The 72,089-nt window shown below is 40.2% G+C and overlaps 1 protein-coding gene across 1 annotated transcript; it reads left to right on the top strand.

Moving 5' to 3' along the window:
- Positions 1-44,716: 44,716 nt before the first annotated feature.
- cbln1 (cerebellin 1 precursor) lies at positions 44,717-49,088 on the top strand. The gene is made up of 3 exons (XM_060837702.1): positions 44,717-45,387; positions 46,084-46,203; positions 48,054-49,088. The coding sequence occupies exons 1-3, from the start codon at positions 45,136-45,138 to the stop codon at positions 48,249-48,251; spliced, it is 570 nt and encodes a 189-aa protein (XP_060693685.1). The 5' UTR covers positions 44,717-45,135; the 3' UTR covers positions 48,252-49,088.
- The last annotated feature ends 23,001 nt before the right edge of the window (positions 49,089-72,089 follow it).

Genomic DNA, 72,089 nt, shown 5'->3' with positions numbered 1-72,089 from the left:
GCCTCAATAAATGAAGGGAATTGTCTCAGGAAAGTGCTTTGAAACAATTCTTTGTCGTTGATGTTACTTGGAGAGTTTTTGTCCTGATGGAACCATACATACTTAAAAAATCACACAAAATCAGGTTATAGTCCAACAAGTTTATTTGGAAGCACTAGCTTTTGGAGCACTGCTCCTTCATCACATGGTTGTGGAGTATAAGATCATAAGACACAGAATTTACAACAAATATTTCTAGTGTGATGCAACTGAAATGATATATCGAAAAAGACCTGGATTGTTTGTTAAGTCTCTCATCTCTTAGAATGACCATATTGGTTTCAGTTCTTTCATATATAAATCCCAGAACTTTTTTAAAGTTAAATTCTCAAGTGAACATTGACTCCCAGTTTCTGTTGCGACACTAGCAATTTCTCCATGGATCAGTCGAACCGGGGACATTCCTCGCCACATGGACATTTCAGCAATCTACACCAGCATCTCTCACAATGATGGCATCGTGGCAATAGCCTCAGAACTCAACAACAACAACTGCCAATCTCCGAGCACCATCCTACAACTCATCCGCTTTATTGTCAACCACAACACCTTCACCTTTGACAGCTAGTTCTTCATTCAGACACACAGAACAGCTATGGGGACCAGATTTGCACCTCAATTGCCAACATTTTCACACATAGGTTCGAACAAGATTTCTTCCCTAAGCAGGACCTCGAACCAACAATATACACCAGGCACATTGATGACATTTTCTTCCTCTGGACCCATGGCGAGGAGTCACTGATAAATCTACATAGTGATATCAACAAGTTTCAGGAGAAAGTGAGGTCTGCAGATGCTGGAGATCAGAGCTGAAAATGTGTTGCTGGAAAAGCGCAGCAGGTCAGGCAGCATCCAAGGAACAGGAAATTCGACGTGTTGGGAAGGGCTTATGCCCGAAACGTCGAACTTCCTGTTCCTTGGATGCTGCCTGACCTGCTGCGCTTTTCCAGCAACACATTTTCAGCTATCAACAAGTTTCATCCTACCATCAAACTCACCATGGACTATTCTCTACTATCTGTCTCATTCTTGGACACGTGCATCTCCATCAAGGATGAGCACCTCAGCACCTCACTCTGCTGCAAACCCATAGACAACCTTACAATGCTACATTTCTCTAGATTCCAGCAAAATATATTAAAACAGCCATCCCCTACAGACAAGCCCTACGCATACACAGGATCTGTTCAGGTTAGGAGGAATGGGACGGACACCTGAAAGTGCTCAAGGATGCCCTCATTAGAGCAGGGTCCAATGCTCAACTCATCAATTGCCAGATCCGACGTGCCACAGTGAGAAACTGTAATGATGTCTTCAAGAGACAGACACTGCAACCGACAGGGTACCCTTCATTGTCCAGTACTTTCCAGGAACTGGAAACTTACGCCATGTTCTTTGCAGCCTGCAACACATTATCAATGAGGATGAGCACCAACAAAGACCTTCCCCACACCTTTACTTCTCATTTTTAAACAACCACCAAACCTCAAACAGCAAACTGCCCGCTTTCAAGACAACACTGTACAACCTTGTCATGGCAGCCACTGCAAGACGTGTCAGAGTGTCGACATGGATACCACCATTACATGTGGGGACACCACTCACCATGTACATGGCAGCTACTCATGTGACTCAGCCAACGTTGTCTATCTCATACACTGCAGGCAAGGATGCCCTGAACATGGTATATCAGTGAAACTGAGCAGAGGCTATGGCAACGGATGAATGGATACCGCACAATAATCACCAGCCAGGAGTATTCCCTCCCAGTCAGGGAACACTTCAGCATTTGGGATGTTCAGCCTCGAACCTTTGAATGACCATCCTCCAAGACGGACTTCAACAATGAAAAGTGGCTGATTAGAGGCTGATAGCCAAGTTTGGTACCCATGGGGATGGCCTTAATCAGGACCTTGGGTTTATGTCACACTATAGGTGACCCCACTGCAAAAAACACACACACACACACACACACACACGTATTCCCCTTTACGCTCATGCACGTACACATACACACACTCTCTCACAGACACTCACAACCCCCCACCCCACACACACATACCCAGATGCACTCACACATATATTAACTTGTGGGGTGAATTTGTACTTGCAGAAATACATTTTATTTTGCTCAAAAACTGCATGAAACCACGTAAGATTCTGTAAATCCATTTTATAGAAATAGAATCAGTCTGAATATTGGGACACAGACACACTTTAACCTCACACCTTCAAGGCATTATCTAAGCTGACATGGCACCTATTGTTAAAGTTCACTTTGAGAATGTAACTTTAAAAAATGTTCTGGGATTTACATATGAAAGAACTGAAACCAACATGGTCAATCTAAATGAAGAGAGATTTAACAAACAATCCAGGTCTTTTTCAATATATCATCTCAGTTGCATCACACTGTAAACTTTTGCCATAAATTCTGTGTCTCACAATCTTATTCTCCACAACCACCTGATGAAGGAGCAGCACTCTGCAAGCTACTGCTTCCAAATAAGTGTATTGGCCTATAACCTGGTGTTGTGTGATTTTTAACCTTGTACACTTCAATCCAACACCAGCTTCTCCAAATCATATATAGTTTTTTATTCTGACTTCAATTATTGTAGAATTTTACATTTATTATATTTAGATTGAAAAAAGCCTTCATTGTCACAAATCTTGAGTTAATTGCTCTTAATTGGACACAATTTTTTTTTGAATCGTAAAATTTAATATATTGATATGTATTTGGATTCTGTCAGGCATCTTTTGGATCTCATATTGAAAAGTTTCATTGTTAAGGATCTCTGCCTTTTGCATCAGATGTCTGCTGTCTGAAATACAGTACTGGATAAATACTAAATACTTGGAAAATCAAAGCCAATGTCCTTAGTCCACGACTATTTCAGGAACTTCAGACTTATCTTCTGTACATCTCCAGTAGTACTATTGTGGCAGTTGCAAACATAGACACGTCTTGCATAGGTATGTTGCTCTCCTGCATTCCTGACTTTCACCATTCCACACTTGCAATGGTAATTTCAGCTGTCAAGGCCATAAGCTTTGAAACTTCCTCCCTAAAAATATGTAAATAATCATTTGTGTGATGCAAATGATGATTAATTAAATGCTCCACACACACTAGTTTTGTCATAAACGCTTAAAAATATTAAAAAAGGTCAGGACAGCATGTTCCGACAACAATTGAACTTTATTGACAATAGAAGCGCATGCAGTTTGGCTAAATGTGGAAGAGAGAGCTGAGAGCAGCTCTCTGTTTCTCACATCAAGTTCACACTTACAGAGAGAAAAGCAGGAATACTTATACTTAAAACTTATCAATAGTTATCAATAACTATCATGAGAGGTTAGCCATCCATTAGATCAGGACACTGAATTATGATCTGGTTATTACTTCACAGGTATATCATATTGACTTCCAAAGCCTGGTGTTCCGTACGTCATTGGTAATCTCATCCTTGAAGGAGTGTCTTTATTTGGGTTAAGTCAATGTCCCAAGATGTATGTGGAGCCAGCCTGATCAAGCACTGATGAGGTCTACCAAGGTTAAAGATTTTTGTGGACTCAGCCTGCTTCAAGTCCTGCTGAGGTTAGCAATGCTTTGACCTTTGTTACAGTCTTAACTTGTATTGTGTCGGGCAGCTCTGGGGTCGAACAAAGGACAATCAAAAGGGTGTGCTACAACTAGGGCTTGGCTAAGTTTCCCATCATGCAGCCATCTGTTTCACACAATTCCACAGTTGGTTATTCTATTAAACCAATTGTAGTCATTTAATGATCTCTATTACTGATATAAACCATACACATGGTAACCATAGATAAAGTCACCGTAGGGCTACTCTCATTAGGGAGAAAGATGGCTGGTGGTGGTTTAACTTGAGGTTCACCTCGCAACAAGGAGAGTCCTTTGCATCACCCTCAGGTAGCACTGGAATAGAACCCATGCTGGTGTCACTTTGCATTACAAACTAGCTGCATAGCCAACTGAGCAATGGGTAGGCTAGAGATTAAGGAATGAATATACTCAATCAAGGGCTGTTTGGCTTACTGTTTGTTTCATAATTTCTTTCAACTGCACAAAATTGCAGAACACCCAATGTTATTCACTTTGTTCAGCTTCAAAAAAAACTTAAATCTGTTATTCAATCAATAGTTATTCTGTTTTTAACAATAATTACTTGTATACTCTATAATACTTTCCAGTTCAGGGATTAGAAGTTATCCAGCTCTAAAAGAAAAAAAGAAGAATGAAGGGCCTCAGCTGTTAATAATTACTTGGACTGGTTCCAGAAGAATAGAATATCTACTTAGAGACAATAAAGTGTAGCCATGGAGGGATATTTTTGATTATTTAGAAAGTTAAAGGTGAATCTTGAATGTGGTTTAGCATATAAGTTGTCTACTGACATAATACTTAATTAATAGCACTCTTACTTTGGTGTGGTAAAAGTCTTAAAATATGAAATATTCTTATGTGAATCATTTCAGCCAGTAATTGGAATTTCAGTTTCTCTTTAAAAGTTATCAGTCTCTGCAGGATTCATAACAAGGAGTTAATTGATCCAATTTATTGATTTGTGCTTTCAGAAGCTGTGTTTGAATTTTATTCAATTTTTTTAGCTTTCTGTTTTATTTTGTATCTCTACTCTGGCCTATTTTAAACAACAAGCAACTCTTAACTTAGAAAGTAAAAATTGCTTGCAACTAAGTCGATGTTTGCTCTAAAAAAATCATATTTATCGCATGAGGTGTCTAAGTTAAATAAATGTTGGGCAGATGTGAGGCACAGTGTGAAAGAAGAAGTGTTCCATGTGAAAGGAACAACAGAGAGACAAGTGAAGAACTACCACCCACCAAGGCTGTTAGAATTCAAGGTGAAAGTCAAGAGCTCAAAAATTGTGAGTGTTGCTACATTACTGTGTTTGCAGATAACATTTCGGGCAGAAGTTAAAAATATATTCCATATGGATAAAATTTAAATAAAATGCTTGACTAAATAACCTTATAATTATACAGTTGCCAAATTGAATGAGGAATTTTGAATATAAATGTAATAGGCAGATAATCCTCGAAAGTGGCTTCCCTTACACTGGTGTTCCCCAATGATTTATCTTTGATCCACTCCTCTATGTTATCCATATGCTGGACCTTGGAGAAATCATCTGAAAATTCATTTGTCAGTTACCACATGTATAATGAACACAACATCCCAACCAGACTGCCATCTCTAATCTTGTCCTGTTACTAAACTTTCTGCTGACTGAAATTCAGTACTGGATAAATAGAAATTTCCTCTAACTACATACTTTTAAAACCAAAGCCAATGTCCTTGGTGCACAACTATTTTAAGAACATAAGACTGATCTTCTGTTTGTCCCCAGTGCTACTGTCATAGCAATTGCAAACATTGACAATAATCTTACATAGGTCAGTGGCTCTTCTGCATTCCTCATCCTCATCATTGCAAAGTTGTACTTTCAGTTGCCCTAAGCTCTGAAACTTCCTTCCTATCATTCTCACTGCCTTTTCTCCTTTAATACACTGCACTGTGAAGAAGCTTCTAGTCATCTGTTCTAATGTCGCCTTGCTGGATTGGTGTCAATTTTTGTTTGATCGTGTTTCTATGATGCTCGTTGGCAGGTTTTACTTTACAAATTACTTTTCAGAACTCTCTGTCCTGCTCACTGCCCTAACACTACCATTGAAAGGACTGCAACTTACAACAGAGAGAAAATAATTTTGTGCAATTATATATAATTTAATTCTGAATCTGTTTAGCTACCTATTAATTTGACAATTAAACAGATCATACTAGGTCTAACCAGAACTGAACAGTCAGTTGATAAATTATGTGTTCGGTGTAGAAATTGTTAAAAAGGCTTCACCATGATATTTTCCACAAATGGAATCATACTGTTTTATAATCATGCTATGTTCTCTTTATTTGTAAGTATGACTTGGAAGTATATCACTGTTCCTTCACTGTCGCTGGGTCAAAATCCTGGATTTCTCTTCCTAATGGCATTGTAGGTTTACTTAGCACAGTGACTGCTGTGGTTCAAGAAGGCAGAGCACTACCCCCACCTCAAGCGCAACTAGGGATGGGCAATAAATTGTGGTCAGACAGGGATGTCCATGTGGCACATATGAATAAAAAGTGTGACATAAATGAAGGTTTTAGTTGATTATTTTGGTTCCAAGGAATTTATGACACTAAATATTTAATAGAAGCTATGTTTTAATATTGAAGGATGAATATAATAACTTAATAACATGAGATACAGATTTGGACCATTTTGCAAATAACCAAACTATTTTGTGCATTGTCTATCTTTCTTTACTCCCCAACACAAGTTCTCTTCCTTAGCCAATGACTCTAACCCTCCCCGGCAGTGACAACAGTCTGAGGTTAAATCTGCTATTTAAAATATTTCTATTGTGTTTGACTCTGATATGAGATTCCAAGCACTTGTTCATGACAACACCAAAACTATTTTTTGTCACCTCTATAGCATTGCTTGACCCTGACTTCTGATTTTTTCTGCTATTAAACCTTATTTAAATCCATCTTTTCCTCCCTCCACACCTTCCTCCAATCTGATAAATGCTCCAAGATTTTCAGCTTTTTGTGCATCCTGTTTTTACTGTGCCTTCAGTTGTCAAATACTTAAGCTCTAGAATTTCATCTCAAAACCATCAAATTGTGTTGAATACTTTCTGGAAATTCAAGTACGCTGTGTCTATATGCTCCTCTTTACTTAAAATGTATATTACTCCTTCAAAGAACTGGAAAGAATTGGTCAAGTATGGATTTCCTTTCACTCATCCAATTATCTGAAAATGTTTGAGTGCACAGCTATAATCTCCATAGAAGCAGAAACAGAATTAATTAATAATCAATTCGCCCAAGTACTATTTGAAAATAGATTGCACACACTAGGATGTATTTTGCACTTTATCCAAACAAACCTATCATTTCTATTTTTCAGAGAATTCATCTACTTATTAAATACACACTCTCCTGGCTGCACTTTGCATTTGAAAATTCATTTTATCTGCATGCACAAACTTATTTGCTTTTAGCAGTAATCCTGTTCACTGGTACTTTATTCTGCAAGTACTGTTTAGGGTTTACAGGAGATATCTGTAATTTAATTTTAACCTTTCTTTCCTTCTTGACTTACTTCAAACTGTTGGTGTGTCCCATTGAAAGTCCTTTGGTGCATTTTATTTTGCTCTGCACTTTCCCAAAAAAGATGGTGGTGTTACAGCAGTGTAATGAGGAATTAGAAATCTGCTGTTGTTTTGAATTCCTCACTTATCACTTGTATTGTAGGGATAGTACTATCTTCAATGGGGAGAAGAGGGCAGAAAATAGACAAAAACATAGCGCAGAATCTTATAGGGGCCTCAGTAATGTGGGCAATGATGAGATTTGTGCAGAATCTGTTAAAGGGTTATTGAGGCCACCATGATGTCAGGAGCACCTCACTGCAGCTTTTATATTTTCGACAAGTGACGAGTTGAATTTCTCACTAGGCTGCAGCAAGTTGCCAATTACAAAGGATTATTACTGCTAAACACTTTGTAATGGTACAATTTGCCTCATTAAGCTTCATATCTTACCAAATGTTGCAAACTCGCTGCTTTCCTCAAAAGACTTCAATGTTGCTATGACCAAACTGCATCTCAGGTATGATCCATAGGAACCAGCCCCACAAACCCCTCTTTCATGTTCATTGACATCTGGTCTTGACTAATCCCTCATGATTGTCATTGTACCTCTCCAATACACTTGCAGGATGCTCAGGAAACATAGGCACACTGCAAGGTGCTCCAGCAAGTCGTTTTGTGTGCAGGGACAGGCGCCCAGCTCATGGATTCAATCAGAGTACATCTCAGGGCTGCTCACATGCTGTCTTAGACCTTGCTTACTTAGCGCCTACATACATGCACACCAAATTGATGCCTTACTATACCATGCCTGTTAACGTGTTGGAGCTTCAGCCAGAGCCAAAGGCTGTCGTACTGCCATTTTGAAATGTACTTTAGTGTAGGTACACAGACAGGCTGCTTGTTACACTTCTCAGTAGCGATCTGTTTAGAGGTGTGGGATCTATCTCAAACACTGAGGCATCAATCTAAAACCTACAGCACCTATCAGTTCCTGTGACAGCACATTCTTTCAACCAAATGGTTAATATGGAAACTGGTAGTGGCTAGTTCTCAGTCCAGTCAAGGAAAGGGGGTACAGTTGATCAGGGGCCTGGTAGCATCAGTCATGGGTACATCCAAAGGCTTTACAATGGTCAGTCATCTGCTTGGGATGCTCATGATCAGGAGTTATGTCAGACTACGGTCCAGGAAGTGAGTAAGGGTTAGTGCTCTAGACGGGTGCAAACAATCAGGGAGCTGTAAATACAGAGGAAGGGGTCTGGTTAGTCATGTCTAGAGGCTGCAGGTCAAAGTAAGTCAGAGGTCAGGGGTACATATCGTCCTGGGACTGTCAATCTTATATCTGTCAATCAAGCAGGGAAGATCTGTTGCATAAGTGAGCCAATTACTGTCAAAAGGAGTAGGAGCATCAAAGCTGAGGGTGTAAAGCGGAGCCATTTGCATGGGAGTAAATTAGGACAGTGATGGGTGAAAACACAAGGTGAATGGGGCAGCATTCATGGGTTGGCAGGATATGGAATGGAGGTCTCTGGCAATGACCACCATCATGGCCTCCACAGGTGAGCAGTTACGGCATCAGTAAGCTGCAATACCAGAGGTCAGAGGGTAGGAAGGACAATTGTCAGCAAAATTTGATATGATGGGTCTCTGTATGAGGGTAATGGTGAGAAATAAGCTGTTGAACAAAATAAAAAGCAAGCTTTATGTATGTTGCCATTTTCTACATATAAAGTGCTACTCAAAAAATTTTCATTTAGTAAGAGCTAGGTGAAAAGGTGATTTTGTCTTTTTAGACATATAGAACTCAAATTCAGTTTTTCGGTTCAGGTTAAATTAGTATCTGGCTGTGATTTGTTTTCCTGATTTCTTTTTCAGAGATCACAATACAGACAGATCATGGAAATGACAGCCAATTTCTGATAGGTAGAAAATCCCATAAACTAATGAGAAATATTTAACAAGGCTCCAGCTGTTTTAATAGTTCTTGTTAAATTGACTTTAAACAACAACTAAATTATTATTGAAAGGGATACGTTAATAGAGAAAATGGGCCAGAATTCAAAATCCAACTTCATAAACTCCAGCCGACATTTTATGTTCAATAATGAAATCTAGGAAATATCCATCACCACATTGTATCCGATGAATTATTCTGATGCAGTTTAGTCTTCTTTGTGTACAATGTTTTCAGCTTTGTGCATATCTTAGCATTAGTTTAAGCACAGGTTTTGATTGAGTTCTGCACCAAGCTTGTAGAATGGAATCTCCAGCCAAGTGGGTGACACGGACAGAATTACAGTTTGGATCTGGTTTATCTATCACAATTCTATAGTGTTGTGGAGGATGGTGAAATTTTCTGTAGTTTTGCAAAATCTATCCCTGGACATATTGGAGGAAATCCATTCAGATTGAAATGTAACATCTTGGTTTCATTACAGTGAAGCATCAGGGAGCTCTTTGGTATCCATTACTATCTTTGCTGCAAGGAACTAATTTCAGAGGTATCAGTGGGGACTCATGACAGATTCCTTTTGCCTGGCTTCTCTTGGAAATGTTGAGCAAACATTTGATTACTGTCCTTTGCTATAATATACAAATTTGGATTTGAGTGATACAGAGGAAATGTGATGCCACTTTTCAAAAGTTAGTTTTTGAGAGCAGATAACCCATAAATGGTGACAACTGTGACACCCATGAATCAGTCTGTGACACTTTTACTTCTGGGTCTTCAGGATGACATGATAGTGTCGTGATGATGGAATGCTGCTGGGTCAAAAGTTTCAGATCAGACATTAAACTGAAGTCTCTTTGCCCTAAATTGAGCATAGAAGTTCCCATGGGGCTACTCAAAGAGGAGCAGTGGGGATGTTGCAGAGTCCTGGCCAATATTTATTTTTTAGGTAACATCACCAAAACAGGTCATCATTTTACTACTCTTTCTGAGAATTTTGCAATGTATAAATTCTCTGCATTCCAATACTATATACGTACTTCAGGATGTCCTATGGTACTGATTGGTGCTATATCAATGCAAGCCATTATTTACAATAGGGAGATTAGTCTTTGCTGAGAAACAAGTCATCCTACACTTATCAGGACAGATGCAAGAATATCAAATTTCGCAGGGAACAATGACTCATATGATAGGAGAAACAGACAGCTAATTGGTTGGCAAGTGGACTCTTTAATTGTTTAAGGCAATACCATGGGGAATGCATCAGGAGATGATTGCCACAATGCTTTTGTTGAAATTCAAAGACAGTTGAAGTTTGAATAAGAATGTCATGTGAAATATACCTGGGAACAGTGTCTCTGAAGCATTTGTTTAATTGAAAAGTTGCAATGCCTTAACACATTCCTATCACATGCAGAGACTTGTCCAGCATATGAATGGATGCAGCTTCCAACAGACATGCATGAGCCTCCTTTGTGCCTGACTGATAATATTAAATGGTTAAAAACTGAAAGAACTGTGGATGATGTAAATCAGAAACAAAAACAGAGGTTGCTGGAAAAGCTCAGTAGGTCTGACAGCATCTGTGAAGAGAAATGAAAGTTAAAGTTTTGGGTCTGGTGACCCTTCCTCAGAACAGGACCCAAAACGTTAACTCTGATGTCTCTTCATAGATGCTGCCAGACCTGCTGCACTTTACCTGGAACTTCTTAAATGGGTTGTCTTATGAAATCCTGACAGACTCGGGATTGTTCAGTAAGTGTTGTCTAATTGTGGAATCACATTTAGTGTTGGATATTATGTTGTGAAATTTTCAACTAAAAGCTGATTAGATATGATCAGTAATTCCCCTTGGCTCTTTACATGGGGCAGAAAAACATAATGTTCAATGAACATAGAGCCATGAAAGGTCTGATACCAGAATATTAGCCTTTTCTCATCCACATTCTCTTATTCAAAATGAAATCCTGAACCTCTGATTAATATAATAATGCACAATGCCAATTAATTTTCAAAAAAATATCAGGTTCTGATATTTAAAAAGAGATATGACATCATTTCATATGTCTTACTGAACATCTCTCAGGAGGAGATTAGTGCAGTGTCTAATATTACTGGGCTGGTAAATGAGAGACCCAGGTTATTTCCCTAATCCCACCATGACAGCTGCTGAAATTTAAATTCAACTAATAAAACATGAAATTGAAAGTTAGTCTCTGAAATGTTGACAATGCCAACTATAGTCGATTGCTGTAAAGACCTACCTGATTCAATAATGTTCTTTAATGAAGAAAATCTTCCATCCTTACCTGGTCAGGCTGACATGTTACTCTGGATCCACAGACATGTGGCTGCTTCTTAACTGGTCTGTGAAATCCCAGCAAGTAACTCAAGTCGAGGGCAGTTAAGTTTGGCAACAACTGCTTGCTTTGCCTGTGATGTCTACATCCATGTAAGAGTAAATTTTTTAAAAATTGCATTACACATTTGTAACATTGCAATGTTTCAGATCAGTTATCGTTTATTATCCATTGAGAGACTGGAGAATCTTTGAATAATTTACTCTTGTCTAAAATTCATAAATCTACTAATAGTGGTTTAAAACATTTTTATAATTTTAAATATTTATTACTCATTTCTTTTAAAACCAAATACTTATGCTGCAGTTCATTAAAGAGGACACATTTAAATAGTTCAGGGAGATGTTAAGGGAAAAGTCGCTGGAGAGGATGATGGAAGAACAAGTCAGCCAAAGAAAATAATTTATTTCAGCATAGACAGAGAATTGGCATGAATAGAGAAGTGGCTCACGGGCAGGGAACAGTGAACAGGATAAGGAGTTATGAAGTTGAAGGTGTGTATTGTACCTTTTAAGAGAGAGTGAATGATGTTTTGGACTGAGAGCTTGTAAACACCTGTCATATGACTAGCTAGCAGTCTCAAGGTGTCCCAGAAAATTTAAAATATGTAACATTTGGCTTTGAAATAGATACCTGTATTGGTTGCCATTTTGACAATAATTGAAATTTAACCAATCAGTTTAAATTATGCCCCAAGATACTAAAACCCAATCAAGTTTGAATTTATTGTTTTTGCTAACGTCGAACCAATGAATTGATCTGATGTTGGGGTAAAAAATAATGGGCATTTTGAAAGTCAGACAGAGTGACTGCCATTGAGACAAAGAGAGACCTCAAGAGATTGAAGCACTCTCTATCAAAGGTACCTTTTCATATGAAATATCTTCACAGTAAAAAGAAAGAAGATGACCCAGGGAAATCTTCAGCCAGAAGAAGAAATACACTGATGATGACAGCCACTGTATGGTTTTGAAATTACGTTGATGTAATTTTATTAAGTGTTTTATTGGAACAGTATATTGTTATAGAGTTGGAGGCAGATAATAAGGAGTTAAGAGGGGAGGGGCTTAGAGTTGTGAATACTTGCTGTTTAATGTTCATTTTTAGAGTGAAAGAATAAATTGATATTGTTTTTGTTAAATAGTGGAATTTGGAATTCTCTGCCATTCACATATTTTAACAAAATATGAGGCGAGGTGAGCTTTTCTGGGTGTATAGTTTAAATAACAGAAGGGTTCACTGCCGTGTCTAACAAAGGGATTCTTTTTCAGGTTGCCAATCCATGACCAGTGGGTTCTGCAGGGATCAGTGCTGGGATCATAACTGTTTACAATATATATTAATGATTGAAGGAAGGAAGTGAATGAACTGTAGCCAAATTTGCAGACAACACAAAAATAGGTACGAAGGCAAGTTGTGAGAAGGATACCAACAGTTTACAAAGATATTGATCAGTTAGGTAAGTGAGTAACAAGTTATCAAATGATGTAATAATGCAAGGTTATTCAGTTGGGAAGGTAGGACAAAAGAACAGAATATTATTTAAATGGAGAAAATCTTTAAAAAGCTGAAACACAAAGGTACTTGTGCAGGAAACACAGAAAACTAGCAGCTATAGCAGGTAATAAGGAGGTCCAATGGAATGTTGGAGCAATCTTCAGCTGGAAATGCCGAGTGGATGATCCATCTCGACCTCCTCCAGTCATCCCTGGCATTACAGATACCAGTCTTCAGCCAATTCAATTCACTTCACATTGATATCAAGGAACAGTTAGAGGGACTGGATATTGAAAATGCTATGGGCCCTGACAACATTCTGGTAATAGCATGTGATACAGAACATGCCACTCCCCTAGCCAATCTCTTCCAGTACAGTTACAATGTTGGCATCCACCAGGCAATGTGGAAAATTTCTTAAGTATGTCTTGTACATAAAAAGCAGGACAAATCCAGCCCAGGCAATTACTGTCCCAAGAGTCTACTCTCAATCATCAGTAAAATGATAGAAGGTATTATCAATATTGATATCAAGCAGCACCCAGTGTCAAGTGTCACCCAGATGGGTTCTACCAGGGCCACTCAGCTCCTGCCCTCATTACAGCCTTGGTTCAAACAGGGACAGAAGAGAGGAATTCCAGAGGTGAGGTGAAAGTGACAACCCTGACATCAAAGCTGCGTTCAACCAAGTGTGACATCAAGGAACCTGAGCAAAACTTGGTATCAGGGAGAAAACTCTCCGCTGGTTGGAGTCATACTTGGCACATAGGAAGATAATCGTGGTTGTTGGAAGTCAGTCATGTCAGCTCCAGGACATCCCTGCAGGAATTCCTCGGGGTAATGTCCTCATCCCAACTATCTTCAGCTGCTTCACCAATGACCTTCCCTCCATCATAAGGTCAGAAATGGGGGCATTTGCCAATGTTTGCGCAATGTTCAGCATCATTGGCAACTTCTCAGATACTGAAGCAGTCCTTGTTCAAATGCAACAAGGGACAACATCCAGGCTTGGCTAACATGTGGCAAGTAACATTCATTGCACGCAAATGCAATGACCCTCACCAGTAAGGAACAATCTAACCACTGCTCCTTGACATTCAATGGTGTTACCAATGCTGAATCCCCCACTACCAACATCCTGGGGGTTATCATTGGCCAGAAACTCAACTGGACTTGCCGCATCAACACAATGGCTGCAAGAGCAGATTTGAGGCTAGGAATACTGCAGTGAGCAACTCACCTCTTAATTTTGCAAAGCCTGCCCAGTATCTGCAAGGCATTAGTCAGGAGTGTGATGGAATACACCGCACATGCCTGGATGGGTGCAGCTCCGACAGCACTCAAGAAGCTTGACACCTTCCAGGACAAAGCAGCCTGCTTGATTGGCATTCCTCCCACAAGCATTCATTCCTTCCATCGCCACTGATGCTGAGTAGCAGCAGTGTGAACTATCTACAAGTGGCATTGCGGAAATTCGCCAAAGATCCTCAGAGAGCACCTTCGAAATCCATGACCATTTAAAAGGACAAGGGCAGCTGATACATGGGAACACCACCACTTTCAAGTTCCCCTCCAAGCCAATCACCATCCTGACTTGGAAATATATTGCTGTGTTCGCTCTTTAGTAAACAGAAAACATTTGGATAACGGTTTTTAAACAGGTGACTGGATCATTGTCTTAGATGAATCTAATTGGACAGTTATTCTTGAATACAACTAGTGTTGGTATCAGTGGGAAAATATCATTTAGGAATGGTAGAACCATCCTTTATCCCTCCACAGCACCCCCAAACCAAATGCACCAGGCAAAAGTTGATTGTAAAGTTGGAAGTTTCCCACCATGATTGAAACTTTGCCAAAAATGCTGCCGAAACCAGTTTATAAAGAGAGGTTTCTGGTGATGTCACAGCAGGAGTGACTCAAAGGAAATCCTCAGCCTCACTGTTTTAGGGCAGATGTAAATCATGCCCTAAAGTGCAAATGCAAGTAACCTGAAAGGTGCCAGTTTGAGCATCTTTTCATAATTATTCACTGTGTTTAGAGATGACATGGGTGATAGAGATGAACATTGTGTGTAAGCCAAAATTACCAAGATAGGCACAAATAAAGGAGACTGCCATATGACCTGAATCTTCCTGGATTTTGGCTACGTGTCATTTTTGGTAAATTTCAGAAGGATTTCTATCCACAGATTTTCTCACACAATTGTCTCAAAATTCATCATATCCCTATGATGTTCTTCTGACCTCTTGCTATCTGATTCTCCCACTCGCCACAGCCAGAAGTACTTGCCCCTGCCAGGATATTCTGGGATCCCTATTGCAAGCACCATCTTTAAAAGCTCGCTGTGCCCCCAGCCAAGCGTGTCAGGCTGGAGCTGCCCTACATAGTTGTTGACATTTTCCCTGGATCAGGCCAGCTCCCCTCAAAACACTCCAAGAAAGTAGCCTGGACCCTAACTTTGCTAGTTGTAATGTGAATATTCCGGGAGAGATGCAGCTGGCCCAACCACTTAGTTTTATATAAAACAGTATTTATTTAGAGGCTTACCAAATGAAACACAAACAAAGAAGAACAGAATATGAAATAACATAAGCCATCCATAAACCCAACTCAATGATGCTGTTCCAAATTCCTGCAACAATCCCTCATTGGCAAAAACAAGTAAAATCAAACACAGGGTCTCACAAGAGAGAGAGATGCCAGATTCAGCATGGAACACCTTCTTCCATGGAGCTATTTCTTAGACCAGCAGCCTCAAAAAACTGACTGCTGAAACCAAACCAAACCAGAGAAAAGTTGAGCTGGGAGAACTGGCCACTGTACTTCATTGTACAAGTTCTTTTAAACTTAAAGCTTCTTCAAGTAGATAAACGCAGACAAAATGGGACCTCTGTCTTTATGACCCTGCTGGAAAAAAAAGGCAGAATAACTTTGTCAAAGTAGCAGCATTGTCATAGCTGGATATGTCCAACGAAGAAACATTGGCACCTTACTTTGTGGGCAAGGACTTGGACATCTTGGTGAATAGTATGGTGTGGAGGAGGGCAATCCCATTCCTCCAGAGTTGGTACATAAGACAATCAGCCTGGTCCGTGGTTTCACAAGGGTGAGTATGGTCTAAACCATCCAAAGGAAACGCAGCAATGCGCAGCAAGGTTGTGAACCTTCTGTGCCCTGCCAGGGCAAGTGTCACCATCTTCTTTCTGCTACCTCACACTCACTCTCTCACTGCTACTACACACACTTTCATGCCAGGCTTGTACATACCACTGTCATGGCAATAACTTCCCTCACTCTCACTTACCTAATCAATCCCCCAGATCACTAACTCTCATGGCCTTTGAGCCTCCTACTCACTCGAGATATCTCATCAACCTGCACCAGTACCAACAGGTGTGCCTTTCATCTCACTCAATCCTTCCCTTTGGCTCATTCCAGAAGAAAAGGGCCCACATTAGAGCAGAACGAGCCAAACCCAAAGGTTTGGTGCCCAATATTTGACTCCTCACTTCCTAAAAAGAGAGGATCATGACTATCACCACCCTGAGTGGCAGGTCGATTGTGTTCATGTCCCTTGACTAATATCAAATGGAGTCTTTGACTGACCTGATGGGAATCCCCCCTGACAGGCAGCAGCACACCGTGAATTTGACTGAGGATTTCTCCCTTTCAACTTTGAGACATGGTCATTTTGTGGATGCACATAAAATGTGCTGGCTGCATAGATGCAAGATGGCAGTGTCATTTTGAGATAGGATGTTGCCATTTGGAAATATGTCCCCCTGATGATTGCTGGCATAAAGCCAGGCAGTTTGTCATGTCTGTCTGCACTAAACTGCAATTCAAGAAGATATACTGTGAGCCATTTGGCTCTGGCTGAAGGGGCAAAAGGCAAAAACATAAGGCAAAGCAAGTTCAGTACGTTGTCAGGTCGGAGCAAAGTGAGTGTGGTCTAAGAGAGTGAGTAAGCGAGCCTGAAATGTTCCCTGATCCAATCTATGAGTTCAGTACCTGTCTCATTACAGTGTCCTTGCAATAACACTGTAATGATGTGCAGAAGCATACAGTAAGTGGTTGCAGCTGCAGCATGATGTTGTGGTGAGGCTGATGCATTTCAAATGTCAATATCTGTTGATGAGGAGTGCATGCAGCCACTGCCCAGGATGCGTGCCCTGGGATGTTGGTGTTGGGTGATGAAGATGGTGGAGCAAGCAGCAATATGCAGTTGTTAAACACCTACTTGGAATTTTATGTCAATAATTCTTAATGTTTGGTTTCTAGCTGGTAGGTAGCAGTATAAGACCCAACATATTAGTAAGCGATAATAATTGATTAAACCCTCTTAGGCCTCTTAATACTCATTAACAAGAATCTTGTTTTAACATTCAAGACTTGGTTGTAAAATATGACTTGTTGGTGCCAAGGTCAAGAAATGGTACATTTAGTTTCTCACTTGATGTTCTCAAATTTCTTGTCATAACCCACATTATTCATGACCTGGGAATATTCCAACTAGTAGCTGACTGCAAAAATTAAGCAATAATTTGTGAGGTATTCCTTTGAGTACCATTTCAGGACAGCCAATCCAAACTTGGAAATGTGCAAATTTCTGTAAAAAGTCATGGTTTATCTTATTTCATATTGACATTGAAAGGATGCTGTAAATTCACTGATGCTGTGTTGTTGTTAGGGAGACACTTGAAGAAAACGCAGGTCAGAAAGTCAGCAGTGCTATTGCGATGTAATGTTGTTTTGTTAAGCATTTATGAAGGGTCTCAAATTCACTGTTGTGTGGCATAAAGTGGCAAAGTGACATTCTACAGCACTGGTCCTGCCCTATAAAGAACAAAGTAGTTCTTATTTTACTACAGTTTGAAAAACAGAAATACAGTATATATTTGCAAACCTAATTTAGTTTGACAAGTCTTTAAATATAAATAACTCTTGTCAGTATTTCAATATCACAGTTAAAAATATTTAAGAAGGTGTTCTGAATTCATACCTTTATTGACTGATAATGCATGCATAAAAGGGAGCTGCCTTCCTTTACATTCCACACTTTGTTCTGTGTCAGCCAGAGAGGAAGGTCTATCTTTACAAAATATAATGATGCAAAATTAATGGGAATCATATAGGGACATCCAACATCACTTCCCTGCTCCTAGTAACAGGATCTTAACTTTCCTCCCCATGCCCCAACAGGGAAAGAGGCTGACCTCTACTTAACATCTTGTCACTTGTAACCGTGGACAAGGAAGCAGGGTCTGCTTGACCTCTTGGCCTGACAGCACCACTCCAGAATTTGTCAGGAGAGGGTAAGGGTTAAACTCTCAAGCAGAGGCAGAAATCCATTGAAGTTCCTTGTCCTCCTTGCACCTCTGAAAACCTACTCTTCTTGTGCTGCAGCAGGTATCTGACTGTAACGTTGCTGCACCTTCTCTCAGTATACTGATGGGCTATCTTGGTGGCAGCAATCCCATTGAGGTTCCATCCAATAAGCTTCGGGAACTCTGAGCAAAGGAGGTTTACAGAAGCAATGTGAAAAGAAATCGACATCAAGTTTGTTAAGGATCTATGAGGACATGTAACCAAAACTGAACAAAACTGGCAGGGCTTGATTATGAGCCTTTTTTTGAGCTAAGGATTGGTTAAAAATAGATTCTCCAGCCTAAATGTCAGTTCACCATCTCCATTCCATTGCTGTGCTATTTTTACGGGGATTGGATATGTGTTGGGAGCGATAGCAGGCCTATACCTCCCTGTATAAGGACAGTTAACAACCTCATCAAAGAAGCTGCTGGGATTTTCCAGTTAGCACCCAAGTTCCTGGAGGTGGTGGAGACCAGCTTAACTGCTTGGAGTTGGCAGACCAGGGCATGGGCACTTTACCTGCCTGGCTGCTTGGCTGTGGGAACAATTATGGGCTGCCTTATAGAATGTTTTCCTTCCCCACAACCTACCCACCCCTCATCATCATCTCTTATACCCCTTTCTGGTGGCCTAACTACAAGAGCTGTATTTTGATTTCAATTTTATAACAGTAGAGCAAGGACGACTCCATTTCAAATTTTGCAGCCTGCTTCTTCAGTCCAGACTCATAGGATTGGTTTGGGCAACATGGTGGCTCAGTGGTTAGCACTACTGCATGAGGAACCTGGGTTCGTTTCCAGCCTTGGGCAACCTTGTGGAGTTTGCACATTCTCCCTGTGTCTGTGTGGATTTCCTCTGGGCGCCTAGGTTTCCTCCCACAATTCAAAGCTGTGCAGGTCAGGTGAATTGGCCATTCTAAATTGCCTATAGTGTTCAGGGATATGTGGATTAGGTTTCATTAGTTGGGGGTAAATGTAGAGTAATAGGGTAGGGGAATGGTCTGGATGAGTTACTCTTCAGAGGGTCGGTGTGGCCTTGTTGGGCCAAATGGCTTGTCTCCACACTGTAGGGATTCTATGACCTGGCCTCATCATCACATGAAGGACACAGGCTGATGTTATGCCCTGACCTCCTTCTTTTACACTTAGTGATAAGATTCTGGGAAGTATTGCTGAACAAAGAGTCCTTGGAGCACAGGTTTGTAGTTCTTTTAAAGTGGAGTCACAGGTTGATAGGATAGTGAAGAAGGTGTTTGGTATGCTTGCCTTTATTGGTCAGTGCATTGAGTATAGGAGTTCGTGGGTCATGTTGTGGCTGTGCAGGACATTGGTTAGGCCACTATTGGAATACTGCATGCAGTTCTGGTCTTCCCACTGTAGGAAGGATATTGTGAAACTTGCAAGGGTTCAGAAAAGATTTTGCAAGGATTGGAGAGTTTGAGCTACAGGGAGAAGCTGAATAGACTGGGGCTATTTTTCCTGGAGCACAGATGCTGAAGGGTGACCTTTTTGTGGTTTATAAAATCATGAGGGACATGGATAGGGTAAACAGATAAAGTATTTTCCCTGGTGTAGGGGAGTCCAAAACCAGTTGGCATAGGTGAGAGGGAAAAGATTTAAGAGAGACGTAAAGGACAACTTTTTCACGCAGAGGGTGGTACAAGTATGGTATGAGCTGCCAGAGGAAGTGATGGAGGCTGGTACAATTACAACATTCAAAAGGCTTCTGGATGGGTTCATAAATGGGAATGGTTTAGAGAGGTATGGGCCAAATGCTGGCAAGTGTGACTAGACTTATTTAGGATATCTGGTTGGTGTGGACGAGTTGGACCAGAGGGTCTGTTTCCGTGCTGTACATCTCTATGACTCTATGACTTTATGGTGTCAAGTCTGCATGAAAACTTAATATATTAAATGGATATCAAATATCTACTAACAGATCATTCTGTGGAATAAACATTTACATTGAGGAATTTTACTCATAACCTCCGTGAATATCAAATATGGAATTGTTCTTACAGAATTTGTTATGCTTTGCAAGCTCATCTCCAAATCATTCTGATCTCTGTCTTTCCACATTTTCAAATTCTCTTGCAAGATCTGACTGTGATTTACTCTGCTATTTTAACTGTTACTTTAATCATTGCTGTCACTGATGCTATTACACTTGTTCATCAACGACTAGCAGCTAGTTTTAATAAAAGAATTCTCTATTGAACTCAGTGCTACAAATACTTATTGGAATTGATCATTTCTCCTTCTGCCTGCAATTATCAACCCACAACATATTATACTTTGATAACCACTGTGATCCATTTCCAACATGGAGCTAAAATTGCAATGGTGTGACTTATTACATTGTAACCATTCTTTCTTTAGTGTATATCTCCATTGCTATACTAATCCTCATAAAAATTAATATAAACATTTAAAACCCTAATTTTTTTTGACAGATTACAAAACCTGCTAGCTAAGGTAATGCTGGGGAACAGCTTGCTGTTGCATTAGTATGACGCACAATTAATTGTAGGAGACAGTTCTATTTGTGATTACCACAGTGAGTGCCTGATCTCTGTGAAATAACAGCAGAAAATTCATCTGTTCACAGTCAGTAAGATTTTCTGAATAAGACATTTTGTGCCACCCTACTCACAAAGGAAATGCACCTAGTGTGATGCAGCCAGTTTTCTACAGTATAATCGGCAAAGCATGATAATTTGAGACATTAAGACGTAGACGTGTGTGCATGTGGCATAGTTTTTTCCAGGGCTGTGCCATGCACAAGACCCCAAAATTATGATCAGGAAATGTATGAACACTTACAGTCATAGAATCATAGGGTTCCCCTTATGATTTTATAAACCTCTATAAGGTCACCCCTCAGTCTCTGACGCTCCAGAGAAAACAACCCTAACCTATGCAACCTCTCCCTGTAGCTCAAATCCTTCAACCCTGGCAACATCCTTGTAATCTTTCCTGAATCCCTTCAAGTTTCACAACATCTTTCCAATAGGAAGAGGAATTGCACACAATATTCAACAGTGGCCTAACCAATGTCCTGTACAGCAGCAACATGACTTGCAAGCAGTGGAAGTACACTTGGTGCCAAGTCTTTCTGGGATCACCACCACCAATGCCATACTTCAATCCCAGCTGTGCACCAAATCAATTGCTGTGAGCCATGAATACCCTCCCCAGTACATGCAGCAGGAGGGAAGTGCTTTTGAGGGCACATAGGTGGCAAATGTGACTCTTCATTGGAAATCAATGATCACATTTATAAATGCATTAACTCTTTAAATCATCACATATCTGATTAACTGTCATTATACCTGCAGCTACAGGCTACACAGAACAACCACCCTTAGTGTCATACCATGCCAGAACCCTGTCTAAGGGAGTGCTAATATCAAGCATATTATGGGATCTTACTCATTCACATCAGACTGACTTGGTTTTCAGAACTGCATTTTCAGAGGGCCTATCATCTGCTCCATCATGGCCCTGCTGGAGGAATGGGCTGCACTGTATATACAGCCGAGGGATTGTGCAATCAAGTCATCAGCCTTGATCATAGAGGATAGCCCTAGCAGCCATGCATGGAAAGCATCTGGCCCCTGAAGTGAAGCAGGAACCTCAGAGAGTCCAAAGATTGAGGCAGTTTCAGGAGCACTGGCGTAGGCTTCTAAGATGTGGTACAGGTGATCACAGATGACCTGTACATTTAAGCAATAGAACCCTTTTCTGTTGATGAAGTCAGCTTCAACTTGTGATATGGCACTCTCAAGGCAACCTGTTTACAATCAAGAGATTCCCAGGGGAAGCCAGCAATGTTTACAAAGGTGACCACCCAGGCTACAGCCCTGAGCTTATCACAAGGAAGCCATGTGATCTGGCACAGATTACATCAGTAACAGCTTTATGCATTTATGGGTTGAGGGTTGAAAGATCCCACATCGCCTTGATGACCATCGGGTTAGGATGGCCACCCAGCTCTTCAGTTCACATGTCCTAATCCAGCAGCTGAGACAATTCAATGACCATGTCCCAGGACATCCTCAGTCTGCAGAGGCAATGATCCACTCATCCAGAGGAAATGATATGAAGGGTGTTGGAGTCTGGATCTCCTGCTCCACCTTCATATCCTTGGGGAACATTCTGCTGCAACTTTATGTGGAGGCTGTTTGGTAGCTGCTGGAGGTTATTGCTGGTCCTGGGCTTGCTGATGCATTTGTTCATCCTCAGTTTCTCTGCACCTTTTTTTGTACTGCTGCGGCAGGGACAATAACGTGCTGTGAATTGATATCTTGGTCACAGTTCCAAAGAACCTCAATGTGGGGGAATATCAGAAGCAGAACAAGTTCTTAGCAATGTGCACTGTCAATATTTTTATTACACACCAAATGACTGTTTACATAGGTTTGCAATATAGTAGGACATGGAGGACTCTGACAAGGAAGGCCATGGGATGCCTGTACATAGGCCTTTGACATCAGGTATCTCATTCCATTGTATACAACACAAATCATGGTCTGTCAAATTCAAAGGAGATTCTAAGTGCATTAGGATGTCTGAAACCTTCTCCCACTACCACCACCCTCACATAAGGAAGGCAGTATTGCACATAAGAGCATGTCACCAAATACCTACAGTTCAAAGTGCAGTCTAAGGCCTGAGCCCTTGGATTGTCTTTGCAAATTGTGCCTTTATCTGACAAATTTAAGGTTGTCTGTGATTATTTCTATTTCACAGAGATAACTATCATCAAGGATCTTGATCAGATAGGCCAATGGGCTGAGAAGTGGCAGATGGGGTTTAATTTAGATAAATGCAAGGTGCTGCATTTTGGGAAAACAAATCTTAGCAGGACTTATACACTTAACAGTAAAGTCCTAGGGGGAGTGTTGCTGAACAAAGAGACCTTGGAGTGTAGGTTCATAGCTCCTTGAAAGTAGAGTCGCAGGTAGATAGGATAGTGAAGAAGATGTTTGGTATGCTTTCCTTTATTGGTCAGAGTATCGAGTACAGGAGTTGGAAGGACATGTTGCAGCTGTACAGGACTGTTGGAATATTGCGTGCAATTCTGGTCTCCTTTCTATTAGAAAGATGTTGTGAAACTTGAAAGGGTTCAGAAAAGATTTACAAGGATATTGTCAAAATTGGAGGATTTGAGCTATAGGGAGAGGTTGAATAGGCTGGGGTTGTTTTCCATGGAGTGTCAGAGGCTGAGGGGTGACCTCATAGAGGTTTGTAAAATCATGAGGGGCAAGGATAGGATAAATAGACAAAGTCTCTTCCGTGAGGTTGGGGGAGTCCAGAACTAGAGGCCATAGGTTTAGGGTGAGAGTGGAAAGATACAACAGAGACCTAAGGGGCAACATTTTCATGCAGAGGATGGTACATGTATGGAATGAGCTGCCAGAGGAAGTGGTGGAGGCTAGTACGATTGCAACATTTAATAGGCATCTGGATGGGTATATGAATAGGAAGGGTTTGGAATGATATGGGCCGTGTGCTGGCAGGTGGGACTAAATTGAGTTGGGATATCTGGTTGCCATGAATGAGTTCCCTCTGACTCTATTACACTGAGTTGAAGTGACCACTGGCATGGTCAAAATTGCTTGTCACCTGAATTTGTATTTGACATGGTTGATGACTGCATGTATTTCACATGCACAATTCTGTCATTGCTGATATATTAAACATATACTGTGTAAGTGCTTGATTAATAAAATTATCCCTTGAAGGTTACCCATCAGTCAGAAGTAGGACCTGCTCTCACAGTGAGAAGAAAACACTTGTTCAATCCACTATAGATACTGTGGTAGACATTTATTATTTCCAATGTAGGTTTGCAATTCAGATGAAGATGGAAGGCAACAGAGTTTGTGCTTCACAAAAGAGTCATAGTCTCAGTCTGTTAATCTAGGTGAGTTCCCAAACCTTTAATGTTCCTTTCATCCTTGGATTCCTTGTGGATCACTTCCGAGTCACTATGTTCTCAACCAATTCTTCCATTTTTGTTTTCATGCCCTCACATTACTGTCTGTGTCCAGGTCTACAGAAGAATGCTGCCAACCTTTGCAATGCAGTGTCCATTTATTAAAGCCTGGGTGATGGTAACTGTTGATGATCCTTTGTCCATAGTAACCCATGCCCTCCAATGTACTATTGTCTCTGCCACTTATATGTTGAGCTGTCATCTAAACCAGGTATTATCCCCTCTGCAACCAAGAATGTTACCTTCAATTATCACAACTGCCTGGTCCAAATTCCCTACCACAGCAAACCAACCCCATTGACTTTCAATGAACCCACCCCAGGACTGACTGTGACCTCCCACCCATGTAGAATGATAGCCCAATTGATGACTGACCAGATCTCTGACTGATTTTTATGCAGCTCCATGACTGATTTGCTGTTAATCTCCAAACTATGTGCACTAGACCTACAGGACTGACTCCCCAAATTGTAATGACCCTGAACAACTGAAGTGACTGACTGGCTGCGTCCAAGCCACTGCACTAAGATCAGACAATTACTTCAACTGATTGTGGCGACAGACTGACAATCCCCTTGACGTCATTGAGAAATACTCTCTTTTGACTTTGAGACATATCCCTTTGATTGAAGCATATTCAAATTAATCCCCGCGTATGCAACTGCCAGATGCTGTAGGTGTGACATTGGCGTAGCATGGTGCCATACGTCTGTCCCCTTGACTGATCATTGCTGTCAACCATGACATATTGTTTAGCTTTGTTCTGTATCAAGAAACAAGGTAAGACAGAGGCATTGTGGGGTAAGTAAGTTACCTCAGAGTACTATAAGTTCAGAATGATGCTGCAATGAGCAAAAGGGCAAGGCAAGGCTGAGATGCTGTGAGCATCCAAGTAAGCTCAAAGCGAGTGAGCAATTAGAGAGCAAACTAAGGCCTGTGAGATACACCCTGTTCCGAGGTATGAGATGTCCTTGCACACAAAATGGCCTGGTAGCAGCATTGCAATGAAAGGTGTCTGTGAGATCCAAAGTGCAGTATTGAACTGATGAACTAACTCTAAGTGAGTTGGAGATGTGCCATCATGATGTAATGTGACTAGTTTGTGTCCAATACCAACCTCCTTGGATGAAGGATGCAGGCATTTGCTGCCCCTTGGACTGTGTCCTGAGACTTTGGGAATGCTGGCCAAGTTGGAAGCCAGGAAGGGCAAACAATGGTTGAAGCTGCCTAGGTACTGCTCAGGTTTTCATGTCGGGAATTGTTAGCATTTAGTTTCTCTCCACTGCCTGGGAAAATAGAAAACTGCAAATAAATGAGTTGAGATTAGGTAATGATGAAATGTTAATGCATGCAAATGCATTACTGCTCATTGCTCATGAGCAAGATCCCACCTTGCCATTTGGATGGAAAATAGACAGTTTTCTTGACCTTGAGATTCTCATTTCTCTGTTCTCATGACTGCCGATATGATTCAGGGACTGGGAAGATTCTGCTCAGTGTTTTGCTTCATGATGTTTTGCAAGACAGAAGAAAGAAACTGAGAAGTATTAGCTGAAGGAAGCTTCTCTAATAATCTATAATGATCTGAATTAGACTGTAACTTGTCTGTTGTCTGTTTGTATTGATGTTTGGGACTATGTGCTTTATTCCAATCCACTTTGATTGAATATGGGTGACTACGAAGAAATTGCCTGTTTAGCTCTCACAAAGATTTGCACAAACATTTGAAATGGTTGAGCAGGCCAGAACCATGGCTTTCCAACAATTTTCAGATGCTTACAAAGCAATTTTGGATGGCAGTACATTTATGAACCAGTGATTTTAGATTATTATCAAGAGCAAACCAATAATTAAATTCTCTGGCTATGGATTTCATATCACTTCTTTCTGTGTGGAGTTCTGCTGGATGAATACTTCTGAAAGAAATCAGTAAGCATGGAGCCCAGCTCATTATAATGGCTGAGGAATGGTTTCAGCTCCTTATTTGTAATCTGGACAAATTCAATTCAGTGTCAGTTCATAGACTCATTCTGATGCTGAGGTCAGAATCTCCCTGTCCCAGGTTAGACAAGAATAAAGGCGAAGCAACAAACAAAACCGGTCCTAACCAAATCCTGCCTCCATTTCCAATCTTTGGTGGAATCAATCTTCATTATAAAACAGGAGAGCCAGATTCTCCTGTAGAATGGATGTGGACCTTTTAACATGCCCTATTTGGATTTGGCCTTTCCCACCTTGGCACTGCCTAATTAGATGACAGTCTTCTCTCCAGGACAACCCACAGAAAATCCAATTTCCAACAGGCTAGCTGTGGACGCAGAGAGCAACACAGTCTGAAACCCACCTCCCAAGTCCTGAGTTTCAATCATAAGTTTAGTTGTAATGACTGGGTCATTACTTGCAGCTTCTATTTTTAACAATGTGACAAAACAGGAACAGGCTTTATTGAATGCAACCATATTTAGTGCCTGGTAAGAGATGATTACTCATCTGGAGCATGACAGACACAAGCTCCAGATGTAATCTGACGCCATGAGGACATTGCTCATTTCACACATACTCAGGAGCTATCCTTAGAATGAAGGTATAATTCCTTTCACTCTGCACTGTCACACCTGCAGTCTTTATCAGAGACCTCATGCAGTAAACATGACTTTTTTTTAATCAGTCAGTGATATTCAATGTTGTGGTTGTACTCTGAGAAAGGTACTCTGTTGAATTCTTCACGCAGCTATTATTGTCGTATTGTCAGTATTACAACATTTGATTGTAGAATAGTGAACAGAGGTTTATGATCTGTAACTTGTATAAAGTTTTCTCCCAACAAAAACTGCTGAAGATTTTTGATTCCAGAAATATTTCCAAGTGCTCGCGTGGCACAAATGTTACTTCCCATTTGTCAGCCCAAACCTGGATATTGTCCAGGTCTTGCTGCATTTGAATACAGACTTCTTCCAGTATCTTAGAAGTCACAATAGTGCTGAACATTGTGCTATCATAGGGAACATTTCCACTTCTGACCTTATGATGGAAGGAAGGTCATTGATAAAGCAGCTGAAGATGGTTGGGGCTTGGACACTATCCTGAGGAACTCCTGCAGATATCTCTTGGAACTGAGATGTCTGACCCCCAACAAGCATGACCATCTTCCTATGAGCCAGGCATGACTCTAACCACTGGAAGAGCTTCCCCCCTGATTCCCACTGAGTCCAGTTTTGCTGGGGGTCCTTGATGCCACACTTGGTCAAATGTAACCTTGATGCCAAGAGCTATTACTCTCACCTCACCATTGGAATTCAGCTCTTTTGTCCATGTTTGAATCAAGGCTGTAATGAGGTCAGGAAATGAGTGGCCCTGGAGGAACCTAAACTGGGCATCACTGAGATTATTGTTGAGCAGGTCTTGCTTAATAACATTGTTGATCATTTTACTGATGATAGAGTGTAGATTGATGGGGTGATAGTTGTTGGATTTGTCCTGCTTTTTGTGTACAGGACATACCTGGGCAGTTTTCCACATTGTTGGATAAATATCAGTCTTGTAATTGTACTGGAACAACTTGGCTAGGGGAGTGGCAGGTTCAGCAGCACAGGTATTCAGTTCTTTTGCCAGAATATTGTCAGGTCCAAAACCTTTGCAATGTGCAGTGCTGTTTTCAATAATTTCTTTGATACCATGTGGAGTGAATTTAATTGGCTGAAGATTGATATCTATGATGCTGGCGACCAATAGATGAGGTTGAGATGGACCATCCGCTGGGCACTTCTGGCTATACATTGCTGCGAATGCTTCAGCCCTGTCATTTGCACTGATGTGCTGGTCTCTTCCATCATTGAGGATGGTGTGTTGGACTGGGGTGGACAAAGTTGGATAAAGAATAAAACAAATCCATAAGAATATTGCCAGATTGTACACATAGGCCTAAGCTTTCTTCAATTTACCCATATTACCTGTTAGATATTTGTAACCCATAGCCCATTCAGGAATGTAACATTTGTTAATAACCTACTAAATGATTAGTTGCCATATTCACATAGATATTTATAGAACATTATAGCACAGAAATAGTCCATTAGACTCAAGAGGCCTGATCTGGTGAGGATGCTCCACAGGAAACCACTTATGGTTGATTCAGTAGACACTTCTTGGTTGTACTTTTTCTGACCCGGGCATTAAGAAGAACCCAACGCTAGATTCTTTAGATTTCACGTTTCAATTTCCACACACTGGGGTCAGATTATGACAGTTAAATTTATTGTGAACTATTGTCATATCAGTACATTTTTTCACAATCCATACATTGTGGAAACTGGTCCTTCAGCCGAACAAATCTACACTAACCCTCCGAAGAGTATCACACCCAGACCCATTCCCTTGCCCTTTTAATCTATGTTTATCTCTGATTAATGCACCTAACCTACATATCTCTGAGCATTATGGACAATTTAGCACAGCCAATTCACCCAACCTGCACATCTTTGGATTGTGGGAGAAAACTGGAGCACACGGAGGAAACACACGCGGACACGGGGAGAATGTGTAAACTCCACACAAACAGTGGCCCAAGGCTGGAATCAAACCCAGTCCCTGGTGCTATGAGGCACCAGTGTTAACCACTGAGCCACCGTGCTCCCATTTATCACAATATTGACAGTTACAGCATGACAAATACGACCAATTGTCCTTATTCCTTCCAAACTTCCTTGGATATTAGGAGAAAGTGAGGACTACAGATGCTGGAGATCAGAGCTGAAAATATGTTGCTGGAAAGGTGCAGCAGGTCAGGCAGCATCCAAGGAGCAGGAGAATCGACGTTTCGGGCATGAGCCCTTCTTCAGGATATTAATCAGGTAGCACAATGTCTCAGATGATGTAAGAATTTTCTCATTCCAGTGACTAATTCAGGCCTGACACACATCCAGAACATATGCCTTCTGGGAGGGTCTTATCTCTGGAATCAAAGCCAAACATCCAACTGCTGCATCCAGTGGAACGCTTCCAACAATAATAATGATTGTTGATGGTGTTTCTTCCTCTGCATTGAAGCAGAGAAGTAAGCAGTCTCTGGATGCAAAGCAAAATCAACTCTAACTTGCCTGAAGCAAATTCAAGGCTATAACTGAAATGTAAGTTTTTTTTTATTATCTCACTTTGCTTTTAAAATCGTAACAGGTCAGCAGCGCAAATGCAGTCTTGGAAGTGATTTCTCACTTAAAAGGGCTTTGGGGCATCAGACAAATCTGTAGTTTTTCCAGATGTAATGTTGGACTTGTACACTAGCAAGCATGCATATGAGGCATTTATTGGTTAACATCATGGTTGGGCGCTGATAATAGTTCATGTATAGTGTTTCATTAGCAGAATAGTAAAAATGGAAGTATAAGCTCAAGAAAATAGCTGAAAAATATCACCACTTTTGGGTAGCTAAACCATTTCATTGACTGGAAAACCAAGCTTATTAATATTTGCATGTGCATTCTACAAGGATTGTGATAAAATTATGCAATAAAATGGGGCAGTGCAGTGGCTCAGTGATTAGCACTGCTGCCTCACAGCGCCAAGACCCGAGTTTGATTCTAGTCTTGGGTTAGTGTGTGGAGTTTGCACATTCACCCTGTGTCTGCGTGGGTTTGCTCTGGTTTCCTCCCACAGTCCAAAGATGTGCACTTTAGGTGAATTGACCATGCTAACTTGTCCATAGCGATCGGGAATGTGTAGGTTAGGTGTGTTGTTTAGCGGTAAATATAGGGTAGGGGAATGGGTTTGGGTGGGTAGCTCTTCAGTGGACTTGTTGGGCTGTAGGGATTCTTCTATGAGATAATTGTAGGTGCTCGTATATGAATCCAGAGGCTTGGAATGAATGCCTGGAATTGGTCACAGTTCAAATAAGCAAGGTTTCACAGTTGCTTTTGAGGTATTTGCTTTCATGATAACATGGCTATATCTATTACTGGAGCATTTCTCAAAATACAGAAGCTGTCCGTGAATGCCTTGCAACAATTATCAAAGGTTAACTTGTATCTGTAGTGGAAACATTAGAAATAGATTTCAAACTAGTGCTCAAAAGACAGAAATTGCTGAAATATTGGCTCAATGCGTCAACCTCAGGATAGGGCAATGTAATTTTAATAGTTGACTTAGTGTGAATTCAGTAGCAGATAAGGCAACAGGAATTGCAACTTTAATAAAAAAAACAGAAATTTCAATCTGAAAGCAAAATGTGAACACTAGAATTTGAGTTTCAGAGAGAAAGAGTGAATAAAAGGGAACTACATGGCCAGATAACAAGAAGAGGAGTCCCTAAGAAAACCTCATTCACTTCCATATTTTTGTGTGAAAATTCTGTTGCTTTTAGTAATAGACAACCTCAATAAATAGCAAAGACTGGTCGCATGTAGTGTTTTCAGAAAAAAAACACAGAACATACTGAAGAAATTCAGCATCTGTACAGAGAGAAACAGAGTTTATGTTGCACATCAAGTATGAGTTGTCTTCGCAAAGACACAGTCTCTCTTCACGAATTCTGTACATACGTCCTCTTTCTCCTGAATGAATACAGATGGGAGGAACTTGTTTCATACGCTACCAATATCCTCTGGCTCCATACACAGATTGTCCCCTTAGTTCCTAACGGCCCTATTCTTTCCCTGGCTATCCTCTTCCTCTGGATATGCATATAGATTATCTTGGGATTCTTATCTTACCCACCAATTTTTTTTTCATACTCACCCCTCTTTCCTCTCCTAATTGCTTTCTTAAGTTCCCTCCTGTATTTTCTATACCTCACCAGGGACTCTATTGATTTTCTCCTTTTGTACTTGTTAAGAAAACACTCTCTTTTCCTTCTTATTCAGTCCTGAACATTCTTAGACATACAGGGATGGCACGGTGGCTCAGTGTTTGACACTGCTGCCTCAGAGTGCCAGGGACTTGGGTTCAATTCCAGCCTCGAGTGACTGTCTGTGTGGAGTTTGCACATTCTCCTTGTGTCGGTGTGGGTTTCCTCCCACAATCCAAAGACGTGCAGGCTAGGTGGATTGGCCATGCTAAATTGTCCCATAGTGTTCAGGGATGTGTAGATTAGGTGCATTAGTCAAGTGTAAAAGTAGGCAAGTAGGTCTGGGTGGGTTACTGTTTGGACGGTCAGTGTGGACTTCTTGGACCGAAGGGCCTGTTTCCACACTGTAGGGATTCTATGTTTCTAAAGGAAACATGATGAGCCTGTACTCTCACAATTCCATTTTGCCTGCCCTACACTGTTCTACTGTAGATGTACCCAGAAGTAGCTGTTCCCAGTCTACATTGGTCAGATTCTGCTATATTTTAGTAAAACCTGTCTTTCCCCAATCCAAAATTCTTTTTTCGCCAACCATCCTTTTTCTTTTCCAGAACAAACTTAACATGGATGGTGTTGTGGTCGCTATCAATAAACTGCTCTCCCACTGCCACCTGGAACATCTGTCCAGCAGTGTTCCCCAGAACTAGGTCCAGCACTGCAGCACCCCTTGTTATACTTCTTGCATGTTAATTTCAAAAACACTCCTGAATATATTTCAAGAAATCTAACCTCTCTAAATTCTCGACACTTTGACTAACCCATTAATGTCGAGGAAATTGAAGTCCCTCAATATGATTACCCCATTGTTTTTACATTTCTCAGTGAATTGTCTACATACCTGCTCCTTTATTGCTCACTGACTTGTTTGGGGGCCAATAATACGTTCACAGCAGTGTGACCTCACCCCTTTAATCCTAATCTCTACCCTAAAAGCCATATTTGCTCATCTCTCCAAATTATTACCCTCTTTACTTCAGTAATTGATTCCTTAATTAATTATGCAACAACTCCTTCTCTTTTCCACCATCCCCTGTTCTGCCTGAAGATCTATAACCGAGAATTGGCAGTTGCCAGTACTGCCCCTCCTTCAACTACATCTCTATGAAGGGAACCAGACTGTAATTTAATGTGTTAATCCATGCCCTTATCTCAATTTAGCTAGAATAGTCCTAACATTAATATAGAGGCTATTCAACCTTGGTTTATTCCTTTGAAACTCAACAGTCAACATGACTTAACCCTCTCAGTCTCCCTGTCCTCCCACCACCTTTACTCCCTGACTAAAGTATGTGGTGTCCCTAATATACTAACATCCTTTGTCCACTCCTGCTGTCGAGCTAGGTTAAATTCCTCACAACAGCACTAGCAAAAATGCCTGTCATGATGTTAGCCCCATTCTGATTCAGTGCAAATAGTTCTACTTATACAGATCCCACCGTCCCAGAAATGGTCCCAGTGATCCAGGCATCTAAAACTCTCCCTTCTGCATCAACCTATGCAAATCATTCATCTGATTTATTCTGTACCTGGTGGCTTGCGGCTTGGGAGTAATCCAGTGATTACAACCTTTTGAGGTCCTGCATTTTTGTCTGCTACCTAGCTCACTAAATTCTTGAAGCAAGACCTCCTCCCTCATTCTATTGGTAGCAATGCATGCCCCAACCTCTGTCTTGTCACCTTCCCCCAATTCAGGATGCCCTGCAGTTGCTCAGTGACATCTCTGACCCTGGAATCAGGAAGATAACACCATCTTGGAGTCATGGCTGTTGCCACATAAATGCCTGTCTATTTCCCGAAATAATGAATCCCTGATCACTATCTCTCCTGTTTTCTTCTTCTTACCCACCTATAGTTATGCCATTTGTGATTCCAGAAACTTTGTTCTGACTGCATTCCTTTGAGGAACTAGCACTTCATTAGTTTCCCCGGGACTCTAGCACAACAGCTTGGTGGTCACCCATTCTTTTATTTCCTTCTGTCATTTGAGCTGTGGTGTGACCACCTCTCCAACTGTGCTATCCACATCACTCTCAGCCTTGCGGATGTGCCAGAGTATCTCCGGCCTCTCCAGCTTCAAAACTGAACTAAGTTTCTCCAGTTGGGAGTATACGAGGTCATCTAGAACTCTAGCATGAACAATGAATTCCTAAAATGACAAGTCATCAATTCCACTCAGCTGATCTTATTTGCCATGACTTGAACCTACTTAGTGTTATTCATGAACTTTTCTAATTACTTATTTTCTCATATTTCTAAGTTGTAAGTGCTTCTCAGTTAATTCCTCGATAATTTCCCAGTTGTTGGGGCTTGGTCTGGTCCTTCCACACAGATCTGTAAAAATAATTAGGAAAACAAGAGATCAGGGAAAAAAATCCTCCCTCCCCCAGTTCACCGAATTTCCACACTCAACTCTCTGTAGGTTACACACTATGCTGATTGCATTGAGGCCTCACTTTTTTTTAAACACTCAACACTGATCTTATGAAGAATCTAGTTCCCAATGCATATAGTTAGTGCCAGAAGCTTCTAAGCAAAAATTAAGCAATTTAACAGGACAAAATTGAATCACTCGTTTGTGGAATTTACTTGGCAATTGGAAATTATACTTGTTATGAGATAGAGGGCTGTGAGGATTGAGCTAAATTTTGAAAACCCTTCAGAAATGAGACTAACAGATGTACTTAATGGTAGTGCTCCTTAGGAAGAATCTGAAATGGTGTCCCTAGAAGAACATAAACCTATGATGACACTGACTGCATATGACTGATGCTGCAAGTTGTTTCACAAGCATGTGAGTAGCAATAGATCATTGATTGTAAAACTGCAAAGAAACTGAAGAGATTAGAGATCTGATGATAGATAACAAACTGATTACAGTGAGGAAGGTAGCAGAGATGAAAATACAAATTGAAAAATGGTATGGAGGATAAGTATGATTTGAGTGGACTAATATGTATTTCTGTCATAAGAAACAGCATTTCAAGGCAGATTGTTGGAAATTAAAAGCCAAAACTTTAACATTTGTGGGTATACATAGTCTGACTGCAAGAAAATTTGCACCAGTAGATGGAACTTCAAATGTATTTACTATTAGCAAAGAGGATTGTTAGGATGTTTGAATTCAAGGGTGGGGGAGGGGGAATCGCTACACTGTTGTCTGCTAAAGAAGGTAAACAGATTAATATTAGAGATACAAGATCTGCTTAATGGCTGATTTGGGGGAAGCTGAAGGAAAATTTCTTCATAAAAGAATACTGTCTAATAATACACTGATTCTGTGTCTAAATAGGTGTTGCTTAACTGTTCCATTGCATAAAGCCAATTTAAATTGTATTGAATTCCTTGTATCATTAACAGTAGAAGTTACATCAACATTGTCCAATAAAGTGTCAATTTCACTCCAGAAATAGACCTCACTGGAGATAAAATAGTGATGTCATACAAGTCCAGGTGAAATTAAAAATGTTTTAAAGAACTCAAATTCTGAGAGGAAAGAATGATTATTCGTGACGCTACATGGAAATCTCTGTTTCAACTAAAGATCTATGCAAAGAGTAAAATAACTCAGACTTTGGAAGTTGAAGAGACATTGGAGCATCAGACTGACTACAAAGTTGATAGCAGTTGGAAACAAATTAAAGTTGTCTGAACTATATCTTAGGCAGATCCTAAGTAAGAAATGTCAAAGCAGATAACAACAGCACTCAAAACTGATTTGTGAAACGTGGAAAACAGTAGTTTAGAACCAAATACTCGGCTGTAACTAATAATGGTACAAGGGAAGTTTGAGAAAGGATTTGTTTCCTTGAACATCAGTTAAAACTTCAGACTGATAAAGCTTTGCTTTTGTGAGGGGTAGGCTTGGAGAAACTTGGTTCTGTGTGGGAAAACAAAAACAAAAGAATTTGAAAGCATTTGTGAACTGACTGAAGAAGAGTATTTTTTTTTGACTTGATCATTAATGTGACTTTAACAGGGTTCTCAAAGCAAGTTTGGAGGCAATGTTAAACTTACATCTCTTGGAGAAAACCACTGAAAGATTACATTCTCGGAACAAACTTCTGAAAGTTCAACTTCAGTGCTGTAATTTCTATTCTTGGAGCATTACACTCTCTGAAATCTCACAGTTAAGTATTTTGGGAAGAAAGGACTATCGCATAGATCACAAAGCATATTATATTTTAATGATGTGAAAAATACCGACACTTTATTTGTAGATTTTTTATTCAGTAAGTATCCCTCCTTTGAGTGTTTAAATCTGTATTCGCCAAACAGCCAGCAGATGTCCTCCATGTATCTAACTGTTAAACGTGTTGAGTTTAACTATTCACAAGGAATCTCAAATGTACAGGAAAAATAGTACTCTGACCAATCAACTGGATTTGATGATCAATATGTTTTAGGTCAGTAGACAAAATAAATATTTCTCTAATCAATGAAACCATCCTGTGATGTGAAACATTAAGTTTTCTAAGTTGATTTGACCAATTTATTCAAGTAAAAAGGCTACAAAGATTCTGTGGTAACATATGACAAACTCAAAAAGGACTATTAAGATGCTACTGCCCAACAGAAAAGTAATAAAAGGTTTCAGACAATGAGACATACGTATTACTGTAAAAATCTAGTTATAGACAATTAACACTGAATAAAATCCAAAGACACCATTTTAGCCAATAGAACTACAGCATAAGATTTTGCATTTTTTAACAAACATAATCATATGTAAATAAATTAAATAAAACTACCAGTATTAACTTAAAATGTGGTTCACATCTAAGTAAGTACTTCTCCAAGAATTATCACTTAAGATATTCCTATTAAAATTTTTGCTTGTGTGCTGACTAAAATATATGCCAAGTTCATTAGAGATTTTTCTTCAGTTAATCTCAGAAAGCAAACTTTCAGTTTCCTTCTCTTAACTATGGATATCTCAGTCTCATATTCTGGTTACTTATTTGCTTCCAAGCTAATTCATGTCACAGGATTCTGTGCGGGGCCACTGTCAGTTCTTCCACGAGTTTCAAACCAGGCATCTTTCAAGTTTCTGTCTCCTCACAAAATCTAAACTGAAATTAAGCCTTACTAAATTCCAGATGATGAATGATGACTTTTTTGTTTGCTCCGTACATACCAAATTAACTGGCTATGTCCTGATGAACTCTGAAGCACAAGGTCAAAACGACAACTAATTCTCTCAATGACTCCCGGTCAAACTGCAATTAGAGAACACTAGCTAGGCTCCACCCATCTCCAGGTCAAAGTTGCCTGCTCTAGCACATGCTCAAACTGATATTTCAATTAATCATCTTTCATTAACAATTCATTTTTGGAAATAAATGGGTTTTACAACCTTTCAGAGTTTGCTGAATGTTTTTAAACTTAGCTTTACCTCTCAAAACAAAATCTCTCTCTGGACCAACATTACTGCAAAAAACGCAGATATCAGTTCTCCAGTTCCCCAGCTACACAAGTATCTGCTATTTTATGATCTTGCCTTTCTAATTACTAAGCTCTTAAGTCAATATGACCCCAATCTTTCAACTGTAATAGTCACCTAGCTTGCTCTAATTGCATTTATCCAATTTTATACAGTTAAACTTTAATTCCTTAAACTAAAAATTATATTTTAAGACACATGTTTGCACAACGTTCAGCACTACTTGCAGTTCCTTGGATACGGAACCAGTCCATGTCCATATGCAACATGACATGGTCAAAATACCAGCATGGGTTGATAAATGGCAAGTAACATTTGCCATCACACAGGTCTAGGCAATAACTATCTCAATCAAAAGAAAATCTAACCATGTTCCCTTGTTATTCAATGACGTTACCAATGCAAAATCCTTCATTATCAACATCCTGGAAATTATTGTTGACCAGAAACTGAACTGGACCAGACATATAAATACTATGGCTACAAGAACAAGCCAGAGTCAGAGTGAATTTTGTGAGAGTAACTCACCTTCTGCATCTTCAGTGCCAACAAGAACAGCCATTTTGATTGGCACAAAACCACCATCTTCAGTATTCATTCTCTTCACCGTTGATAGACAATGGTGGTAGGACGTACCATCTTCAAAATGAACTGCAATAATGCTCAAAGGCTCCTTCAACAGTATCTTCCAAAGTTCATGGACTCTACCATTTAAGAGGAGATAGGCAGTAGATGCATGGGAGCACTACCACTTGTAGGTTGCATTCTGAGCCACATACCTATCCTGACTTGGAACTATGTCACCGTTCCTTCATCATCACTTGATGAAAATTCTGGAACTTCTGTCCTAACAATACTTTGGTTGTTCCTACAGTTCACAGACTTCAGTAGTTCAAGAACACTGTTCACTATCACCTTCTGAAGGGCAATTAGAATTTGGAAATAAATTCTCACCAGCTGGCGTTAACTGGATAAGGTAGCAGGGTGCGTGTGGGTAGGATGCTCTCCAAGAGTCAGTGTGGACTGAATGGGCCAAAAGGCCTGCTTCTATACAGTAGGGATTCTAGGATTCTATGATGATTCAAATGATAGGGAAGGAAGAAAGGCAGGCTATTGACCAGAAACTGAACTAGGCCATCTTTATAGATACTGTAGCTACAAGAAGTTAGGAATGCTGCCCTCCCAACTCCCCAGATCCTTGTAGATACAAGGCATAGATCAGGAGTGTGATAGAATACTCTCCACTTGCCTGTGTGGGTGCAGCTCCAAAGACACACAAAAAACTCAATTCCATCCAGAAAAAGCAGCCTACTTAATTGGTATCCACCAGCTTCAACATTCACTCCCTTCATTATTGATTTAAAGTGACAGCACTGCATACTATCTCAAGATAGACAATCACACACTAACTGAGGGTCCTTCAGCAGGCCCCTTCAAAACCATCAACTCCATTCTTAGAAGGATACAGGCAGTTGATGCATGGGAACAATGCCACCCACAAATTCCCCACAAAGCCACACAGCATCCTGACTTTGAACCACATCGGCTTTCCTTTGCTGTCACTGGGTCAAAACCCTGGAACATTCTTCCTACAGCATCGTGTAAGTGTACTTTCCCTACAAGGACTGCAGCAGTTCAAGAAGATGGCTCACAACCTGCTTCCCAAGAGCAATTAGAAATGAACAATTAGAAATGGACTAGCCAACTGTGCCTCCATCCTATGAATTAATACAGGATAAAACATTGAAACAACATAATGGCATTAGATAAAATGAATATAACTGACAGAAGTATAACATAAAACCTAACTGTGTCGAAATTAAGGATACAACAGAATCAATCACGTTACCAGTCACAAATTAGCTGGATGCATAAAGAGGCAGAGAAAAACATTGCAAACAAATATTTGAAATTAACAAACTATATAGAAAAATAAACATGAGATTTTACCTACCAAATACACAGGAAGGAAAAGATAGTAAAAGGGATTCAGAGAATTGCGATTTCACAATGTGTATAGGATTATTTTCCAATGCAGCAAGTAAAAAGCCTGACAAAACAGAGAACACAATTGCAACCGATAATGGGAATAAACAAGAACAGATATAAATGTGTAGGGAAATAATAATGACCTTAACCAAAACAAAATTTATGATAAAGATTGAAAAGGACATAATTATGAAGAAGACTAAAATAATACATTGCTAAAAAGATTCATTTTAAGTAATGAGAATGAAACTTGGGAAGAAAAAACTGTACTGGGAAGCAAAGAAACAGAACAACTGTAGAAATATTTCAAAACAATTATCTTTTGAGTGTAGGAGAAATATATTCCACTAAATAGCAAAATTAAACTAGTCACTAATGACACACCACAGACACACAAAGAAATAAGGACAAAATTGAAATTAAAGAGAAAGACTGACAAAAAATATTCAGAAATTGCAGGCTGAGAAAAGAAAAATTTAAAAATTAATGCAGAAACCAGTACAAGACTACAATATTAACTTGTCATGAAATATAAAAGGAAATGGCAAAGTATCTTACAATCAGGTGAAAAATACAGAAAATTCAGAGTAATGAAAGGCCAGGAAGGAATATTCATGATAAGTTCACAGTTATTGACAGCGAAATGTATTCACACAAATTAAAGAAGTTAGGAGTACTTCTACGTTTTAAAAGCCAGGTAAAATAAGATCAATTAGCTTAGCATTGGTGGTGGGAAAATTGCTGGATTCCTTATTCAAAAATATGGTAGCAAGACATCTTGAAGTGAACATACAATAAATAGATCATCATGAATTTCAACAGTATTGCAATCTTTTATCAATCTTGTTGATTTCTTTGAAGATATTATAGACAAAGGTTGATATGATACATTGATGTCTAAAAGGTCTTTGTTAAACAGTCTCATGATGAAGATTAGAACATATGTTGTCATGGAGCAATTAGAATAGAATTCGTGGGCTGCAAATCAGTAAAGTGAATAAAAGTTAAGTATAGTTACTTAGATTGGCAAAAGATAGAAAATGATATTCCACAACAATCAGGCCTGGGGACATCTGTTTTCACCACATTTTAAAAATTCACTTATGCGATGGAGGCAGTGCTGGCTGACCAGCATTTATGCCAACCCTTGGATACCCTTGAAAAGGAGGTTAGCTAACTTCTTGAATCACTGCCGTCCACCTGCTGTGGGTTGACCCACAATGCCAGTCGGGAGGGAATTCCAGGACATTGACCAGCGACAGTGAATGAACAGTGATATATTTCCAAATCAGAATGGTGTATTGCTTGGAAGGGAACTTGTTTGAGGATCATTGGTGAATTTCTAAAGCGGATTTTGTGGACAGTATGCACTGCAGCTACTGAGTGTCATTGGTGGAGGGAATGAATGCTTGTGGAGGTGGTGCCAGTCAAGCAGGCTGCTTTGTCCTGGAGGGTATCAAGCTTCTTGAGTGCTGTTGGAGCTGCACCCATCCAGGGAAGTATTCCATCATACTCCTGACTTGTGCCTTGCAGATACTGGGCAGGCTTTGGGGAGTCAGGAACTGAGTTACTTGCTCTAGTATTCCTAGCCTCTGACTTGCTCTTGTAAGCATTATGTTGATGTGACAAGTCCAGTCAGTTTCTCGTCAATGATAACCCCCACGATGTTGATAGTGGGGGATTCAGCAATGATAACACCATTGAATGTCAAGGAGCAGTGGTTAGATTGTCATTTATTGGTGAGGGTCATAACCTGGCATTTTTGTGCAATGAATATTACTTGTCACTTTTCAACCCAACCCTGGATGTTGTCCATATTTTGTTGCATTTGAACATGGACTGCTTCAGTATCTTGAGGAGTTGCCAATGGTGCTGAACATTGTTCAAACATCCCCACTTCTGACCTTATGATGGAGGGATGTTAATGATGAAGCAGCTGAAGATGGTTGGGACAAGGACACTACCCTGAGGAATTCCTGCAGAGATGTGCTGGAGCTGAGATCACTGACTTCCAACAACCAAGACTATCTTCCTACGTGTCAGGTATGACTCCAACCAGCGGAGAGTTTTTTTCCCTCATACTCATTGATTCCAGTTTTGCTCAGGCTCCTTGATGTCACACTTGGTTGAACGCAGCTTTGATGTCAGAGTTGTCACTTTCACCTCACCTCTGGAATTCCTCTCTTCTGTCCATGTTTGAACCAAGGCAGTAATGAGGGCAGGAGCTGAGTGGCCGTGACGGAACCCAAACTGGGTGACACTAAGCAGGTGGTGCTTGATAGCAGTATTGATAACATCTTCCATCATTTTACTGATGATTGAGAGTAGACTGGTGGGGCAGTAATTGCCTGGGCTGGATTTGTCCTGCTTTTTATGTACAGGACATACGTAAGCAATTTTCCACATTGCCTGGTGGATGCCAGTGTTGTAACTGTACTGGAAGAGATTGGCTAGGGGAGCGGCATGTTCTGGTTCACGTCTTCAGTGCTATTACCAGAATGTTGTCGGGGCCCATTGCATTTTCAATATCCAGTCCCTCCAACTGTCCCTTGATATCATGTGAAGTGAATTAAATTGGCTGAAGACTGGTATCTGTAATGCCAGGGACGACTGGAGGAGGTCAAGTTGGATCATCCACTCAGCACTTCCAGCTAAAGATTGCTGCAAAAGCTTCAGCCTTATCTTTTGCACTGATGTGCCAGGCTCTCCTATCATTGAGGATGGGGATATTTGTGGAGTGTCCTCTACCAGTGAGTTGTTTAATTGTCCATCACCATTCACAACTTGATGTGGCAAAACTGCAGAGCTTAAATCTGATCTGCTGGTCATGAGTTCACTTAGCTCTGTCTATCACTTGCTGCTAATGCTGTTGGCATACAAATAGTTCTGTTTGGAAGCTTCACCAGGTTGACACCTCATCTTCAGGTATGGCTGGTGCTGCTTCTGGCATGCCTTCCTGGACTCTCCATTGAACCAGGATTATCAGAGTTGATTCCCTGGCTTCATGGTAGTGGTTGAGTGGGGAAATATATACCAGGCCATGAGGTTGCAGATTTGTTGGAATACAACTCTGCTGCTGTTAGTGGTCCACAATGCCTCATGGATACCCAGTCTTGAGTAGCTCAAAATGTTTGAAGTCTGTCCCATTTAGCACTGTGATAGTGCCACACAACATGATGGAGGTTATTCTCAATGTGAAAGCAGGACTTTGTATGCACAAGGACTACGCAGTGGTCACTCTTACCAATACAAGGTTAAAAACAATGACTGCAGATGCTGGAAACCAGATTCTGTATTAGTGGTGCTGGAAGAGCACAGCAGTTCAGGCAGCATCTGAGGAGCAGTAAAATCGACATTTCGGGCAAAAGCCCTTCATCAGGAATAATGCATCTGCAGCTGGCAGATTAATAAGGATGAGGTCAAACTTGTTCTTCCTTCTTGTTAGTTCCCTCACCACCTGCTGCAGACCCAGTATAGCAGCTATGTCCTTTAGGACCCAAACAGCTTGATCAGTGTGCTGCTGCCAAGCCATTCTTGGTAATATATAAATATAAATGAATATAATCTCCTCAATATATAAACTCACATAATAATTGAATTCACCTAAAAGTGGCTTTTTTTGGGGAATTAAAGCATAACAATTTCAAAACCAAAGTTTAATCCTGGGGAAGAGATATGTTTAGGTTGTAATGTTGTAATATGGAAAACAGTAGTTATGTGGGCTGAAAAAGTATAGAGTTTCTGAAGTTATAAAATAAATAAATATTATTTAACTAATGTGGATTATTTTGTGCTGTTGGTTCTTGCTTCATTCTCCTGTGATAGTCTTTTTTGGATTTCACTTCCACCTAAATCAAGTATATAATTTGGCCTCTTGAAAAACATAGCCCTCTAAAATAATAAAATGTGGAATTGGAAGTTGAAATCTTAAATTTGCAGATGACCCCAAATTGGGAGTTTGCAAGAAGGTGGAGGCTGTAAATAATATAGGAGGTCAGTGACCATTGGGAAATATATTAATAAACACAGAAATGCTGAGAAAATTGAATTAAGGATCAGCATAACCTTGTTACATGTCAGAGGAGGTTTTCAGAGCCAAATAATACACTAATGCACTAGAAAATATCAGCACTTTCTGTTTTCATTTCAACTTCAATACTGTAATGGTAATTATCAGGTGGCACATTTTATTATGAAGAATAGATAGGCCAAATATACCTTGCAAAATTCATACCTAAATGGGATGGAGGAATAGATGTATCTAAGTACACAAAACACTTAAAGTAGCAGAGTATGTTCATTAGACCTTAGCAAATCATTAGGATTTATTTCCTGGGAGGATAGAATTGAAAATCAGAGAAGTTAAGTTAATGTGCAAATTTTTCACGATCACAAGGAGTACTACGAATAATTCTGATCACTATATGATTAAAGGGATATCAAACAACTGGAGAATATGAGATAAAGGCATACTAGGATGGTACCAGAACTGAGAAGTTATACCTAACAGAAAAAAAGGCTGAATAATCACCCGGCACAGGCCCTTTTTAAACCCTGAATTTGCTTAGCAGGGTAGACACTGTGTATAGACTCATCTAGGTTCTATGAATAGCCCTCTGAAATAGCCAAGAAGAGGGTTTAAGCTGAAACATTGGTTTAGTTTGTTTCATTCTCACCTTGGTTAAAGAGTTGAAGCCACTGGTTGGCGATTCTATCTCTTGGCCCAGAGTAAGAAAATTAGGGCCAGACCATTCAGAACAGATGTTAGGACGCACTTCTACACAAAAGGATGGTAGATGTTTCAAACCCCCTTCCATAAATGGCAGTGGGTGCAGGATCAGTTGTTAATTTTAAATGTGAGATGAACAAATTGTTATTAAGCAAAGTTACTAAGGGATGAGTCAAAGGCAGGACAATGGAGTTAAGTCACAGATCAGCCATAAGCTCAATGAATGGTGGCACAGGCTCGAGCAGCTCAATGGCCTACTCCTATTCCTACATTCCATCTTGTTCCTCACAAACATCAGCAATTTTATAGTACTCCAAACAACATCGTGGATTTGTCTGATCACAGCGACAGTCAGAAGGAATCAATCAACAACTAATCAATCTAACAACAAACACTAACTAATGTGTTTGTGGGGGTGGGGGGCTCCTGCTCCTGAATTTACGTACATGATGATTAATGACAAGCCTCAGACCGAGAGACGAGTTCCTAAACAGTAACAAACTCGTGTTATTTGCTGACTAACGCCACGATCTGTTAACTGCTCTCTGCCTGCACTCCCACCCTCGCGAAGATGGCATCACCCGCACCTGAAGTTTACACACCCTCCACCATTTCCCAACCTCTAAGGTCATGGCTGTGTGAAGGAGGCACCCTCCGTCCGAATTCAGCGCAGCCAGACTTTCACACATGTTGGCGCTACACCCCCCTTCACCTCAAATATTGCCGCCTTTCTCGAAGCCGTCGGACTTTGTAATATTTCTTCTGTCTCCAGAGTTTCCGACCACCTTCCCGTTTGATTTCTACCCACCCATTCCCACTGGCTGGATGAAAGCTATTTTATTCCCAGGACGTAAAAAGAAGCCAAAAGAAAGTATGAATTGTTTACAACCTAACAAATTAAAAGTTAGCCAGTGGTCATAATTGGCGATGATGCACTTGTGACAGCTGCTGGAGAATGGAAACAATTCCCTTCCAAACATAAACACGTTTAAGATGAACAGACATTTAAAGTGCATGCAAAGCAGCGCTTTTGTTATATTCTTGCGGAAGTGTGTGCGCGGACAGGCAGGGAGGACAAGAAGTGCTGTGCTCCGAGCAATGTTGAGTTGTGCACTGCCCACGGTCGGTGAAACAATAATATATTTCAAAAAAAAGCTGGGGCTGCTGCTGCTGCCGCCGGTATAAAACGCGGTGCGCTGCTGCTGCGTTGTTTGCAGACGGTCGAGCGGCCGCGAGCGAGCAGCAGCTCCCAGGCAGCAGCTCCCGGGCAGGTGGGCGGGCCGAAGTGGGAGAGCGCGGCGCTGATTGCCGGAGAGCTCGGTGATTGACAGCGGGCAGAGGAGGGGCCAGCCAGTGAGGAGGGCGCCAGTGGCGGGCACGCTTCAGTTGCCTGTGATCTCTCTGCCATCAATAATTTACACAGGGACTAGGCGCAGCGCTATGTATTCATTTGTGCGTGTTCTTGTCAGGGCCCCTTCTTACACTTCAGGGGTCATTTAACTCCAGCTATAAACGAAGAAAGCGGAGAGGGAGAGGCAAGCTGGAAGAAGGTGAGCTCTTCAGAAAAATAATAAAGCAACGTTTTAAAACAAAAACCAAACACGCACACACAAAGGAGAGGGAATAAATCAGAGAAACTCTCCAGGAGAAGCGAGGAAAAGCTGGATTCGATCAGGAGATAAGGAGCAAGCAGCACCTTGTGGAAGTCGGCGGTCGCTCGTCATGTTGGAGTTGCTGTTCGGTTTGGTTTGCTTTGCGGGACTCGTGTGCGGACAGAATGAGACAGAGCCCATCGTCCTGGAGGGCAAGTGCCTGGTGGTTTGTGACTCGAATCCCACCTCGGATCCTACGGGGACTGCGCTCGGGATTTCTGTGCGATCCGGCAGCGCCAAGGTGGCTTTCTCAGTGATCAGGAGCACCAACCACGAGCCCTCAGAGATGAGCAACAGGACCATGATCATCTACTTTGACAATGTAAGTGGACGATGGACGGACGCTGCTTTGGGAAGGACCGCTGTTATTTTTGATTGACGGAAGGGATAGAATGTTTAACCGTGCCTCTAGTACGAGCTGCTGTGTCCCCCAAGGTCAGTTCTTAGGCACTGTAGCTGCTTGACCACATCCAGGTTCAGAACTCTGCGCCTGGTGTAGGATAGAGTGAGGGATGAGAAGTCAGAGTTGGAGGAAAGTTGCGGGACACGTTTTCATATTGTATGGCAGGGTCAGCGGGTTGGGAAAATGCGAACGAAATGATACGTCGTGGGTTGTGGGGGGAGGTGGTGGGAACCAAATTTTTTTTATTAATTATCTCGAAAAGTCGGCCAAGACGATGAAGCGAGTTCAGGGACAGGGACTGGTTTCTCCGAGGGAGACACACATAGCCAGAGAAGCACTGAGGGAGAAACGGGAATGCAGCGCACTTAAATGAAAGCAGAAATTACAACAAAATGTCTTTACAAAATAAAACAGAAGTTGTTGGTGTAGATTGAATTTAACTATTCGATATCTGAGAGATTTGACGACGCTATTCTTTACAACCTTTGCAATTCTGTAATCTAAGAGCTGTGTCGCATTCTCCCTGTATTCCCGCTACTCTTAAACATTCCGGTTTGTTTTAGGTGTTTGACTAAACCGCCCAGGTTTGCTGACACAGGTTCTGTCTGATTTCAGATACTAGTGAATGTGGGTTCTAATTTTGACTCGGAGAGAAGCACCTTCATAGCGCCGCGGAAAGGAATTTACAGTTTTAACTTCCACGTGGTAAAGGTGTATAACCGGCAAACGATCCAGGTTAGTAGATGTTACCACAGTTTATCGAATGCGTTCACCTCTCTGCTGCTTTCAGTCTTTTGCTCTCCAGAATGTGAGAGTTGCGTGAAAACTATTCAGCCATTCCCTCCTCGTGTCATCCTTGAATCCTTATAGGAGCCCAAACGCTTTCTGGAACTTGAAATGGCGAGCAAAATGATGACATTAACTGAAACTTATATGATCTCCAGAGAAAGGCCTGGAGGAGCATGAGTTGAGGAATGTAGACATTTTTAAAGCATTCAGTGTTTGTCCATATGTGACCCTAATGAAGTTGCCGATTTCACATTACTTGGAAACAGACCTTAAAAGCCTTGGAAGTGAGAGGCTAATTAAAGGTCGGATATAGTTGTCAGCAATACAAACGACGGGCAGCAAATAACAACCAGCTCCGAGCGAGGGCCAAGTGATGATTAATTCATTAATTACTGGGTCAGTTTTTTTTTACTCTGAGAATGGAGGAAGAAAATATCAAATAAATTACTTCCCGGTTCTGAGTGATAATAATGGAAGGGATCTCAGGAGGAGGTTGAATGAGGTTCCCTTATCCTCCTTAACTCCTGAGGGCAGGACTCCGCCTCCTGTTCCCCCTCAATGTTTCATACTTTACAGTATTACCTCCCTGTTTGAGTTACTGGGTCAAAAAAAACCACAATGAAACTATCACAGCAAGACCTGCAATTATGCCTTCAAAATTACAAATACATAAAAATCGTTTCCAAATTGTACTTGACTGTGTAAAATATTGGAATTGGTTGGCGAACTATTTCCGTTCTCTAATGTTTGGTTCCATCTCTCACTCCAGGCTAATGATTGCTCAATATTGGCTTTTTAATCAGTTCTCCATGTAGTACCCACTCACACCGTCCCAGAATAGCCAGGGGGCTGAAAGGATGACATTGGGGGAAGCATAGGATGAAAACAAAGTTTTTGTTTTAATTCAAAGAAAATGTACATATGGATTCTTTCTGTATTTAAAATATTCGAGTTATTTTACCAGCAAGAAAAATCGAATTAATTTTTCCGTCAATGACAATGTGTAATTGACGTTTATTTTCACGTAAGTAAATATCGACCACCCATGGTCGCTATTGGATGATACGTGCATTATATCTGGCAAATTATAGACTGAAAAAATACAGTTGCGAAATGCATTTATTCGCTCAGTTTTGAGGTATGTTTGCATGCCATTATTTGTCTTAAATACACTGCTGTTAATGCATTGTAACTTACCATGTTCACCATTATCAGCAATATGCTCTATGTAACATTTGAGTAAAATAAAATTGAATGACTGTTTAGAATATAGTCGGTGACAAGTCAGAACACCTACCTTCAGTTCCTATGAAATAAGAAGTGCCGAAACACGGGAGAGGTCAATGTGCAATGAACAATTCTCTTATTTTTGTTTAAGAGCATTTCATTAAAATGCTGTACATGGCATTTTTTTTCATAAAACGGGTTTAGTTTTGAGAAATAAAGAAAACCTGTCTGTAGTGGATAAGTAGAATAGAGACAGAACGTTATGGCAGGACAGGGGAGGTGCAGCTCCAGTTCCAGGAGGTTAATATTGAGCTTCTCATATCTGAGGAAAGGTAACAACTAAACAGTGAGGTTGTGGAGCCCTTTTGGATAAACAGTCTTGGTTTATCTGGTCTTGAACTTACTTAGGCAAACCATCTAACATTATTAATGACATATTTTATGATGAATTTTCAGATAACCTTTGCAATAGAGTCACGTTTAAAGATCATCTCACTTAAGCTATAGTCAATGTTGATGTCGCCAACAGAAAATGACGGTATTGCTTTAACATGATTATTTCTCTACAGGTGAGCCTGATGCTGAATGGATGGCCGTTGATTTCAGCCTTTGCAGGAGATCAGGATGTGACAAGAGAGGCTGCCAGCAATGGAGTGTTAACCCAGATGGAAAAGGGAGACCGAGCCTACCTTAAACTAGAACGCGGAAATCTAATGGGAGGGTGGAAATACTCAACTTTCTCCGGATTCCTGGTGTTTCCGCTTTAAGTGAAAACAACATTGTTTTTCCTGAACCCTATACTGTCACAGGAGGGTTGACAACTTTTTATTTCCCAAACAGCGCAAGTGCGTCCCAGAGCTAGACAGAAAAATTAAAGGGACTGTATCCCATTTGGTAGTCTATTTCTCAGCACTAATTCAATGCATTTCAACCTTGCCACTCATTCAGAATATAGCACAAATTTAATGTACGAATTAGATCGACGGTCACCTTTGTTATTAATTTAATTAAGTGAACAGTTACCACTATAGAATAAATTGGCTGTTTTTCGTTTCAGAAACGGAAGGTTTTTTTTTAAGAAAGTACAACTCCGTAACTTAATATTCACGACATTAGTGTTACAGCCCGGATAGGCTGCCAAATCGGGAATACTGTCTGATATGTTTGTCAGGGACAGGTCTGTTAGGCCTGATTGCCAAAACGATACTATCTCTTCAAAAGTGTATGAAAGCAGAACAAATGCTTACCTATGCCTGTATATGTCTGCTATGCGGAATTTTAGAGACGGTTGCAGCCCCAAACGCAGCATATATTATATTTCTTTATTCGCCTTTGTATTTCTACACCCTATAGATACAGTATTGTCAATTCCGTCGCAGAAGGTTAACTGTCTATATAACCAAGCATAAACCTTATAACGGAATTCTGGTAATTTCCACCTAGCCAAACAAGGGCGGTTAGTTGTGTTTCAGTATTTCAGTGTATTCTGGGTTTATTCTGTGGAGGCTGCTATGCGTTCTGATGCATTTCTGTCGTTTTTGTTCCAGTATAATGTGGCCATATTGAACGGCAGAAATATTATGAAAAGTTTATCACTGTAATATATGTGTGAATATTTATAAAATTGAATTTTGCTTTATTTCAATAAATTTTAAATGTAACTTTTATTTTTGTTAACCAGAAATCATGGTTGGTATGCATATTTTATTCTGTTGATTATAACTGGGAATTCACACTGAAACAAGCCACAAAGGGAGATGCGTACCGGCAGATTGTTCTAAAATATCAGGACAACAGTTAGTCATTGCCAAAATCCCTTTAGGAATTCGGTTTGATAGATAGAAGAAAACAGACACGCAGACCAAAATTAGTTCCGTACAAGCTGTGAAGATATTTTGTGCTAACGTCACATCTGTATGCGTGCTCTAGTGTTCAGTAATTTGGACATTTCTTGCGTAAACGCATAATTCAACTCATAGTTACAGCTCGTATAGAAGATGAAGGCTGGCGCATGACTGATTGGTGTACCTGGTAATTACTGTCACAATCCGGCTCCGTGTGGTGACTGGATTTTGAAAACAAAAGATTTTGTTTTTGAAACAAAGTATGCTGTTCTCCTGGTGAATGGGAACAGGCACTAAATTACATTTAAATTTCCTACTTTGAAAGGATCTCGTGGTCTGTGCGCTTGTGCGGTTCAAATCACCGTTCTTCTTGCATAACCGAACGTTAGCATCGTTTGGAGGAACCTGCAATTGTATTTACTTACTTCAGTTCCTTTGTGCTCCCCTTGACACACGATACTCTTCATAATAAATCAGCAAGCTTTTAAAAAGCACACTGGCTGTTTTGCACTCAGCTTTGTAGACATATGTGAATTGGCTTCAATTTCCTGAATATAACACAACTCAACCTCCCTAGATTATTTATTTACAATTCGATTTCATTGAAAGGAACCAATATTTAAGCGCGTGTTTGGACTCAACAATACTTTGGATGTTTATTTTCCGTCACCATAAGGTCTGATTGTATTTGTACCTTTGACCCGAAGTCACACCCATTCTAAATTGTTATTATTGCAAAAAAAAAATCAGAGTATATGAATTAGAAGCAGACATTACACATTCATCAACCATGTTTTTATTAAGATATTATTGAGGTGAAATCTCAGTCACGTGCTCATATCGGTGTGTAAAAAAAATCATTGAGAGACAGGGCTGGGAGCATCAGGCCTGACTGCGGTTAATCTGAGTAACTCCCAACTCACTGCTGCAGTGAACAGCTTAATTAGCTCCTGTGGGGAAAATTAACACTTACATAATCAAAGATGCACTATTTGCAGCTGTATTAGTAGGAAAAGGCCTGATCTCCGCATAATCACCTCTTAGAAGCATTGCTAATTTATTTGAGATGAACAGGATTCTGCTTTGATGAATAGCATAATTCCATTTTGATTTTACTCCTTTTTCCTATTTTGACTGTGATCCACCGGATTTAGGAGATGTCTGTATTTCTCGGCTGTACAGACCAGGGTCCTCAGCTAACTGCACTATGTTGCAAGGATTTGTGCTGCACCGTGTTACCACTTTGACAGGGTTCTTCCTCAGATGTTTAATGGGCGGGGGAAGAATGGTCATATGTGAGATCCACTCAATCATTCACCACGCTGGTGGCCCGGGATCCGCGCCATTACAGGACAGCTGCCATTGGAGACACCTCAAGTTTCAGCCTTAATTCTGCTAGAACTCACCGAGTTTGTTAAAGGTTTGCCTTTGCCCGGGTGATCAGAGCAATTTCATCGTTAAAGTTCATTTTTCTTTTAACCGCCAGCAGGTAAACGCAGTTTTATCTCCACACTCTGTCTGGAAGTTAGGATTTTGCTAACAGACAAAAATTAAAACTCTACATTGAGCTCATCATCCGGTTTTTTTTTAACTTATGTGAACCCAGAGGAACGGTGTACTATGTCTCTAGTGAACAGACCGTTGTGTGGAGTTTGAATGTTTATGGGAGAGTCATTTCGCTATTTTTAGCAGAGCTACATCATAATTCACCGTTCGAACACCCTATTTAATGAAAACGGTGTAACTGGGCCTTCTGTTGGTAAACTCAGGTGTCTTGGTTGTCGTCAGGCGAGCGCTCGACAATCGATTTTATCAAAACTGGAAAATAACTAATAACGCGGTCTAGCCTATTCAGCTGTTTACCGCAAAGTTAAATTTTGTTTATTTAAATCAGAAATTGCAGCCTGAGATTTATCAATTTATCCTCAAAAGCCCGCTCCTTAAACAGTCGAAAAACCGCCTCTGCCAGAAATGTTCGGGTAAAAAAATGAGGTCTGCAGATGCTGGAGATCACAGTTGAAAATGTGTTGCTGGTTAAAGCACAGCAGGTTAGGCAGCATCCAAGTTTGTGCCCGAAACGTCGAATTTCCTATTCCTTGGATGCTGCCTAACCTGCTGTGCTTTAACCAGCAACACATTTTCAACTCTGCCAGAAATGAGATGAACTTTGTCTTGTATCGAGAGGACAAATGACTTGTAATTACAATTATTCAATGGAAATCGGTCACTTCATCCACGGTACATAACTTGGAAGAGCTGCTTTTAATAAAATGCTCGCCACAGTAATGGCCGTATCTGGGTATAGAACTCCAGATTACGTTGTTAAAGTTGTATAGGGCTGAGGGAGCCAAAGGGACAGGTTTAATTGACCCACCCGTTGTTTCAATTAATTATTCCAAATAGGGAATGGTTGGAATGCCACTAATCCGCCTTCAACAAATCCAACAGTATAACGGTGTCACCATACCTAAAGTTCAAAAACAATTCTGTATTATTAAATAAAGCCATCGAGAGTTGAGCACTCTTGGGCAAGTTATTTCATAATATTTCTCTTTACCAAATAAAGCTATTCTAACAATCAGTTAGTTTAACCTAACATATTCTCCAGATCTGGGTATTTCGAATTAATTCAGGATTTAAAAAAGATTGCTTTCCTTGTATACAAACATTGCTGATAAACAGTGCCCTTTTGCAGTAATTTAGGACTTTTTTTGTGTGGGGAATCAGTGGCAGATACACTTGATAAAGTGACACTTCTCAGTCGGAATTCACAGCTATGCCCAATGACAGAAGGGCTCTAGATCCTGTGTTGCTTGTTCTCTGGGTGCGCAAACACAAGGTTTTAATAACCAACATACACTTGTTCACATTGTTGCAAACATTTGCCAGTTGTAAGCACAATCTTAGCTCTGTTTAACGCTTCCATCATGTGGTGTTGTGTAGAAGGCTTGGGATAAAAATGATTTTGGCTTTTGACACAGCTGTAAGATACTGGGAAAATGGGTGGAGCATGGACGACAACTGAGATTGAGAGGCAGTGATCAAACTTTTCAGAAGTGGGCAGTGGCGGTAATCAAATGCTTTGTTCATGAAACGAAATGGTAATTGAGAGAGAGAAAAAAAGAACGATTTGGTGGTTGGTCATTAATGGCCCAATTCACGATCCCAACACAACACAGACGGGTTGGACAATTTATCTTGGGGGCTGTGTGATTTTGCTGCCTCGAGTTTGGATTAAGTCCGGTCATATATAGAGGTCAGAGAAGATGCCGAGCCTTGCAATCGCAATTTGAAACATTTTGACAAAATGTCTCAATGTTATTTCCCTTTTCACCTCAAATCCCTAAGTACACCTCGTTTTTTATTGGTAGATTGGAGTAACCGACTCTCAATGACCAGCAAATGGCTTTATTCGCAGGGACAGAGCGTACTAAGATCAAGGAGGATCCGATAAACTCTCAGTAGTGAGACTTTGTCTGGAGTCTTGTTTTCTGGTGTAGCTGTACTTTAAGAAAGATGTGAATGGATTGGAAAGAATGCAGAAAATATCCAGGAGAAAGGAATTATGAGGTAGATCAGAGATGTTGGGATTATTTTCCGTAAAGAAAAGGGGACAGAGGCGGTTTTATAACAGTATTCAGAATCATGAGGATTTTGATAGAACAGATATGGGCTAACCTCTTCTACTGCTGAAAGAATCAGGAACCAGAGGGTGCAAATTTAGGATAATCGGAAAAGGTATATCACAAGTATTTCCACACAGCGAGTGGTTAGGGGGTGGAATGTGCTACCTGAGTGTGTAGTGGATATTCAGTTGAAATATTCAAATAGGAATTGAACTGTTGACATCTGAAAAAGCAGAATGCGATGATTACAGAAGGAAAAACATGATATTAATTAAATTGGTCATTGGGGTATAAGTGCAATTGTTGAGAGGCCCATTGGTCTTTTTCTTCCTCCGAACAAGTCAGTGAAATGAGGCACAGGAGAAACACTTACAGGAGGCTGTGAGCTCTCCTGAAGACACAGAGTGCAGGAGAACGTCAACATTCATGACTTGAAACAAACACTAAGGATGCTGGGAAAAACTCAATATGTTTGACAGCATCTGTGGAGAGGGACACAATTAACATTTCAAATCAGGAATGACTTCTTCAGAAGTGTTCTGTTTTAGATTTCCAGCATCCATAGTACTGGATTTTTGCCAACGTTGATTGGTTTGGTCTCTCCTCCTGGATTTCCCTAGCGCCACCAGACATTTTTGTCCCATGAAGGCGAAATGACATCAACAAGTTAATGTCCAACCAAACATAAAGCTCCAAGCTATTGTTTTAATACAAACCAAACAAATTACTTTGCCATCTTATCCTTTTCTCCAAGGCCTCAATACCCTGCAGAACCAGCAAGTTTAAATCAACTCTTGACAAAAGAAACTGCGGACTGTTTAATCGCGGGGAAGGTCGACTCCCATGTCCAATGGCAGTGGATTGTGACATTTAAGTATTTCTGTGCAGTTTACTGTGCAGCGAGATACCTGAAGGGATAAGGGTTGCTTTCGTCATAGAATCCCGTGAAACACACAGCATACTCAGGGTTAATGCGAAATAGCTGGCTCATTTAAATAGCTAAATGGCATTCTGACACAGTTCATTGCAGTTCAAGTTTTAAATTTAACAAGGAGCTTTTTTAAAAAAAAAGCCAAAAAAAAAGAATAATTTGATCACTCCCAAACAAAAGGCTATTGAATTCTAATTCTGAGTACACACTGCTGATCTATGTAGCACGAGGTTGGCAGTGAATTGAAATAGTGCCAGAGATTGACATCAAATCCATGGCGACCGCAGCGTCCGTGGCAACCCGCGGTGAAACCAAGTGCAGCGAAGTTTCCCTCTGCAGGCCCTGGGTCAGAAAATGCTGGGGTTTGCTTTGGACTGAATTATTCCCAGGCGGCGAGAGACAAGCGATCAGCAGACACAACACTAACAAGAAGAAGAAGCCAGGAGCAGAAGCGAGAATCCTCTGATCACTACAAGGTCATGAGTTTAGTTGTAGCCCAGGAGTGGTGAGTAAGTTGGCAACTGTCGAAGTTTACTGGGCTGTCTGGCAGCTTTCTTGTCCCAAGCTTTTTACCCATGTTGATCTCACAGAGCCTGTTCTGAGGGATCTGTTTTGGAATCCAGTCGACCTTAAATTGAGTAAAAGGACTAACTCCACCTCTCAAACAGTTGAATCGTGAAACCTGTTAGACTGACTTTAATTCCAGCACGTTTATACTTGGATGCGGTTTTCTCTATTTGTTGTTGATTTGTTCAAGGTTGACAGTAACTCACAGGTCATGCAGGCTGTTGAACGCGTGCTTGGAGTTTGTGTGTGTTCCTTTCATCCCGTGTCTACAATAAAATCTATAATGCGCGACAGTGTCGACGTTTTACAAAGAGGAAAAAAGAATCCTCCCTGACATTTAAGATATTTTATTTGGCAGCGATGTTTTGCAAGTCTCACAGCAAACACCAGTCCAAATTAGGCAGGAAGGCTGTTTTAACGTTGACAGTAAAACTGAATTTAAAGTAGCTCTAAAATGCCAGTTATTCACAAGAAACAGAACGAGTACAATATGTGAACTGTTCGTGGTACTGTTGAAGGATTGGAGGCTACTGAATATTCATTAGGGAACAGTTTGACCGTCTCGAATTCAGTAAAATGTCTGGACATCCTTATTTATCCTTGATAACTTGTACTTTTTGTAAAATGTTGAATTGAAATAAGGTAACGCACTAGGCGGTTTTGATGATCTGTTACAGAATTTACACAGGGGATGGGTGGGGAATTTTTCCCGTCATTTTTAATAGTTGTAGTTAATTTTGACATTTATTTTCGAAAGTGGGAGACATGATTATGCATCTTTTAATACGTAAATTCACAACTGAACCTGGGGCCCACAACTGGCAATGAGCCAGATCTTGACCAAACGTATGCCTGAAAATCCGCTGGGACCCCATGGAAATCCTGAGGCGAGGAAGTACTTGTGAAGTGCCCGGCAAGTTAAAAGTTTGGATGGGTAACTCTTCTTTCTCCCCCACGACTCTCCGCCAATGTTTCTGATTGTGGAGCACTTAGCTGGGTAGAAGAAATGTCAGACTAAAAACTGGTCTAATACCGCGGTAACTCCATAATCGACCCTTCAATCGTTCCCACTTACTCCTCATACCGCCCTCAACACACACACATCCGTACGTGCAGGCACTTTTAACCCAAACACACCCTCTTCATATCTGACTGTCAGTAGACTGGATTCAACTAACACTGACAACCCCTCCGCACCCAACTTCTTAGAGAAGAAATGCACAACACAGAAGAGAGAGTGGACAGCAGTATTAGTTTGGAGGATTGATTAGATTGCTAACAATGTGGAAACCGGCCCTTCCACCCAACAAGTCCACACCGACCCTCCGAAGAGCAACCCACCCTCCTACATTTATCCCTTCACCTAACACTATGGGCAATTTAGCATGGCCGATTCACCTAACCTGCACATTTTTGGATTGTGGGAGGAAACCGGAGGAAATGCAAACTCCACACAGATAGTTGCCTGAGGCGGGAATTGAACCGGGTCTCTGGCGCTGTGAGGCAGCAGTGCTAACCAACTTCTCAGCAGATTCGGCTCATTAATGATGGGGGAAGAGTTTTTTTTGTCTTCACTCAACAGGACAATATGCAAAGATTCTCAGAATTGTCCGGATGCGTTCAATATGTATCTTAGTTCGTAATGGGTGAAAGCATAGAATGGTACAGTACAGACGGGAGACATTTACCCCATTGTCTTGCGCCAGTTCTCTGCAAGGCCTTGCTGAATATTTTTTGAAAGCCAAGGTAACATCTGCATCAGTGCATTCCAGATCCTTATCACTGGCTGCAGGTTTTTTTAAAAGAGTCTTCCTCAATCATCTTAAATTGTTTTCTTTGTTTCTCAATGTTTCCACCAAAGGGAACAGTTTCTGCACATCTGCTCTGCTCAGACCCCTTAAGATTTTGAATATCTCAATCAAATCACCTCCCAACAGTCTTCAAGGAGAACAATCTTAACTTGCCCAGTCAATCTGCTAAGCTGAACTTTCTTGTGTTTGGAATCGTGGACAAATCTAAACTGGCCAATTATTGCACCATCAATTTACTCACGATGATCTGTAACTTGGAAGGAGCCACCATGTTTTCAAACAATTAATTGTCCTTGACACCAAGGCTGCACTTGACCGAGTGTGACATCAAGAAGTCCTAACAAAACTAGAGTAAGTGGGAATCGGAGGTAAACTCTTCTCTAGTGTCATAGCCAGCTAAAGGAAAATGGTTGTTGTTATTGGAGGTCAGTCATTTCAGCTCCAGGACATCTCTGCAGGAGTTCTTCATGGTAATGTCCAAGGTCCCACCATCTTCAGCAATGACCTTCCCTCCATCATAAAATCAGAAGTGGGAATGTTCACAGATGATTACACAATGTTCAGCATGATTCTTGATGTTTCAAATACTTCAATTGAAGGGAAACCTGGACAATATCCAGACTTGTGCTGCCAAATGGCAAGGAACATTTGCACCACATAAATGCCAGGAAATGACCATCTCTAAGAAAAAAGTTAACCATCACTCCCTCAATATTCAATGACAGCTCTATGGCTGAAACCACCACTATCAACATCCTCAGTGTTACCATTTACCAGAAACTTATCCGGACTAACCATGTAAATACTGTGGCTTCAAGGGTAGGATTCCTGTGATAAGTAGCAAAGCCTGTGCATCATCTACAAGATACAAGTCAGCAACATGGTGGAATGCTCTCCATTTGTCTGGGTGAGTGCATTTCCAACAACTCTCAAGTAGCATTACACCATGTAGGACAAAGCAGCCTGCTTGATTGGCACCTTGTCCACAAGCATTCACTTCCTCCACCACTATCACACAATAACAACTGTGTGTACCATATACAAGATGCAGTGCAGAAATTTACGAGTGCTATTTAGTAACTTCCAAATCGATGACCAATACCACCTGGAAGGATGAGGGTATTTGATCCATGGCAATGCCATCATCTGCAAATTCCCTTCTAAGCCACTCACCATCCTTGCCTTGAAAGTATTTTTCAAACCCTTCAGTGTCTCTGAGTAAAAATCCCGGAACTCCCTTCCTTATGTTACAGTGGTTCAAAAAAGCAGCTCACCACCACCTTCACAAAGGCCACTTTGGATGGGTAATAAATGCTTGCTCAGCCAGTAAAACTCTCAGCCCATGCTTGAAGAGAATTTCTCATTTCCTTTTTTCTATATGCTAATTCCAATGACCATAACACAGGAGCAGAAATTAGGTCATTCTGCCCATTGAGTCTGCTTTGCCATTCAATCATGGCTGATAGGCTTTCAACCCCATTTCCCCACTTTCTCCCCATAACCTTTGATCCCCTTGGAAATCAAGATCTTCTCTATCTCTGTTTTAAATATACTCAATGACGCAGCCTCCACGGCCCTCTGCAGCTATGCATTGCATAGATTCACCACCCTCTAGTTAAAGAAGTTTCTCCTTATATCCTTTCTAAAGGGTCTTCCCTTCAAGGTTTTGCCCTCAGGTTCTAGTGTCTCCCGCTAATGGAAACATCTTCCCAATATTCAGTCTGTTCAGGCCGTTCAGTATTCTGAAAGTTTCAATCCAATCCCCCCCCATACTTCTAAACTCTGAGTATAGTTCCAGAGTTCTCAAACGTTCCTCATATGTTAAGTCTTTCATTCCTGGGATCATTCTCATGAACCTCCTCTGAATCCACTCCAGGGCCAGTACACCTTTCCTGAGGTATGGGGCCTAAAATTGCTCTGACCAGAGCCTTTTAAAGCCTTGTAATGTCTTCACAACCTTTCTAAATTATAGTTCCCAGAAATGGATGCAATTTGCCAGTTGAAGCCAAGTCATTGTTTGTACAACCTTATGATAACTTTCTTGCTTTTGTACTTTATGCTCTTACGTGAAGTTAAAAATTAAGTAGCTAAAGAATGCTTGTGACATTAACAAAACCACTTAATACTGTAGAAAGCCTTGTGGAGTATATGAAGTACAGGATTCAGGTGAAAAAGGAAACTAGAAAGAGAGAATTTGGAAAAAAGTATTTGCAGGTCTAATCAAGGAAAACCCATAGGTGTTTTGTCAGTACATTAACAGCTGGATGATTACTAAGGAAAGTATAAGGCCAATCACAGATGTACAAAACAACTTATGTGTGGATGCAAAGGATGTGGGCAGGGTTTGTAATGAGTACCTTTTGTTTCTGCAAAGAGCAGGGATGGGGTAGATGTGCTAATTATAGAAGAGTGTGAAATATTAGTTACAATAAGAAAAATGTGTGAGGAAATACTGGCTGGACTGACGTTTTTGTCCTGGTGATTTATGCAGCTCCAAGATGGTTTATATCCAGGCTGTTAAAGGAAACCAAGGAGGAATTTGACAAGGTCTCACATGGTTGATTGGTAAGAAAAGTAACTGGCCATGGGCACAGGGGAATGTCATGATTTGGATCCAAGATTACTCAGTGAGAGGAAGCAAAGGGCAATGGCCTATGAAGGTTTTTGTGAATGGAAACTGACTTCCAGTGGTGGTCCACAGCACAGTGCTGGGTCCCTTGCTGTTTATTGTGAATATTAATATTTTGACATTCAATGTGGGGAGACATGATTGGGAAATTTGCACATGACACAAAAAAAGTAATTCTATATGAAAAGGGTAGCTGTTGACTCCAGAATGGTATCAATAGTTTGCTTACATTGGAGGAAATGTGATAAATTAAATTTAATCCAGTGAAGTGCGAAGTAATGCATTTAGGAAAGGCAAAAAAAAAGCTAGAGAGTACATAATAAAAGCAAAGATATTGAGAAGAATAGAGGAAGTGAGATACTTTGATATGCATGCTGACAGATCCTTCAAGGTGGTAAAGAAATGATTGAAATGACACAATGTAGGCTACTCTGGGAATTGGGTAAAAAACAGTTCTCCCTTGGAATTCTAAGATGGGATGTGGCTAACAATAGGGACTTTGTGGCTTTGTTCTAAAAAAAACAGCACATTTACAAATACATATTTGCATTTTCAATGAAGTGTCAGCCTTACCATTTATGTCTCCTGAGAAGCAGTTATGTTTGTTCCTCACCCACTATGTGCATAGTGAAGGGTAAATCCTGGAGCACTGCTGGGCTTTAGCAACAGACACAGTGCTGGAGAACCTGGGAGGTCCTGGCAGTGGTAAGTACTTCTGTCTCTACTGAGAGGGAGGATATAATGACAGGAGTGCCACAGAGACAAGTGCAAAAATAATGAAGTGTGTTACGTGGAAAAGTGTGAGAAATTTCGCTAGGGTTCAAAGAGAAATCTGCTGTGAAATTCACCAAAATGGACACAGCTGGTTCTTTTAAGATTCAGCCCATGGTGTAACCTTTTCACATCATCATCATTCTTTCGGCTGTACCCCCACACATCACCACAAGTACAAACACATCTCTGCTGTTTCTCTTCAGAAGGACATTCAAGGTGAAGAATCTGCAGATAAATTGCTCACAATAAGCTCCAGGAAACCATGGTGACTGGATGATGCGATCTCCAGTATGTCCCACCTGTTCTTTATTTCTTCAGGAAATCATCCAACTCCCTTCTGAAGATGTGCAGTAAATCCACAGTCCTGCAGGCAAGCTATTCTGCTGGTTAATAATTTTCTGCAAACAGTATTTCTGCCAGCATTAAAGAGTTCTCTATGTACTTTGTAATTTGTATTTATTTTCTCAGTTCCTTTTAATGTAATTTGAATTATCTTAGCTTGTACAAATCCATTCTTTCTTTATTATCAAGATTGAGCTTATGTCACTTTGACATCTTTTGCTAAAATAAAAGGTCTGCTTTCTCAGTTTCTAGATATTTATGGGGTCTTAAACTTATCAGTTTTGTGGATCTGTCTTGTGACCATGCTTATCTAGTATACACATCTTCCATGTTAGAAGAGACCAAATATAGACGCTAAACTAAACAAGATTTTATACAACAAAGGATAATGCTTCATATATTATGTTTCCCTTTGTTGGCAGAACATAACACACTATTTGCTTTCCAAACAGTCTTGTGATGCTGCTCATTTCATTGAATTCATAAGTGCTCTACCCAAAGACTGGCCTAAAGCTCATTGTTTTCTAATGCTTTATTCTGAGCTGTTTTGTTTTGATAATCTTGGTGTTTGACATCCATTGTCAGGGTCAGGGCAAGGAGATAGGTCACAAGTCTACTGGAAGAGGACTTGAGTTTTCCCAGTTGTAATAATTCTGAATCATACACCAGTCATCCATTTTAACTGAGCTAACTAACCCAATAATATTCAAAACTAACCTTTTTTTAAATAACTCCTTGGCTATCCTCCTAGACTTCCATAATTCAGTAACTTTGAATGTGCAATCTTGTATGGTATATATAAGGTTGAAGCTGCCTTTACCTATAGTGAAAGACACATACAAGCATGAACCCACCCAATGCCCTCACCCTCTGCCATCTCAATCCATCTGAATTCACATTTAATCTATTGTTTATCCAATGTTTTTATATAAAGTATTGAAAATTAAACTTGACTAATCGCTTAGCTATTATTAAAGTGGAAAGAACAGTAAATCTGGATTAATTTATCTACAAAGTAAATCAATACAATAGTTGTGGTGGAAAATGGTGGATACAAAGATGATCCAGAGCACATAAGTGTTTGTAGCTCATGGAACCTCTGATCTAAGCTGAGGAGCTGCAGACATCGTATCACATTCAGGAAAGGGGAAATTGATCAGGACACATTACTCCAGAGGGTAGCCACACTCCTCAGAATGGGTAATTCAAATTTGGTTTGTGATCAGGAATCAGAGGATGTGACTGCAGGGGATCGGGGATTGCATTGAGAAGCCCAGGCCCTTGCAACTATCTAACCATATTGAGATTCTTGAAAATTGTCTGGATGAGAATGGGTCTGTAGGAAGAAAAAATATACTGATCACTGTATATTGAACCATTCAAGTGGGGGAGTATATGGTAGGTTACAGGATAGTTATGGAGATGTACATCGAGAATACTATCTATGCACAGGAGTCAAAAAGGCTGTGTTGCCTGCCTGATGCTAGGCAGTTGGTGAATAACTTTGAGTGGGAGAGAAACCTAAAGTTGTTTTCATCCAGGTCAGTAGCAATGAATTAATCGGACTAGAAAAGAGGTTCTACTGAAATAATGTGATCTGTTAGGAACTATATTACAAAGCAGATTCTCCAAGGTAATAATCTCTGAATTACTACCTGAGCCCAGGCAAACTGGTATAGGGTGAGCAATTGTGAAGGAGTCAAATCTGGGGCTCAAGGATTGGTGTGGGTAGAATAAGTAGAAGTGAGCTGTTCTGGAGGAATGGGATTCAATGGGAGGAAATTGGGGTCCCTTTTCAAACTGTGTTCTCTTAGGAACTATTAAACATGGACACTATGTAGATCTCATTTAACTGTCCCAATAGTAACTAGCCTTCTATGTGTATAAGGAAAAGACTATTGGGTTCTTCTCTACCCTGGAAAATAAGGAGTTTTGTTTTCAGAAAGTTTGAAAATGGAGGTGGACAATGGGCCAATGGTCATCCAATATCACAAGCAGCTGTGCAATGGTCATTGGCCAAAAGGATTCAGTTTAGCACCATGCAAGCAATCAGCCTCGAGCAAGAGGATATATCAATAAGTGCTCACGTCAAAAAGGAGTCCTCACAGGCAGCAGTCTTTTTCAGGGAGCTCTATGTTCTCCCAATGGAAACTGGACTAGAAAAAAAGGATAACCCTGGGAAAAGTTCCCTAATACTTCAGTTAGAGAGCAGGATGCTCCCTTCAACACTTTAACAATATTCAATATATTCCATGACAATATCCTGTTTGTCCTCTGATGTCAGTGAACCATCTCCAATTGACACAATTATATACTTTCTTTAATTAATTAATGTATCATATGTAAACTTCGACTCCTTAACAAACTCAATAAACTATTTAAAAATTGCCTACAAATATTGGCTGTATATGTTAGGTATATGTGACCACGAACCCCAAAATCAACACCTGAAGAGAGCTAGACCGCATTCCAGTGAATTGATTAACTAGGACTTTAGAGAGGGCTTTAAATTAATTAGCGGGATGGGAGGTGGGGAGGATTGTTAAGGGAAATCAAATGTAGGCTTACAAAGCATATAGAAAATTACAGGGCAGCTATTTGGATAACAATTTCCAGTGGGGTACAGGAAAGGACAGAGTGTATAAACATTGAAAAACAGCAGTAAATATAGTTTCCAGCAGAAAAATGCTTAAAGGCAAATTGATGGCTCTTTATTTGAATGAATGGGGTATTTCAAACAAAAGTAAGGAAATTAACAGCACAAATAAAGGTTAATAGGTAAATGGTATAATGCCATTTACAGTGACATTGTTATATGGAGATCAAAGCTGGGAACTAAATAGGAAGGAAAGGTTATGGGGTAGCTTTCTACAGAATAGAATAAATATGATAGTGAGAAATTATCTTGGATGGAATCTGGATATTTGGAGGTAAGAAATAACAAGGGCAAGATGAAACAAACGAAAGTGGACTATAGGCCCCTAATAGTAACTATTCTGCAGCATTGAGAATACATGAGTGATTAAGGGCATGTCAAAAAGACTGTACATTAATGATGGGTGACTTTATTCTTCATTTAGATCGAGAAAGTCAGATTGGCAGAGGTAGCCACAAGATGGGTTTTTTTCAATATTATACAGTAATATGTATGTCATAATATGCAACTATAGATCAGATTATTTTGGATCTGGTGATATGAAAAGAGGTAGATTTTAAAAATGATCTTAGTAAAAAAAATCCTAGAAATCAGTGATCATAACATGGTAGAATTTAGGATCCAGTGTGGTAGTATGAAACTTGGGTCATAAACAGCTATGTTAAACATAAATAAAAGCAGTTACGAAGGAATGAGGGAAGAAGTAGCTGGAGTTAAGGCGTTGAACAGCAGAGGCGGTTGAAGAACAATGACAGGCATTTTAAGAAAATGGGTCATGGCTCTCAACAAAGGTATATCTCAGTGGGGAAGAAGAATTCTTAGAAGGAGATAGGCCAATCATGATTTATCAGGGAAGGTGAAAATAGCATCAAATTGAAAGGAACATAAAAATGTGGCGACATGGCAAAGTTAAGCCAGAAGATGGATGTGGCTCCTTGGTCTAAAGGAATAATTCTCACTTCATGCTCTCTATGATGTCAAGCTGTGAGAGATCCCAGACAAGCCCACATTTCTAAGAGGCTCTTGTGGCACAGTGGTAGTGTCTCTACCTCTGCATCAGATATCTGGGTTCAAGTCCTACCTACTCCAGTGGAGTATAAATACTAGAGCAGCATGATGGCTCAGAAAACTGCATGAATCCATGTTATGTTTTATAAATCTCTTTTTTAGAAGAAGTACCAGTCTGAACATTGGGACACAGGCAGACAGACTTTAACCTTACACTGTTAATGCATTAATAGAGCTGACATGGCACCTATTTAAAGTTATAGAGTCATAGAAATGTTGTAATTGTACCAGCCTCCACCTCCTTACTCTGGCAGCTCATTCCATATACGTACCATACTCTGTGTGAAAAAAGTATCTTTTATAACTTTCCCCTTTCACCCTAAACCTATGTTCTCTAGTTCTGGACTCCCCGACCCCAGGGAAAAGACTTTGTCTATTTATCCTATCCATGCCCCTCATGATTTTTAAACCTCTATAAGGTCACCCCGCAACCTCCGAAGCTCCAGGGAAAACAGTCCCAACCTGTTCAGCCTCTCCCTATAACTCAAATCCTCCAACCCTGGTAACATCCTTGTAAATCTTTTCTGAACTCTTTCAAGTTTCACAACTTCTTTCGGATATGAAGGAAACCAGAATTGCACACAATATTCCAACAGTGGCCCGACCAATGTCCTGTACAGCTGCAACATGACCTCCCAACTCCTGCACTCAATACTCTGACCAATAAAAGAAAGCAAACCAAACGCCTTCTTCGCTATCCTATCTACCTGTGACTACACTTACAAGGAGCTATGAACCTGCACTCCAAGGTCTCTTTGTTCAGTAACACTCCCGAGGACCTTATCATTAAGTGTATAATTCCTGCTAAGATTTGCTTTCTCAAAATGCAGCACCTCACATTTATCTGAATAAACTCCGTCTGCCACTTCTCAGCCCATTGGCCCATCTGGTCAAGATCCTGTTGTAATCTGAGGTAACCTTCTTTGCTGTCTACTCCACCTTCAATTTTGGTGTCATCTGCAAACTTACTAACTATACCTCTTATGCTCAGATCCAAATCATTTATATAAATGACAAAAAGTAGAGGACCCAGCACTTCCAAAGTTCCAAAACAATGTAATAGCATATAAAACAGTAATTGTGGCTCCTGGAATTTGAGGAAATCACATCCAGCACCTAAAATACCTCAAAAAAGGAGCAGCTGTTACAGCCAGATATTTTTCCCGTCCATCATCTTGGATTACCCAGGTACACTTGAAAATGCAAGTTTAAAGAAGTTCTAGGATGTGCATGTGAAAGAACTAAAACCAACATGATCATTCTAAAAGATGAGAGACTTAACAAACAATTCAGGTCTTTTTCAATATATCATTTTAGTTGCATCACACTATAAACTTTTTCTACAACTTCTATGTCTTAAGATCTTATACTCCACATCTACCTGATAAAGGAGCAGTGCTCTGAAAGCTAGTGCTTCCAAATAAACCTGTTGGACTATAACCTGGTTTTGTGCAATTTTTAACTTTGTAAGCCAGTTAGTTTAGCATCTGTTATTGGGAAAATATTAGAGTCTATCATAAGGATTTAATAGCGGAATATTTAGAAGTAAATAATATAATCAAGCTGAGTCAGCATGGCTTCATGTTAGCTAAATCATACCTGACAAATTTATCAGAATTCCTTGAGGAGGTGACAAACAGAATAGATAAAGGAGAACCAATGGATGTAATATATTTGGATTTCCAGAAGGCATTTTATAAGGTACTACATGTTTGTCTACTTAATAAGGTAAAAGGATATAAGAAGTCCTTGGCAGATAGGATCAAGGAAAACCCTAAAGCTTTCTATAGGTATATCAGTAATAAAAGAATGACTAGAGAAAGATTAGGGCCAATCAAGGCAAGTTTTGGGAAGTTGTGCATGGAGTCTGAGGAGATAGGGAAAGTGCTAAATGAATATTTTTCATCAGAATTCACACTGGAAAAAGATAATGTTGTTGAGATATGGGCTACTAGACTGGATGGGATTGATATTCACGAGGAGGAAGTATTAGCAATTCTGGAAAGTGTGAAAATAGATACATACCCTGGGCTGGATGGGATTTATTCTGGGATTACTTGGAAATCCAGGGAGGAGATTGCAGAACGTTTGGCTTTGATCTTAATGCCATCATTGTCTACAGGAATAGTGCCAGAAGACTAGAGGATAGCAAATGTTGTCTCCTTGTTCAAGAAGGAGAAAGTGAGGACTGCAGATGCTGGAGATCAGAGCTGAAAAATGTGTTGTTGGAAAAGTGCTGCTTATGCCCGAAATGCCAATTCCCCTACTCCCAGGATGCTGCCTGACCTGCTGTGCTTTTCCAGCAACACATTTTTCAGCCCTTGTTCAAGAAGGGGAGTAGAGACAACCTTGGTAATTATAGATCAGTGAGCCTTACTTCTGTTATGAGTAAAGTGTTGGAAAAGATAGGATCACCTAGAGAGGAATAAGGTGATTAAGGATACTCAACATGGTTTGTGAAGGGTAGGTCATGCCTCACAAATTTATTGAGTTCATTGAGATGGTGATGAAGTGGTAGGTAAGGGTAAAGCGGTTGATGTGGTGTATATGGATTTCAGTAAAGCATTTGATCAGGTTCCCCACGTAGGCTATTGCACAAAATCCGGAGGCATGGAATTGAGCATGATTTAACGGTTTGAATCAGAAATTGGCTAGCTGAAAGAAGACAGAGGATGGTGGTTGATGGGTATTGTTCACCCTGAAGTTTAGTTACCAGTTTTGGGGCTGTTATTGTTTGTCATTTTTATAAATTACTAGATGAGGATGTAGAACGATGAATTAGTAAATTTGCGGAAGACACTAAAGTCGGTGGAGTTGTGGATAGTGCTGAAGGATGTTGTAGGTTACAGAGGGACATAGATAAGCTACACAGCTGGGCCGAGAGGTGGCAAACGAAGTTTAATGTGGAAATGTGAGAGTTGGTTCACTTTGGAAAGAGTAACAGGAATAAAGAGAACTGGGCTGATGATGAAATTCTTGATAGTGTAGATGGCAGAGAGATCTTGGTGTCCGTGTACATAGATCCCTGAAAGTTGCCACCCAGGTAAATGGAGCTCTGAAGAAGGTATACAGTGTGTAAGCTTTTATTAGTCGAGGGATTGGGATTCAGAGCCACGAGGTCGTGCTGCAGATGTACAAAACTCTGGTGAGGCTGCACTTGGAGTATTGTGTATAGTTTTGGTCACCGCATTATAAGAAGGATATGAAAGCTTTGGAAATGGTTCGGAGGAGATTTACTAGGGTGTTGCTGGTATGGAGGGAAGGTCTTATGAGGAAAGGTTGAGGGACTTGAGGCTGTTTTCTCGTTAGAGAGAAAATGGTCAAGACATATAAGATAATCAAACTGTTAGATAGGTTGGACAGTGAGAGCCTTTTTCCTCCAATTGTGATGGCTAGCATGAGGGCACATAGCTTTAAATTGAGGACAGATGTCAGAGGTAGTTACTTTACTCAGAGTAGTAGGAGATGTGGAATAGACTTGCGAACTTTAAGGGCATTTGCATGGTCATTGGATAAACATACGGATGACAGTGGAATAGTGTAGGATAGATAGGGTTCAGACTGGGTCCATAGGTTAGCGCTGAAAGGCCTCTACTGCGTTGTCATGTTTTATGTTCTATGAGTATCTGATGTTGGAGGTAGATGGAGGATTGGCTAACTAATAAAAGACAACAGAGTTGGGACAAGAGGAGCATTTTCAGGATAGAAAACTGTACCTCATGGAGTACCAGGTTGTAAATTTGCTCACTGAGTTGGAAGCTTGTTCTCAGTCATTTTGTCACCATGCTAGGTTGCATCATCAGTAAGAGTGTCCGGTGAAGCACTGCTGTTCTGACCCGCTTTCTGTTTATGGGTCTTGGTCTGTTGTGGTGGGTGATATCATTTTGGGTACTTTTTCTGAGAGGTTGGTAAATGGTGCCCAAATTGATATGTTTATTGATGGAGTTCCAGTTTGAATGCCAGACCTCTAAGAATTCTTATGTGTGTCTCTGCTTAGCCTGTTCTAGGATTCTTAAACAACAAACCTAAATAAGTAGACACAACATGCCCAGAAACTCTAGCCACACTACCATACATCAAAGATATCTCAGAGATAACTACCAGCCTACTCTGACCCCTTGGCATTCTGGTAGCCCACAAACCTATCAACACACTGAAACAGCTACTGATGAACCAAAAGGACCCTCCACCAACAACCAACAAAATAATTGTCATCTACAAAATACCCTACAAGGACTGTAACAAACACTACATTGGATAGACCGGCAGAAAACTAGCCACTAGGAAACACTAACAACCAAATAGTCACCAAAAGACATGACCCATTATCACTAATACCCTTACATACAGACCAAGAAGGACTGGGACAACACATCCATCCTAGGACAGGCTAAACAGAGACACACACGGGAATTCCTAGAGGCCTGGAATTTAAACCAGGCTCCATCAAAAAACACGTCCTTTTTGACCCCATTTACCAACCTCTGAGAAAAAGAACCAGAAATGATTTCACCCACCACAACTAACCAAGGCACACAAATAGAAAACAAGGCATATCACCAGCACTTCACCGGAGGCTCACTGATGCTGCTACCTAGTATGGTGACAAAATGTCTGAAAACAAACCTTCGAGTTCAGCGAGCAAACCTACAACCTGAACCTCAACCTTCTCAAAAATCATGGAGTACCATGAGAATAAATCTTGGGGTCATAATTATTTACTATATATATATATATATATATATATATATAAATTACTCAGATGAAAGAAAGTGAATGGATAATTGAAAAAAATTGACAATAACAAAAATAATTAGCAAGCTGAATGGTGGCGTTGACAGAATCTGCAGTGAATTATAAATGGGTTAAGCCATTTGGTGGGAGAAAAATGGTAGATGGAAATGTGTGGAAAATATGAGGTTTTGTACTTCAGCAGGAAGAATACACGAGCTGAATGTTACTTAAATGGAGAAAGATATAGAAAGTCACAGCACAGAAGGGTTTGGGAGCCCTTGTACATAAATCACAAAAAGCTAGGATACAGGTTCAGCAGGAAGTCAGGAAGGCAAAGGAAATGTTGGCTTTTAGTTCAAAAGGACTGGATATAAAAATAGGGAAGTCTTGTTTAAACTACACAAGGCACAACTTAGACCAAACCTGGAATACTGCGAATAGTTTTGGTTCATTTTTTCTAAGGAAAGACCTACTGGCATTGGAGGCAGTCCAGAGAAAGCTCACTAGCTTTGTCATTGTATGGTGAGATTTTCTTATGAGAAGAAGTTGAGTAAGTTGGACTGTACTCATTGGACTTTTGAGGAATATGATGTAAGTTTATTGAAACAGTCAAGGTTCTTGAGAAATTTTTCAGGATTGATGCCAAGAGGTTATTTTTCCTTGATGGACAGTCCAGGACTTCTGTGTAAGGGATCATCCAGTTACACCAGAGATGGGGAAGAATTTCTTCTTTCAGAGGATAGTGAATCTGTGGAATTCTTTGTCATGGAGGGCTGCAGATGCTGGGCCATTACATAAAGTCAAAGCACAGATATATTTTTGAACAGTGAGGGAATCAGCAGATATGGGGAGCAGGCGGTAATGTTGATTTAAGGCTTTTCAGACAGGCCATGATCTGATTGAATGGTGGAATGGACTCCAAGTTCAATGGCCTCCTTTGTCTATATGTGTAATGGTCTTATAGTCTTAGACCTATTTTCATCACTTTGTTGCAGAATTGAATGACAACGTTGACTGGTGATGCTTACTGCATCAATTGATGTACTCAGCACTGGGTTCCAATTCATCTTTGAGTAAAAAGACTTGTTGATGACTTACCAGAAATGATGATGATAATATCTCTGATTACAGAGGGCTTGATTTGCAAATGTTTGTTTTGATATGAACTCCTCTGTTAGACCCTTTTTTTCTTTTGCAGTTGCTCTTTTATCATTCTTATTTAATTTTATTTCCTCACTCAAAAAACTAATGCACACTCTCCAAACATCAAATATTTATTTTGATGAGTACAACTAAGAGTTTTTATTCCTTCTTGCACATCAATCAATTATAACTGTCACATAACTTAGAAGGCATTTAACATTCAAGTGGTCAAACCCATCCATGAATAAATAAAAGTACTTACATCTGTGTTGTTAAGTATGTAGCATTTTTGGCATATTTATTTGTTTGTGTGTGTGTTAGTTATAAGCCTATTACCTATTGCTAATTTTCTTCAAGAAGTTGGTGGTGAGTCACCTTCTTGATTGTCTTAGTCTGTTTGGCAAAGGTGAAGTCCACAGTGATGTTCATTAGTGGATTCCAGGAATTTGACCTGATCGCATTGAAAGAATGGTGCTACATTTGTAGCTCAAGATGGTGCACAATTTGCAAGGGAACTTGGAGATGGTGGTGTCGCCATGCATCCGTTATCCTTGATCTAAGCAGTCAGGATGCCCAATCTAGGAGGTGCTGTCAAAGAAGCCTTTGTGATTTGCAGAAGTGTTTTTTTTATAGATTTGTACACTGAAGTAAATATGTTTGTTTGAAGGCTTTTAATAGGGTTTATTTTAAGTTTTGTTAGAGATGTCTAAAAGAGAATTTAATAACTGTTCTAGAAATCATTATTGATTTACCTTTATATTGTCGTGAGATTATCCTTTAGCTTTTGCTTGTTAAACAGGGAAGTGCAAGTCAATTTCAAATACTATTTTGTAGCCAGAGGCTGTTTCACAATTTAGCAATAAGACTTAAAGACATGCAGTTTCTTACTGATTTATAAGGTTCAGACAACTTTGTTCATTTGTTAACAGTATGGAAAATAGATGATTGGAAAATAAAGCATTTATCTATTTGCCATCTCTTTTTTATACATCATTGTTTTTAATTGATACAAATAATACACAAAGGCAGGTTTAGCACAAGACTGAAACTACTGACCAAAATCATTCAATCAAAAAGAATAAAAATAACTAATTAAAGAAAGCTAAAATGGTTAACAGGGAATGCCATTTAAACCTTCCTCTTTATGGAGGTGTGTAAGTCTTGTATTGCTATAAAGCTGAGAATTGCTTAGCTTGGCACAGAGTAAGACACATGTATATGAAGTGGCTGCTTGCAATGTTTGTTTGATATCTTAAAGATCTATAATACTGAACTCAAAAATGGAAGATATTTGAATTTATAACCCATCATAATTTGGGGTGGTTGTAGGTGCTACTTTTTAAGTACATGTTTAAGCACTGTATGCTTAATGAATTTATTATATCTGTCTTCAAACCTCAGGAACATTTTATTGAGAACCTTGCACTTTACATACTTTATGTGGAAGCAGAAGGCAGTCTTTAAGTGGCATGCAGTGACTCTTTCACCACCTTTTACTCATTCTCATTGCTATAGATCAATGTTTATATACTTTGCTTACCCAACTTTTGTATCAAAATTCAATTTGGCAAAACTGACACTATCCAGTTTAATCATTGCCTTCTCTGACACATCTCTGGCTTTGACTTATCAATGTAACTGACGAGCTGTTAAGGTTAAAATCCATGGCTTACAACCAGTATTCCAGCTGTACGAGAACTGAGCTTTCAATTCTGCATTTATCCCATTACTGTATTGGAAATGTCTCCTCCAGGAGTAAATTGTAATTTTGTCTTCATGCTGCTACTGATAATATCGATATTTGCTTTCACCAGTTTTCTAATCATCATCATCAATATTCTACTCTACTGCTTTCTCCCCCTTTGCTCTTAAAATTTTAGCAGATATAAAACTCTGGCTGGTAACCAATTTCATGTCCAACTATTGTCTAATGTTTTTAAGATATTGATTGCAACTATGAAACTGAAATGCTTAATTGCTACCTTTTGATACTGATTGAAAAAAATAGAATGGCTGTGGATTTGACTGACTTGTTTCAATATTGGTGCGACAGTAAATGATGGGATAGTGTGAATTTGGACTGTGTATATTAAAACTTACAGATATTCATACACATATGATTTTGTGGTGTTCATATGTTTTGTGTACGTTGGTCTGTAGCATACAGATTAATGATAATCTGTGAGAGTTTTATGTATTTTACTTTTACTGATTAATTGCAAGAGCAAATTATTCACTTACACTTGGAAAATTACACAATTTTTAAAATATTCAGCACATTTTTATGTATGTGTTTTTTTCTTGAGGTAACTGTTGGATTGTAATGCTGCCCATTTTCATACCAGGATTCATCAGAAAGATTGAAGAGGGAAACCTGATTTGTGGATGTACACAAGTGTCTCGCAGTTTTTATAGAGGATGTAATAAGTCTGGATTATTTGCACAGAACGTCATGTAAAGCTGCCTTCTTCCCACAACAC

Source organism: Hemiscyllium ocellatum, chromosome 17 (assembly GCF_020745735.1).
Source record: "Hemiscyllium ocellatum isolate sHemOce1 chromosome 17, sHemOce1.pat.X.cur, whole genome shotgun sequence".
Lineage (NCBI taxonomy): Eukaryota > Metazoa > Chordata > Chondrichthyes > Orectolobiformes > Hemiscylliidae > Hemiscyllium > Hemiscyllium ocellatum.
Note: the sequence above shows the minus strand (reverse complement) of the source record. Positions and strands in the feature narration are given on the sequence as shown.

Coding starts and splice junctions, on each gene's coding strand:
- cbln1 (XM_060837702.1), top strand. CDS start 45,136: ATGTTGGAGTTGCTGTTCGGTTTGGTTTGCTTTGCGGGACTCGTGTGC. Junction 45,388..46,083: donor TGATCATCTACTTTGACAAT/GTAAGTGGACGA, acceptor GTCTGATTTCAG/ATACTAGTGAATGTGGGTTC. Junction 46,204..48,053: donor ATAACCGGCAAACGATCCAG/GTTAGTAGATGT, acceptor ATTTCTCTACAG/GTGAGCCTGATGCTGAATGG.